Here is a 71,371-nt window from a genome sequence, read left to right on the forward strand (position 1 = left end):
AGTCCTAGCAACGTGGGGCCACCAAGACCACATGGGTCATTGATTCCTGCTCACCACAGGCTTCTGGAACACAGATTCTGGGTGGGGACCAAAGCTACCCAGGGTCATTGACTGCCAACCACTAGGAACCTCAGTTCCTGTAGGACATGGCGAGGTGGCCCGGGCCCTTTGCTTCGGGCTGAGCTTTCCAAATGCACAAGGGCTGTGTGGGTATTGTCCCTTTAGTCTGCTCCATCCAGCTTGCTCGGGACCCTCCACAGCAGTACTCAGAAGCTGAGCTCCTACCTCCAGCCACGGAGATCCAGTGCCTCAGTTTTTCCCAAAGGGCTGCAGAGACTTGATGCTGCGGGGGGAGGGGAGGGGCTTTCCGAAGAAGAGAGTTCTCAGTGACACGCTGGCTTCCCATCCTTTCATTACTGAGGTTGCCCTGGAGTCTGGCCCTAAGCCGGTGCTGCCCACCCTCATCTCTGGGCTGAGCCTAAATTGCAGGTTGGGCCAGTGGCCATCACTGGGGTCTGTCCCCAAGACAGTGTGTCTGAGAACGCTGAGCCTGTGGCTCCTCTCCAGAAAGATCCACCCTCCACTGGAGGACCTTGGAGAAGTCTTTCAAGGGTCAGGCTGGTTTGTTTCCAGCACCCCTACCCCGGGGTGGGGGTGGGGGGAGTATGTGGTCCTTTAAGCTTCTTTAGAAAAGTGGAGTTAGGAGAGCAGCCAGCAGGCTGCAGGGACGATGGCAGCCAGCTAGACGGAAGGGACAGCAGGCTTCTGGAAGGGATTGACTTGGAACAAAGAGAAGCCCCTTTACATGTGTAGTGGTATTTGGGGTGTTGCCTTATGACAGACCCCGCAGTCATCCCCCAGTCTCATGCCACTCTGGTTTTTGCTGTGGTCATTCCACCTAAAGAACACACTTATTCCTGGGGATCTATGTGTCCTGGGGAGAGCAGAGCTGACCGCCCAGAGCCCCTATTCCTCCTGTGCAGATGGGTAGACCCAGGGGTGGGAATGGGAGCAGTCTTAACTGCCACCTAGCAACTGCTCCGTCAAGTGGCTGGGAACAGTGACACAAACCAACCATGGTTTTATCCCCATCTTACATATGACGGTCTGGGCCATGCCTGGTCACCTGCCAGTGACCACCCTGAAGCATTTGTCCATTCTGGCTTGCACCAGGGTTCATGACTTTGCAGTTTTCCAGGTTACACCCTGAGAATTGCTGGCAGAATGAGCGCGTGCACGGTGGTAGGGGAGCAGGGTGAGGCCCAAAGGCTGCGGGGGGACATCCATGGGCCAGCCAGAGGGAGCCGCTTCACACACTCCCTGACCTGGCCCGTGGGGGCTCCTGTGCACACCCTGGGCCCAGCCCTTGGCAAGCTGAGGGGAACACATGCGTGGAGACTCAGCCCAACCTTCATGCTGGGCCACAGCAGGCATGGAACAGCCTTGTTTTTAGAAGCTGTAGACTCTGGCCTCCCTGGGGCATGGCGGAGCCTGAGTGATGAACACTTACACTTACACATGGGGGACATAGGACGAAGGACATTAGGTATCTACTCTATCACTTCTTACCTTATTCTCTTAAGCTAAGGTCTGTCATTGAACCTGGAGCTCAACTGGAGGCCAGCAAATCCCAGTGATCCTCTTGTCTGCCCGCCACGTTGCTAGGGTTAAAGGCACATGTGTGCAGTAGGCACACTTACCCTTGAGCTTCCCCCAAGCCCCGAAACAAGCATTTTGGAATGTTCTTTACTTTGTGGGCTGGCCTGAAAGGTCCCAAGGGTATGGTTTCCCCTTCGCTGCTCTGAGGAGGTCGGAATAGCAAGTTGGGGTCTCAGGACTAACCTTGGTGCCCTAACTACAGTATCTGTGGATGGAATTCAGGGATTGGTGAGGCTGGATGGGAAATTCCACTTCTTTGTCTTCCCGAAGCTCGGATTGGAACCTAGCCTTTCCTCCCATTATGGACACAGGCCATGAGCCAGCGCCATTAACAAATCCTGTCACTTTGTCACCAGCTGGCCGTGGCTGGTTTCTCCTCCCAGCACAGAAGTGTTAGCTTTTTGAGACTACAATCTGAGCTCAGGGTGTCTGAGGTCAGGAAGCTGTGAGATCCGTGCTCCCCAGCAGTGCGTCTGTCCTTCCCCTTGAAGCCGTTTGGATGGCTATTCCTTGCAATTTCTTCTACACCCCATGAATTTTATACATGTTGAGACATTCCAAGGAGGGTCTTTGGACTCCCTACAGCTTCCAAAGGAGCCAAAGTCCCCAGAGAGTTAAGAACAGCAGAGAGAGAGAGAGAGAGAGAGAGAGAGAGAGAGAGAGAGAGAGAGAGAGAGATCTTTCGTTTCCCGAGTCACCAACGGCCTGTTTTTCTTTCGTTTTTGAGAACTCCGGAGTCCTCAGCAGAGCCCACTTACCACCTTCTTCTCCAAGCCCTTTCTTGTTCCCGGCGCCAGGGTCCCAGGGTGCAAGGTGGTGGGTGGAGGACACTGGGCTGTCGGGACTCAGGGGGAGCCGGGTGCGGCTGTTTTCCATGGCTACCTGCCTCTCCTTTAGAGTCCACAGCTGGGTTTCATGGCCCTATGCCTGCCTCCTGGGGTGACTGGCTCAGGAGAAGATCTGTCTCACATCCACATGTTACCCTGCCCTTATTAAACATGGGGACAGGGGAAAGGAATGAGGAGAGATTGCTGTCTCTTTGCTGCTGGGTAGGGGTGTGGGTAGGTAGTCCCCAGATATGGAGGAGCAGGAGGGTTCTTGATGATGCCTTGGGCTGAGAGGGGACGAAATGCCTTTCCAGGAGGTCTGCATGTGCTCAGGCCATGGACTGGTGTGTGCCTGGGAGGTTCTAGCCAGGGCTTCTGCCACTACTGCCTTTCTGTGTCAACATTACTTTACTATCCACATGCAGCCAGGTCAGTCTTCTCAGCCTACCCATGGATACCTGGCCCAAGGTCAAGAGCAGATGGACCCTCCCAGCAGAGGGAAACAACTCGTGTGTAAGCAGGATCAAACCATCCTTGGCCTCCGTACCTTGAGCTGAGCATGCTGACCTCATCTGACGTCTGTAGCTACTCTGTGAGCATCAGTTTGGTCTCCTGAGTCACCTCCCTGGACCCTGATTCTTGCTCTGTCACTCACTAGCTGTAGAACCTGGGCATCAGTGTCATCCCCCTGTGTCTCAGCTTTCTCATTCATAAAGTGGAGACAGTACTAGTGTTATACATAGCTGTAATGAGAAGCAGATGAGTTATTTATCCCATGCTCACAGGAAGCATTTTGTGGTTTGTTTACTACAGTTGCCACAGCATGTTCACAGTTGCCATGTTCGACACTAGCTTAGTGCTGAAAACAATACCAGGTTTGAAAATACCATTAACTAGTAGGTGTTCTGTGATCAATTAGTGATGTCTGATGGGAGCAAAGAAGAGGGGGTTCTGGATGGCAAGGACTCATAGTCCCGAAAGGAAGTTCTTGGATGCTGGGAATGGTTGACAAGGGTTACTTTATATCGCAGTTTCTTGCTTTGCTACTTCAACAGCTTTCTCTTTTCAAGCGACTGCCAATCTCTTCTCTTCTTCTGCCTCCCACCCAGCCCCCAGCTCTGTTCTTTCTGGAAATCCACTTTCCCATTTGGCTTCAGTTCTGGTTCCTCCCTGGCCCTGGTTATGTCTCTTCAGTCTGCACTTAGCCTTGGGCACCATTTGGCCCACAGAGTGAGGCATCTGAGGTCCAGATTCAGCACTGCGCTGGTCCTACAACAGCCACTTACTGGCTACTGGCAGCTGTGCACGTCACAGAATGTTCTAGAACAGCCAAATGCAACTGGTCCCAGGAACGATCCAGCTATGCTCCACTCTTCTCACTCTGGACTGTAGTGTCTCCCAGGCAACATCAGAGGATCTGGGAGGAAGCAAGCTGCAGGGAAGGGTAAGATTTTCTTCAGGAAGTTTTCAAATCAGTGCCTTCCTGTCTCCTGCAGTATTTGACACGGATTTGACGAGAGCAATAAACAGGCTGTGAGGTGGAATGTTCTAGACACAGGCTTTGTGATTCCAACGGTAAAGGAAACAACAGCCGATTTTATCCCATGATGGTCTCCTCTTCTGGATGCTAGAATGTGAGTGTCCTCCATCTCCCTGTCAAAACTCTAAGCATGGCGGTTGGCAGGCCTGAGGGAAGATGCAGATGCGGATTGATGGCCCTGAGCTCAGCTTCTGAAGCCCGTGCCTGTGTGGGGCTGTGCGACCATGGACCGACCAGTCACTTGCCTGCTCTGTTATTCTTTTCATTTCTCTACAAACTGTAATGAAGAAAAGCCTTCCACTGGGCTGCTGTGAGGGTCAGTGTTCATGTAAAGACCTTCAAAGCAGATGCACAATAAACTGCTTCAGAAAGGTACCAAGTACCAAGTACCACTTTTCAGGCTCATTTTCTCAGGTATAGAGAGACCCAGGAGGGCGAAGGACATTTTGTTTGGTAAGAGAAGAGCTGCTGGTCGCAGGCCCATGGAGGCTGAAGGGTGAGGTGTGGTGGGCAGGTCCACGGGAGCCCTTGCTGGGAATGTTTTTCTTCCATCTATCTCTCTGAGACATTCTCTTGCCTGTCGGTGTTGGGAAGGCGGCGGCCGCGGAACAATAGAACGCGTTGTCCTCGCTCTCTGCTCTCCGCTGTCTTGCTGGGTGGACAGAACTCGCTCAGCGCTCAGCTCAGCGTGTAATCTTCAAGGCATGCGGAGCCTGCGGGCGGCCGGGGAGGTGGGTCAGTCGCTCCCTGGGTCAGGGAATTAGAAACAGATTGCTGAATGGGACAGAACATCCAGGGTGGGCCCTCTCTGGCCTGTACCACACACCAGCCAGTTCTTCACCAGGAGTGTCCCAGAAGGTAGCTAGCTGGTGGCCTGGGCTGGTATGGACAGAGGGGAGAGACTCAAGGGTGAGGTGACTTACCAGGCTGGACTCACAAGGTGGGCCGCCATGGAGCCCACCAATGTGATAGCCCTTTTCTGGAGGCTGCTTCCCACCAGGGCAGGGGTGGAGTCTCCAGAGGTCAGACCCCAGGGAGGCCAGGGCAAGTGCCAGGCTCCCACTTAGGGACAGTGGCCGTGACACAATGCCAGTCTCAGCTTCATGTGCTTTGGAGCCAAATGTCGAGTGTGTGCACAGCAAGGGGAGGAGGGAAGGAGCCATCTCCTGAGAGGTCTGGAAGGGCCAGAATGCTGGCACTGGGATGTTTAGAGATTGTGTGTGTGTGTGTGTGTGTGTGTGTGTGTGTGTTCATGCATGTGGAGGCCTGAAGTTGATGTTGGGCTCTTCCTCGGTCACTCTCCACTCTTTTGAGGCAGGTTCCCTCACTGAACCTGCAACTTGGTGGTTCTGGCTAGTGCAGTTTGCCCTGGGGAATCCCCTGTTTCTGCCTTTGAGCACCCACCCCAATTACAGGCGGCTGCCGTGTCCACCTGGCTTTTACGTGGGTCTGAGGAGCCAAACCCCTGAGCTCACACTTGTGTGGAGAGTGAGTTACCCTTTGAACCATCTTCCCTGTCCCTACATTTTATTTATTTACTTATTTGTTTTTGAGACAGGTCTTGCTATGGAGTTCTGGCTGGTCTGGAACTCACTATGTAGACCACAGCAAACTTGTGGCAATCCTCCTGCCTCAGCCTCCTGAGTGCTGCAATTATAGGTGGTTACTTGCATGTCCAGTCTTTTGATTTGTTTTGAGAAAAGGTCTTGATATGTAGCTCAGGATGGCCTTGAACTTGGGATCCTCCTGCTTCAGTCTCCTAAATGCAGGGATTACACATGTAGGCCACTCTTCCCAGCTTAGAGAACTTTTAGTTATGAAGTCCCCTGCCTGACTGCTCAGCAGGACAATGTGGGAGGTAAGGAATAGATTTCCAGGCTCCCTCAGCCTGGGCTGGCTGCATCTCCTTGTGTCCAAGTAGGGGTACCCCTTCCTAGTTCCCCAGGCTGTTCAGGAGGGAGTTGGAGGTGTGGGGTCTCAGCCTTTTCCTCAAAGTCAGCTGATGTGATGGCTTCTCTGCATTCTTCTTGTTTTACACACTCACACTGCCTGTCTCTCTTGTCTAGCAGCTCTTTGTGTGGTTCCAGATGTGAGCACATCCTCCTACGGAGTCTATACCTTGCCATGTCTTATGGGGAGCACTTTGGCCTTAGTTTCTTCATCTGTGAACTGGGCACTCTGTTCCTAAATCGCAGGGCCTATGTATGGAGTTCCTGGTACCCAGCTCCCCCCCAGTCTATCACCCAGCGAGCAGGTGGAGTGTCTGATGAGGAGGGCAAGTCATAGGTTTGGGTGGTGGATGCCTACAGGGAACAGATGGCCAGGGCGGGGCTGGTGGGGATCGAGAACTCCTGTCAGCTGTGACTTCACCCCGAAGGACTGTACCTTGAAATGTGAGCTAAAAAGACCTCTTTACTTTAAGTTGCTTTGGCCAGAGTATTTTAATCACAACAGAAGAGAAACGGAGTCACTGTCTTTGACCTGGAAGCTGGCACTGGGGCTGCATGCAGCTCCCAGGATCTAGGTCCTTCCATCCTTACCCAGCACTGGCTACATTCAGGCTGGGACAACCCAGTCACCCTGCACTTTTCTGGATAGATATTATCCTTTAGCATGTCATGTGCACATTTTATACACACGCACAAAATGGCGTGTAGACCCCTTCCAATGTTGAAGACACTGGAACAGCCAGAGGTCACTTGTGATTGGGAAGAATATTCCTGAATTTCTGAAAGGAAGGGCCTCACACGATCTAGGAAAAGCCACACATAGGACACAAGAGGCAGGACCTCATGAGTGCAGAGAGCCTGGCCCTGTGTCTTGTTGGACATCAGAGGGGCCTGGAAGACTGGCTTCGGTGGCCAGAGTGCTGGGCTCCTGCCTCCCCTTGGGGGTTAGCGAGAAGTGAATTCACTGAGCCCAGCACCCCAGGACAGCCGCTGCCTGTGTGCTCTAGACAAACACAGAAGTGTTTAGAGAATGGCAGGGAGGCGGTCTGGCTGGGAGGGAGCGGTGCTCTGCATCTCTCTGCCCCCTAGCCAGGATGGATCAGAGCCTGGGCCCTGCCTTTCACCAGGGCCTAACCTTGACCATGAGCTACACTCTAGCGGAGGCCGCCTGGTCCCCTGCAGGAATGTGGGGCTTGGTGGAGAAGCCGAGGCTCTGGGCATGCAGAGGGAATTCCAGGGTGCACTCCTGTCAGCCTGGTCTTGGAAGGCGGCTGGTTACTTTGGCCCTGGACCAGCTCTTGCTCTCCACTTTGTGTTAACTTCTACCCCCAACTTCCCTCTTTCTTCCAAAAGAAAAAAAAAATGCCCTAATCAGAGGGAAGCTCAAAGTCACGGCTGAGTGAAGCCGAAGAAGTGGTTCACAGACACCCTCTGTTTGCTGGTTCTAACAGGCCCGGAGTGGGGGGCCGCTGCCTCGAATCTCGCCCGTCAGATGGTAACGGCCGCTGCCTCGAATCTCGCCCATCAGATGGTAACGGCATCTTCTCCATTCTTTTCCCTTGAAGGTTAGTGTAGGGTGAAGCTGACCCACTATTTTACATATGGACCCTTGTGTGATGACATAGGGCAAGATGGAGATCACCTGCCTCCCGGGGATTTCCATTCACCTCCCTCTGCATCAGTGACCTCTCCTGCAGTGGGCTGCTGTGCCTTGGGTCACTGTGTCCTGGTTTGCTGGGACAGAGCACCAGGACCAAAAGCAAGTGGGGGAGAAAAAGTTTGATTTACACTTCCACATCACTGCTTACCACTGAAGGAAGTCAGGGCTGGAGTTTAAGCCCGGCTTGAACCTGGAGGCAGGAGTCAATGCAGAGGCCGTGCTGTTCACTGGCTTGCTCCTCATGGCTTGTTCAGCCTGCCTTCTTCTTCTTCTTCTTCTTCTTCTTCTTCTTCTTCTTCTTCTTCTTCTTCTTCTTCTTCTTCTTCTTCTTCTTCTTCTTCTTCTCCTCCTCCTTCTCCTTCTTCTTCTCCTTCTTCTCCTTCTCCTTCTTCTTCTTGGGTTTTTCGAGACAGGGTTTCTCTGTGTAGCTTTGCGCCTTTCCTGGAACTCACTTGGTAGACCAGGCTGGCCTCGATCTTACAGAGATCCGCCTGCCTCTGCCTCCCGAGGGCTGGGATTAAAGGTGTGCGCCACCACCGCCCATCTCAGCCTGCCTTCTTATAGAATCCAGGATCACCAGCCCAGGGATGGCACTACTCACAGTGGGCTGGGCCCTCCCCCGTCCATCACTAGTTAGGAAGATGCCCTACAGGCTTGCCTACAGCCCGATCTTATGGAGGCATTGTCTCAGATGAGGCTCCCTCCTCTTCAATGACTATAGCTTGTGTCAAGTTGACATACAATTAGCCAGCACACCTGTTACTTGTCTCTTTGAGTGGTCTTCTCTCATTCAATTGTAAAATGCAAAATTATTTATCCTTTCAGAACTTCCTATATATAAAATGTACTTTGATCACATGGGCCTACTATCTACTTATCCCTTCCTCTCTCCCACCAAGTCTCTTCTCCCTCTTGTAAGTGCCCCCCCCCCACTCCCTTTACGTCTTTTTTTCTTTCATGGCCATTTATTTAATTTGGGTGGCCTGCATGAACAAGTGGCGATTACTCACTTGAGCAAGAGAAATTTACCAGTGGCCACACCCCTGAGGAATATAAACCCCCTGCTTCAGCATCCACTAACTGCCTACAGATCTCCAAGGAGGGCTGGGCCTCACCAACTCTTCCTTCATCCTTGATGGAATATTGACAGGTCCAGTCTTGCGCAGTAACCACAGCTGCTGTGAGTTCGTTAGGGTCATGGCCGTGTCACATCCTGGATACAGCATTCACAGCCCTCCCTCCAGCTCTTACATTCTTTCTGCCCCTCTTCAGTGATGTCCCCTAAGTCTTGGAGAGGTCAACCCATTTGAGGCTGATAGCCACTTCTCAGGCCTTTGGTCAGTTTTGAGTCTCTGCCTTAATCATCACCCACGGGCAAACAGAAGCTTCTTGTGACCAAGGCTGAGTAGCAGTGATCTATGGGTAGAAGCGGAAGTGTTTGGAGGGCAGTTTGATGATGTGTCCCATTTAGCATAACAACAGTGCTGAGTAAGATCTCTGCTAGGGCTCCTGACTGCCCTAGCCAGGGGCTTTGACCAGGCCCCCAGTACCTGGACCTGCTGTGGAGTGGGCATGGGGGTGGAGAAAGGGTTAACCAAAACTAAGGAAAAAGCTGTATGGAAATTTATTATTTTGTAAGCTAATAAAATTTTTAATTTAAAAGAGTTTGAAGGGAGGCACTCTGCAGATAAATAATTTTGTTCCCAAATGCCACAGCTCATGCTGGTTAGAGCCCTAAACAATTTAAGTGATGTCACTGATCTTGGTTGCCCACCAAAACTAGGCATTAAGGTCTGATTGTTAGAAGCACTATACACTTTGATTGACACAGACCTTAAGCTAGAACTGAACTTCCTCCTTCTGGCTAGTTTTCATAGTGCCAGAAGATGTGGGTCAGTAGAGGAGAAAACTGGTCTCATTTAGCTGTGAACCCTACAAGCCACAATACTGACCAACCAGCAAGATGTGCCCACTGATGTGATAGTGGCTTGGCTGTTATGGAGGCAACCAATCATCTTCTGATTGGGTCTTCTTTTGTTTGTCACAGTGTAAGTGGAATTATCTGTTGAGTTTTGCTCTTTCTTGTTGCTATGTGAATTCCATTATGGCCACACATCTTAGCCAGCATACACCCCCCCCCCCCCCCATTGAGGCATGCCTGAACTGTTTCATGTTTTGGATTTGGCATGAAGCTGCTGCAGTTTGCTTAGACCATGGCTTCCAGTGGCTGGGCTCTTCATACCTGTCACAGCATGGGAATGGCTCCCTGAAGTGACCACAGTTGTTACATTCCCACTTCATTGATGAGGAACCATAGGCTCAGAAACTCTTCATGCCTTATCTTAAGTCCCAGAGCTAGGAGTAGGGTTGGGGGGTCAAACCAGAGTTGTTGACTCAGGCACAAGCCCTGGGTGCCTAAAAGTGCCTGAAGTGGCCCATCCTGGCAGGAGCTGCAGATGTAGAAGCCCTTGGGAGTTAGGCACAGGAGATTTGTCTGCAACAGGGTCTCTCTCTTTCTTCTTCTCTTCTTGGCAGACAATGCCCACATTGTTTGCAAGGGGCTTCCACACTTGCCACCCACTCTGTCCCCTGCTCCAGCTGTGCACTCATGGCCACTGGGAGTTCTGACAGCTGTGCCTCGTGTCCTGTGGATACGGAGAGTGTCTCTGGGGGTTGTCAAGAAATCCTCTGTAAGCCCTTGACAAACAGCTTGGAGTGTGTTGAGTGTTGTGTTCACTGCTGTGGTGAGTGAGGGTGTGCTGGCCTCAGGAACCCCCCTACGGCAAGCTGGGAGGTTCATGGGGCTGTGGGGCAGGCAGCCTTCTGACCAGAGCATCTGACAGCTGCACACAGCTAGTGTGAGACAGTGTCTCCACCCACCCAGAGCTTTGAGGGCCTCAGATTCCTGTGGGGCCTGGTGAGATAATTTACACAGAGCCCTGGTGGAGTCCCACGGGTATTTAGCCAGCCTTAGTAATTTCTAGTGTCCAAAAACTAGGGTCCCTTATCTGAGGCCCAGATCTGAGGCCCTGGGGCCGGATCAGTTTCACAATTTGGAATCTGTCAGATCTGAGAACAGTAAATCAATGCTTATGCTGTATACTATTAACAGTGCCCTGGGGCCCTGCTAGGGCAGGAATGAGGCACTTTTGCCAGCAACTCTACATGTGATGTGTAATGCATATGTAATTAGAAACTTACTCTGGACAGTTTTGATATCTATTTACAATAAAGTTTTCTTATCATTATCTTAACCTACTTATTGTGTTTGTGCAAAACATGCATCTGCTGTCTCTATACACTTCAAGATATTCTATGTGACAAGTTACTTAACGTGATTGGATTTAGTAATACGGTGTGGTGCTGAGGATGGTGTCTAACCCCTGTCATCTCTGCACCCAGGAAGCTGAGGCAGGAGGATCACTGTGAGTCCAAAGCCAGCTTAGGCCTCAGAGAGAGTAAGGTTCTGTGTCAAAAATGAGTTTACATTTTAAAAGAGGAGAGGCTGGAGAGGTGACTCAAGGGTTAAGAGCGTGGCTGCTCCTGCAGAGGACCCAGGTTCAGTTCTTAGCCCCTGTGCTGGGTGCCTCACGACTACCTGTAACTCCAGCTCCAGGGGATACAGTGTCCTCTTTTGACCTCTCTGGATTCCCTCACACACACACACACACACACACACACACACACACACACACACACGCAGAGGCACACACATAGCGACATAAATATAAATATAATAAATGTCTTTTTAGTTAACATTTTAAAATTGTGTGTTGCATATGGAAGTGTGTACATGTGGGTATGTGTGCCTGTGCACAGGCCAGAGGAGGACTCGAGTCCTGCCCTATCACTCTCCACCTTATTCCCCTGAGACGGGCTCTCTCATTGAATCTGGGCTAGGCTGGCAGTCAGCAGTCCCCAGATATCTTCCTGCCTCTTCCCCGAATGTGTGGATGCCAGGATTGGAACTCAGGCCCTCCTGCTTGTGTTGCTAACACTCTCCCCCGTAGTCATCTTTCCAGCCCTATGTGCTCATAGAGAACACTTTATACCAATTATAAAACTAACAGTTTCAGTGAGTGGAAATATACTGCTTCTAAAGAAGTTTGGAAACAACAATATCAAAGTTCTCTGTCTCAGTATTGGTTTCAGCAAGAACAGCCCACAGGTGATCAATCACCTGGAATCCTCATTTTTAAGCAGAAACCTTGAAGAATTAGAAACACCCCCAGTGTTGGCAGGGATGTTGTGTTTGGAGATTTTTCCTGGGCTGTCTGAGTCTATTCACCTCAGACAGCAAGGGCAGTGAAGACTAACGGGATTCCATGAGTCCGGTGTGGTGAACCAACAGCGTCACTGGCAGCAGTGTGGGTGATAACTCCCCCAAGGCACACAGACGGAGTGCCCCTAATCAGCCTTCTGCCTCCTGTGCATGCCAGCATCTCCAGAAAACATGTGCTGCTGGGGGAGGGCAGGTGTTCGTGAGTGGCTGGAATCTCAGGTTGTGGATCTGAGGACCCTCCCCAACACCTTTCTAGAGGGGAGTTATCTGACCCAGTCTTTTGAGGGTCTTCTGTGGGTGTTCACAGCTACTGTGGTTTCATGGTGTCCATGACCACAACAGGCCTGGAGGACAGAGCTGCATAACAGAATGAGTGCTTCCCACTCTAGAAGGTGCCATGTGGGAACCAGCTCATTTCGTCCTTCGCAGTATTGTTGGTTGGTCCCAATGCTCTCTCTACTTTGCAGGTGAAGACACAGAGTTCAAGGACTTTGGTCCAGCTTACACATGCAGCATTTCAGTCTGTCTGAAATTTCAGCTGTGCAGTCCACTCCATGCATGGTGACTTTCCATGGATCCCACAGGGGCAGCTGCTGAGGCAAGGGCATGGATGCAGGATGTCTTCTTCAGGGCCATCACAGGAAGTCAAGAAGAAGTAGGAAAAGAGAGAGGGGACAAAGGCCACCTAGTGTGCTGGTGAGCAGGCCACCTGTGAGCAGAGAGCAGCATGGTCACCGTTGTTTTTATCTAAGTTGTTCTATTACTAATAAAGACTTGGGAGTCAGATATTGGGGTGAAACCTGATAGATCAAGGAATCAGAGGAAGTGACCTTCCTTTTTTAAATTTAATTAATTAATTATTTTTTTTTTAATCAGAGACCCAGCTAGTCCCTCCTGATTCCGTTCTGTGTTTCTTCTCTCTCCATCTCCCTGGGTCCTTTGTATTCTCTATGGCTAATTGTTGTCAACTAGTCGCTGGCTCCGCCCCCTGATCCAAGGTTAATTTTATTACAATCTTGGAGTTTCACAGTGCGATCAAACATTCCGCGACAGGGCCACTGTGTAGCACACCTGTGTTCTTCTCCCCAGGGCTTTGGAAAATTCTACACCCCACCCCGTTCTTCACTAAGGACTGTCTGTCTTAGTTGCTTCTCCCCTTGTGACCAAGTATGTGACAAGGACAGCTTAAGGAAGGAAGGGTTTATTTAGCTCACTGTCTGAGGGACAGTCCATCATGGCGGCAGGCGCTTGAGGCAGGAAACAGAGGTGACAGCTGGTGTTTAGCTGGCTTTTTCCTCTTTATTAGTTTTGGACCTCAGTCCATGATGTGGCATTGTTCACATTCAAGGTGGGGGATTGTCCTGGTGGATTGGGGGCTTTGAGGTTGGCAGGGTGTGGGTCTTTAGAGGGGTGGCATTGAGGGTTGTCAGGTTTGGGGGCAGGAGCTGTCTGTGGGAGGCACCTGGAAATGGTTGCAGCACCTGAGGGGTTAACTGGCTCATGGGGGATGAACCCCCAGGATGGCACAGCTCAGAACTCATGTCCCCTCCCCTTCCTTTCCCTTTCACACTTGACTCCAATCTTGGGAGCAGGTAGGGCGTGCGGGCTATGTAGCTCTTGCTTTCCTAGCTGCTTCTTCCCTGGGTGTGACCCTGTGTTCTTCGGGGCCCTGTATGTGGGAAGGCTCTTTATCTCAGTGGACTGCTGGTGACTGTAAGTTAGAGGCTTTGCCCTTGGCCAGCAAGGATGCTTCTTTCGACTTACCTTGTAACAAGTCTTTGATGAGTCCTCTGGATTGGACATATCTGTCACTGTCCCAAGTCAGAACAGTGAGCCCCCTATATCCGTCACTCCTAAGCACAGGGATTGCAGTATGTGTCGCCATGCCCAGCTGCTTATGTGGGTTCTGGGAATAGAGGCCAGGCCCTCATGTATCCACACAAGCACGTTATTGACTGAGCTGTCTCGCCAGTCCTGCCCATCAATCTATAAGGCAATGGTCCCCAAAGTTTCCGTGTCTTATTGAGGGGTGCTCCATTGCCCATAGGAAGAGTAACGTCATTTAGTCATGGGTCCTCAGTAATATGACTTCCATAGAGGATAATATGCATCATGAGTTCTTGCAGAGAGGCCTGCGTTTATGGGCCTCCAATGGCTGGATGAGGTTTCCACCTCCCCCCCTGGAAAACGGACCTATTTGGGTGGAAATACCTTCTGAAAGCTTTGCTTCGTTTTTAGATATAAAAGTGGAAAGTGGTTAGATTTCACCAGAAAAGTGTGGCTTTGAGCTACTGGACCTCTCAGACACAGTGTCTCTGTTTATAAAATAAACAGTACAAAGATGAAGGGAAGAATGAATTTTAATAGATCGCTGGCTGGACGGGCAAGCAGCGCCCTTTGGGTCTCATTACCATGTAGAAAGAGGAAACGTAAAGCCGCTATCTTAGGAAAACAGGGGCGGTTCCTAGGTGGCCGCCCTCCCAAGATGATCCCGCAGCGGCTTTGAAAAATGTTCTTTTTTCTTTTGGAGACAGGGTCTCATCTGTAGCCCAAGATGGCCTCAAACTGATGATCCTCCTGCCTCAGCCTCCTGAGTGCTGGGATGATGGCCAGTGCCCAGCTCCATGGCAATGGTTTTTTTATGTTGCAGCATAAGGACCCCCATTTCTGTAACACAGAGGACAGGCAGCTCAGATGCGTGGTACAGTTCTCTTTGGACTCCAGGCTGTTACTCTTCATGACTATGCCCTCACCCTTTAAAGAGAGAAAAGGAAGAAAAGAACCATCCTTGTCAAAACCCTGGAGGCAAGCTGCTCCCTCTCCCGCCTCTCTCCTGATTTCATGTCTTTCCCTTTTCTTGTTCTTATCCCATCTAGTGTGTTCTCAGGAGCCTTCTTGGGGTCCTGAGCCTCAGTTTCCCCATCTTTAAAGTGTGTGTGCATCTGTTTATTTTCATCTTTTCTACGACTCAAACCCCTCACAAATACAACATCCAGGAGAGAGCGCCTGCTGTGGTCACAGTTTTAGAGGGCCTGTTTCCTAGCACATCACACCCACTTCTCCCTCTGGCATCATTTCCTGCTTTCTTCCTTCCTAAAAGAGGGTCTTGCTGTACAGCCCAGGCTGACCTCAAACTCTTGATCCTCCTGCCTCAGCCTTCCGTGTGCTGGGATCACAGTTGTGCACTGCGTCCTGCCTTAGTCGCCTCATCTGTCGGTCACTGAACCCTGACTGAACCCTGACTGAAACACCCACTGATTCAGCAGCTTCTGCACTGAGTGCTGGGGTTGGAAATGCTGCTGGTACCCAGAGCCGAGCTCCATGAGGGACAACATCACAAGATGGAGATGGAAACAAGGCACTGGAGGCTGGGCACAGTGGAGACAGTTTCTGCTGGCTGGTCACCAACCATTGAAGGCTGTTGCTCTGTGATTTCCAGGGAGCCGGGGTTGCATTTTAATTAATTTGCCTTGAAATTAGCATGCCCTGTTTTTCCTTGATCCAGGCCCAAGCTTTCAGGCATATCTTGTTGCAAGGAAATACTTCCATAAACTGGGGGAACCCAGCACTGGAGACGGGAGCGGAGAGAGCGAGGGGCACACAGAGGCCCTTGACATTATGTTTTTGTGCTCACCCTTGAAGATGCTTTTGCAGGTGGCATAGTCTTGACTGGCAGCCCGTATAGGTTGCAGGGGCATCCTCTGAGTGTGAGGGTCTGTTCCTCTACTTCAAATAGGCTGGGGAGACAAGATGGTTCGATGCGTAAAGTGCTGACCTTGCAAGTATAAGGACCTGAGTTTGATCTCCAGAACTCACAATAAAGAGAGAGAGAGACAGAGAGACACACAGAGAGAGACAGAGATAGACAGACAGACAGATATAGATAGATAGATAGACAGACAGATAGATGGATAGAACTCAAGCCAGGCCTGCTGGTATACTCCTGTAATCCCAGGGCTGGGGAGGTGGAGGCAGGCAGATTTCTGGGGCTCACTGGATAGCCAGCCTACCCTAAACGGAGAATCTCAGGCTATGAAACTCTCACAGGCCTTCAACATGTACTATGTCCTAACAGGCCACTGACAGACGATGGCAATGCTGTGGGGGAAGAGAGGCAGCCCATGAGTGACTCAGATGACTTGTCCCCCACTGGGAAGACAATGTTGAGAAAGCCAGATAAGACCTAGCGATTGTGGGAAATGCGGAGAGATGGGAGCCCAAGACGCCATGTGTAATGAGGCTTGGAAGAAAGCAGGCAGGAGAACACAGAAGGGCTTCCGACTGAGGAGGACGTGACCAGGAAGGCAAGTTGCATTCAGTGTGCAGATGGGAAGCTGCCATGCAGGTAAACGGCAGGCATTGCACCAGATGCGCCTGGAGTTGACGTCTTCTTACACACACACACACACACACACACACACACACACACACACACACACACACACACACACACACACGTGACTATGGATGCTTGACAGGTGTTTCTCCGGGTAACCCAGGAGAGTGGCTCCCTTTCCTCCTGGAATCAGACATAATGTTACAAGGTCTGTCTGAGTTTCTGCCCCTGTTGCTTTGATACAATACCCTGAAAAAGCAACCTGAGGGGGAAAGAGTTTATTCAGCTTACAGTCCAAGAGTACAATTTGTCATGGTCGGGAGGCCAAGGTAGCAGGAGCTTGAGGCAGCTTGTCACATGACATCCACAGTCAGGAGGCAGAGAGCGGTGAATGCATGCTGGTGTTCAGCTGGCTTCCTCCGTATTGTACAGACCGGGGTGCTCTGCCAGGAGAATGATCCTAGCAACAATTAAAACGGATCTTCCTTGCCTCAGTTAAAAGAATCAGGATAGCCGGGCGGTGGTGGCGCACGCCTTTAATCCCAGCACTCGGGAGGCAGAGCCAGGTGGATCTCTGTGAGTTCGAGGCCAGCCTGGGCTACCAAGCGAGTCCCAGGAAAGGCGCAAAGCTACACAGAGAAACCCTGTCTCGAAAAACGAAAAAAAAAAAAAAAAAAAAAGAATCAGGATAATCCCTCACAGGGGCGTGCCTCCCAGGTGACTCCAGGTTTATTTATTTATTTTATGAATATGGATGTTTTGCCTGCATGTCTGTGTACCACATGAATGCAGTCCCCAAGGAAGTCAGAAGAGGGCATCGGATCCCCTGGGACTGCAATTATAGATGGCTGTGAGCCACATGTGGGTGCTGGGACTCAAACCCTGGTCCTCCGGAAGGGCAGCTGGCACTCTTAAACATCGAGCCATCTCTCCAGTCCCCTGGTAATCCTAGATTTTTTTTTCAGTTGACTACACTAATTACAAGGTCCATACATTAAAAAAAAAAACAATTACATTACAATTAATATGCAAGGACCTGTCAAGTGAGACTAATAAGAAAATTCCATAACAATACCTAAAAGTACAGATTACTTAGAACAAATAGTTAACTTAAGAGATACAAGGGCCATTGTGACCACTTCACTGAGATCCCAGTACTCAGGAGGCTGAGGCAGGAGGGTTGCAGCCAGTTTGAGGCCGGTCTGAACTTTATGGTGAGTTCTGGGCCAGCCTGAGTGGCTATGGAATAAGACCCTCCTTTTTTGGGGGGGAAGGAGTACAAAATGTGTAGTCTGAAAATAAACATTGCTGAAGCCATCAGAGAGCACTCTCCTAGCACTGCAAACCAACACCCCCGTGAGGACTCAGGAAAGCGTTAATGCGCATGCCTTTGTCAACTTACGCTTTGCTCAAAACGAAAAGCGAAACAGAAGTAAAAAGCATGGTCATCCAATATGCTTGCTTTACTTGAAATAATTTTTTTCTTCCATTTTGGGTCCCAACGAAGGTTTTAAATGACCGGGGAAGGTGGGTACTGTGGAGCCATGCCCCCTTCCATTAGAACAAGAGTCACAAGTTGGCTTGTCATACTCTACTTTGTCAGCAAAGGTCTTGTTTTTTAAGATTTTCCTGTAATTTTACCTAATTTGTAATTCCTTTTCAAATTAGTCATTACCCCAGTTGGAGAACTTGGCATCGAACGGAGTCCAGAGTCCCCCCATTTGCCAATGTCACCTCTCTGCCCACCTTTGTGCTTGTTTGTTTTTTAATCCACGTGTCCAAGAGGGTGACATGGCGCCACAAATTCTCCATCGAGCACGGCTTCTTTGAAGAGAACTGTTTCTGTCACAGTTTGCTGAATGCATCATGTAAGGACTACAGTCCAGTAGATTTTTGCTGGTTCGTTTTAGGAGGAATGGAATTGAAATGTTCTGGCTTACAGGGCCCCAGGGGCACACAGATTGGCCTTGGCAAGGGGTCCTGGGACACTCCACTTCCTCAGCCGTGAAATGGGGGTGAGGTGCATTTCTTGACTGATGGGAGAGTCTGGAGGCAGCCACAGCTGCAGTAACCCAATGCGTATCTGAACACAGCAAACACTGTGTAAGGCTTCGGACATAATTGTGCAATTGTATATACTGTGTTTATGCAACGCATAGCAGTTCTTGTTCAGCACAAGCCCCACCCACCCCTACCCATGACAGCCGTTATCTTGGTTGTCACTCGTTGAGGACTTGAGGACTCACTGCAGGTTAGTTATTCTTAAAATCTCTTTTCTTGTGGCTATCTTGTTTCATCTTCCCAACAAATGTGTGTGTGCATGCATGTGTGTGTGTGTTCCTATGGGTGTGGGTGTGCACCTGTGTGTGTGTGCATGTGTGTGTTCCTATGGGTGTGCACCTGTGTGCGTGTGCATGTGTGTGTTCCTATGGGTGTGCACCTGTGTGTATGCATGTGTGTGTTCCTATGGGCGTGGGTGTGCACCTGTGTGTGTGCATGCATGTGTGTGTGTGTTCCTATGGGCGTGGATGTGCACCTGTGTGTGTGCATGCATGTGTGTGTGTGTTCCTATGGGTGTGGGTGTGCACCTGTGTGTGTTCTTATGGGTGTGCACTTGTGTGTGGCAGCCAGAGGTTGATGTTAGGCATCTTCCTCAGTCACTCATCACGTTATTTTTTGAGACAGGATCTCTCACTGAACTTGGAGGTTACTGATTGATTCTGCTAGATTGATTGGTCAGTGAGCCCCTCCCACTACTTCTGCTTCCCCAACACTGGGGTTACAGGTTGTGGTAGTTTGAATGTAGTCAGCCCCCATGATCTCATAGGGAGTGGCACCGTTAGGAGGTGTGGCTTTGCTGGAGTGGGTGTGGCCTTGTTGGAGGAAGTGTGTGACTGTGGGGGCGGGCTTTGAGGTTGCCTCTGCTCAGGCAACTTCCTATTGCCTGAAAGATGTAGGACTCAGCTCCTCCAGCACCACATCTGACTGCACGCCACCATGCTCCCTATCATGATGATAATGGACTGAACCTCTGAAATGGTAAGCAAGCCCCAATTAAAGGTGTTTTTTGTTTTTTTTTTTTAAGAGTTGCTGTGGTCATGGTATCTCTTCACAGCAATAGAAAACCCTAACTAAGATGCTAGTGTACACAGATGGGCTTGGCTTTTTTTTTTTTTTAATATGGGGTGGTGGTGGTGGTGGTGGTGGTGGTGGTGGTGGTGGTGGTGGTGGTGTATGTGCTGGTGATGGAACCTGAGGCCTTATGCATGCTTGGCAAGCATGTTACCATCTTGTTACACCTTCTGCTCTTGCTGTTTTTTTTTTTTCTTCCCAGTGTGTATTCTGGGGCTTCAGCTCACTTCCTCACGCCTGTGCAGCAAGCACTTGGCAGCTGAGCCATCTCCCTAAGCCTCAGGACACTTGTGCAGCATCGCTTGTAGCATTCAGAGGCCCAGAGAGAACAGGTAGTTCGTCAGGGTCGCACAGCTGGAAACTGGCAGACGTGGACTCCAGTCTATGTGACTTGAAGGCCATCTGCACCAGCTTGGGGTAGGGGAGGGACTAATTTTGCGCTGTGCTCCCTGGGACGTGTGGGACATGTGGATAAGGCATTGGCTGCAGCCATAGAACTGCCTCTAAATACCTGGTCCCCAACTGCAGCCACATTCAAAAGGCCTGGGAGATGAGCCATTTGGGTGGCTGTGGGCCAGGACAGCAGAAGCTTCGGTCAACTCTGTTGAAGCCCAGGGACTTTAGGCTGGACCCAAGAGCCTGGCAGGCTCTGCAGCAGGAGGAAGGAAATGTCTGGAGGCACTAGAAAGGCTCTTGGCTCTCACTGGCAGGGGGCAAAGCCTTCTGCAGGTAAGGGGAGAAGTTCCCCAGCATGGGATGAGGAAGAGGGGGTCACACTATGCCTTTGCACTGGGGTGCTTGCAAGCTGCCAGGCTGCCTCCTTTGGGTGTGTTTGGGGGGCTGAGTCTCCACGAGCATCATGGTAACGTTCTCTCCAGACTCTGGAGAGAGGTCATGCAGGGAGGATGGGAATCTTGGATTTCTTTCATTTTTAAATACTGAAACTATGTGGGGTTGAGGGGCCTGGCCCAAACCCCCATAGTCCGAGGCCTGCTTAACGAATTAGTTTTCTAGCCACACAGCCTTGGATTCCAGCCCTCTGACATCTGTGTAGTTTCCCTGGTCACTTACAGCCGCCCAGGGGTCTGTGCCGGCTGTCAGTCCTTCTGCTTAGCATACACACTGGGCCATTCCTCCTAGCCATCAGTGTGGACTTTAGGCCTAGCTCCCTCTATAATGCAGGTGCCCCCATTGAATCTCACTCCTGCTCTCTCTAAGCCACGATCATTTCTCCCAGCAGCCTCTGGCTCTGTCTCGCTCCCCAGCTCCATGTCAGCCTGCCCTGTTCCTGCTCCAGCCACTCAGGGGTCCTTCTTTAAGTCTACCTCTCGTCCCCTCCTGCCTACTTGGAATTACCTGCCCTCACGGGAGCTCAAAGGTCTTCAGTTGTGCCCTGACCTGTGTTATAGCCTTGCAAACACTTGATAAAGGACAGGGTTACCCAATGGCCTATGGTTGTGACACTCTGTAGCTGACTCACCCTGTAGCCAAATGAATGTCCTACTTAGGGGGCTGTGTTTGCTTCTGAACCCCAGCAGGGCAGTAGTTCTGGGAAATGACCTGTTCACAACTGTCTGGAGATGGGAATTTTGAGATGATGCCTTGGCTGGCTTCTGGTTCCAACAATGCCTGGGGTGATGGGTGGAGAGACTGGCCAGCTCCCCACTCTTTTCCTTCCCAACCCCAGGAAAGAGGACCTGGGCCAGGGGAGTCTGTGTATTCAGTGCTGGATGTGGGCTCTGTGTCTGGTCTGTGTTGACTTCATTATAGCTGAGCTCTGCCAGCTGATGAGGTCACAGCAAGGTCATGCCCAAGGTCAGATGTCTGTGGGGAGGAAGCTCTTGTGCATGCACACGTAGCTTCACTCTGACTTCAGAGCCTTGGCCTGGCCTCCCCCTGCTGGCTTGGTATAGCCATGGTGGGCCTGTGAGATTGGTCATTGGAGAGTTACACAGACCTCCACTGCCCTTGAAATGACATTGGCTCTATCTGGGGAATCGAGACTTTTCTCTGATCCAGATTAAAGCAAGACAAGACAGTGGCACAAGGGAGTTGGACCTGAGAGGAAGGTATGGGGGACAGCCCTGGAAGTGGCCTTCATACTCTTGTCAGCTTCTTGACCATCAGGGCCTGGCCAGGCTTTAGGGTCTGGCAAAGTCTATCCATTGGAATGTGGACTAGGTCTGGAATCCCCTTGATGCTGGTGTAGAACAGTCTCTAGGTCAAGGGAAGGACTTGGTAAAATTTGCAAGTGCCCAGAAACCAGTGTGTGGGCACCAGAAGCAGGATAGCTTGGACCTAGCTTCGATTTCTTTTGGCTGCCATGGACTTGAAAATTGAATCAGACAGGGCAAACACCGGGGTGCATTTGACTACAATGAAAAGAATCTGAAATGTCCTTTGGAATGTTCTAGCAAAACCAGAATGTAGGCATGTCAAGCACACCTCTGGACAGAGTCCCTACCACCTGGATTTCTAGCTGTCACTCACTCCTGGTGCCCTGGCCAAGTACCTCCCATTATAACACAGTGACTAGCAGGGGCTGCTGGTGCCAATGGATAATTATGAAAACATGATTTTACCTTCTCTATCCTTCTGAGACCGAGCAGGGAAGCTAATGGAAACATCCCCAAGGAGGTGGAGTGGGGCTGCTTGAGAGGCACACATCAGGGGCAGGAGGCCCCAGCTTGCATCCGGGCTGGAGCCAGGAGCCCCATGCTTTCTTACAGCTTCAAAGCCCCCCCCCCCCCCAATTCCTATACTCCATACTCTCAACACCTGACTGCAGGGCTGGGGAGCTGAATCAGTCAGTAAAGTGCTGGCCACGTAGCCTTAGGGACCTGAGTTCAATCCCCAGCACCCATGTTAAGAGCCGGGGTGAGCCGGGCATGGTGGTGCAGGCCTTTAATCCCAGCATTCAGGGAGGCAGAGGCAGTTGGAGCTCTGTGAGTTTGAGGGCAACCTGGTCTACAAAGTGAATTCCAGGACAGCTAGTACTGTTACATAGAGAAACTGTCTCAAACCCCACACCCCCTCCAAAAAAAAAAAAAAAAGAAAAGAAAAGAAAAAAGAAGAGTCAGGGGTGGTGATGCCAGTTTATAGTCCCAGTGCTGAGGCAGGGGGTGGGGAGCCTTGGTCAGTGACTATAGTCAAATAGGTGAGTCTCAGGTCCCAGTGTGGCATCCTGTCTGAAAATATAAGGTGGAGGTCTCCTAAGAAATGACACCTGAGCTTGACTCTGGCCTCCACATGCACACACATGTGCACACACACACCCATGCACACATTGCACACACATGTGCACACACAACCCATGCACACATGACACACATGTGCACACACATACCTATGCACGAATGCACACACACCTGACTACTTCCCTCCCTTTGAAGCAAGAGCTGATTTGTTTCCTACTTCACCATGGAAATTGATGCCATCAGAGTAGATGTCCCTCAGCCTGTGCTCTTGGTGACACTCTAGCTGGCCGTACCGTTGTTCCCCATACATTGTAGTCTACCTCCATGTGCCTCACCTGGCACCTGCATGCCCGTCCAGTAACTCTGGTCTCGGTCTCCTGCTCTGCTTTGAATAAAGGAAGAAGGCAGAAGTGACAGGACAGAGTTCCAGGAAGAGGCTCAGAGTCACCGTGAGGTTCCACTCTGCTACTGTAGCCCCTCCCCCCAACATTGAGAAGAGCTGGGATCAGGGACAGAGGGCTAGACCCCAAAACAGCCCTGTGGAGCCAAGCCACAGCTCCTTCACTGAGAAGTTCCCAGCTTTTGTTACACTGATCATCTCACAAAAGGGCTAACAGAGACAGACACACCCTTCCCTGTGCCAGAGCTCCGACAGTGGCCTCCCCTGATGGCTGCCATCTCACCTTCCCATGCCCTCAGGAACCTTGATGTCTCTTCTGTCCCACACTTTCCTAATGACAGCTTTCTTGTCATGTTAAACATGGAAGTCCCTTGGTTCCACTAAAGATGTGGTCAGTAGGAAAGTGAGTTGGATGCATCCTAATGATGAGAAGTTAGATGACCTTCCAGAATGTGAACAGAGGTCACAGAGCAGACAGCCCTTCTCCACTTTACAAAAAGATGGATGCCTTAAAGCCCTGGGTCACCTCCCCCACTCAGGAGGAAGCAAGGGGTACACAGGTGTGCAGGGCACACTAACTAACATTATCAGACAGGTGAGTGTTGGGCAGGTGTTGCCATGATAATCAGTTGCTACGAACTCCTTGGAGACTGGGCTCATGGAGTTCATACTCATGCTCACTTCTTCCTAACCATGCTGGGCGCTCATAAGAAACTCCAGTGAGAGAGTAGAGGACAGGTGAGGACCTTTGCAGGGGTGTCCTGGGGAGGGGAAGCCTCCATGATGGAAAAGCACAAGGCCCTGCTAAGATGTTCTCTCATCAGGAACAAAAGCTCGGGGGAAGGGTCGCTGGCCTTGTAAACCCATCATGGCCTGGAGAAGAAAATTGGCAAAGAACATTCTGCACAGAGCAGAGCCGTCATGGACCCAGATTGTTAGAGGGGCCCGGCTTTTACCTTCTGAGCCACCTCCCTCGTTCATGGCTTTCAGTTGAAGACAATTCTCTGTGGAGAGACAAGAAAAGTCACAGATCCAGGCTCCCCAGATGTTGGCATTATCAGAGAAGGAATTTAAAAGGAGTCCTATGTTAAAGCTTGATTAGAAATAGTGAGAGGCATTCACTAGCCACAGGGCAAACGGAAATGCCAGAAGAAAGCTCAAGTCTTAGTGGGACATGAGGATTGCCTTCAGAATCAGTGTGTTGAGAACAGATCCGCTGAAATCCCCAAGGCCAGGGCCACAGCGAATGGAACAGAGCATCTGGGAGCCAAGGGATGATATTAAAGTCTAACATTAGAGACACTGGGATCCCAGAAGAGAGGGAGGGGGCAGAGGAAGAGAAAAATGATAGACAGACAGACAGACAGACAGACAGACAAATGAGGCAGAAAAACAGTTAATGAGATAATGACGAAGACATAAAAAATAATAATCGTGCAGTTAGGAAGATGACTCATGGGTAAAGTGCTTGTGTGTAAATGTGACTACCAGAGTTCAGCTCTCTGGAACCCACAAAAAAGCAGGGTGGGCACGGCAGCCGACCTGTAGTCCCAGTGTGTGGGAGGTAGAAACGGGGTTCCCTAGAACAAGCTGGAAAGCCAGACTGCCTGGAGTTGTCAAGTGATGGGTTCAGTGAAAGACCCTGTCTCAGTATATAAGGTAGAAAGTGATTGTAGAAGGCGCTGTCCATACCTCTGTATGCTCATGCACATATGAGAACACACACACACACACACACACAATATATTAAATTCAAAATCTAAGAAGAAAAGCATATAAGATCAGTTAACACTAAGGAGAATAAACAGTTTGTGTTTCACACACAAAATCATTAAATCTGAAAGCAGAAAGTAAAGATAAAATTCTCCAAGGCAGCCAGGTAAGGGCTCAGTACCAGAAGAGGCTCCAAGGCCAGAACTACAAGGACTTCTCCCCAGAAACTATGTGAGCCCTGACACACTGAAATGGTCTCTTCATGGTGCTGACAGACAGAATAAATCCCTTTCAGCCAAGAATGCTATCCCCAGTGAAAACCACCTTTCAAAAAAAGGAAGACAAATGTATTTTTCCCAGGCATGTGAAAACGAGGGAACTTTCCGCCGGCGGGGCCTGCCCTACTCGACAAATTGAGCTTATTAGGGAGGAAGTGAATGGAGAGGCAGAATCTTGGATGCACAGAAAGAAATGGAGAGAAAAGTGCTGAACATGGTAAAAATGAAGATAAATAGGGTTTGTTTTTCTTATGCTTAACTTCGCTAAAAATACGTGACAGCCTAAGGCAGAGATGTTTACAATGTGCAGTGTGTTTACTCCATGTGTAAAAGTAAAATATACATGACAACAAGAGCCAGGCCCCCTCAAGGGGCGAATCGGGAATGAGTGGGAGCTGACGGCCTGTTCTGTGAATCTGTGTCACGGCACTCAAAACCAGACCACGATCAAATCAAGATGTGGACTGCCAACCCCGGGGAACCACTGGCTTTTGTGAAAGACACATAAACTCAACTATTTCTCCCACATTAAAGAGAAGCCAGACATGAGTCCAGATACCCAGGCATTACCTGACAGCACCTGTCGTCTGTGAAGCAGGGTCCCTCAGAAGCATCTGCACCCACCTTGGATGCCACCGCCTCCCACTGGCTCTTTAATTACCTTTGTCACCAGAAACTGGGTATCCGTATATATCTGGACATATCTTGGGCTTACCTGCACATGACCAGGGCCTCTACCTCTGCCTGTCACCATCATTCCACACACTGTGCCCTCCTTATTGATCCTTCAGTCCCTTGTGAGCTCAGCTGCAGTGACCGTAGGCGTCTGGATGCTCACTTGCTCCTGGACGGATACATGGCGCTGTTGGACTCTGCCTCCGCAGATTGGCTTTATTGGCATCTGGACAGCAGCCTTGGTGAGGTGGGAGGCCATTTGTCTAGCACACAGCATATGACAGATGTCCATCATCAAGCTGAAGAAGGAGATGAAAATGTGAGTGTCCCTGTACGATGTTCTTGAGAAATGATGTCAGCCGGCCGAACGGGAGCATTTACTGCAGTGCCTGGGTCTCTTGTGAGGCATCAGGAAACGGTTGGAAGAAGCTGCACTTCCCAAATCTACCTGATCACAGAACTTTATAGAAATTTTATTTTTAAAATTATGTGTCTATGTATGTATGTATGTATGTATGTATGTATGTATGTATGTATGTGTATGTGCATGTAAGTGCAGTGCCCAAAGAGGCCAGCAGAGGGCATTAGATCCCCTGGAGATGGAATTACAGGTGGTTATGAACTTAGGTCCTTGGCAAGAGCAGTAAACACTCTTTTTTTTTTTTTTTTTTTTGGTTTTTTCGAGACAAGGTTTCTCTGTGTAGCTTTGCGCCTTTTCCTGGAACTCACTTGGTAGCCCAGGCCGGCCTCGAACTCACAGAGATCCGCCTGGCTCTGCCTCCCGAGTGCTGGGATTAAAGGCGTGCGCCACCACCGCCCGGCAAAAGAAATTCTCTGGTATGTGTTTCTTTTTTTTTTTTTTTTAATAGGTTTTTTATTTTAATTTTTATGTGCATTGAATCCCCTAGAATTAGAGTTACTTAGAGTTGTGAGCTGCCATATGGGTGCTGGGAATTGAACCTGGGTCCTTTGGAAGAGCAGCCAGTGTTCTTAACCACTACACCATCTCTCTAGCCCCAAGAGCAGTAAACACTCTTAACTACTGAGCCATCTTTCCAGCGCCACAGAACATTTTGGGTAGGGAGGGAAAATTTGGTTTTGGAATTGCTGATTACATGGCTTATTATTTTTCTTCTGCAAATATGTTCATGGCTTTCCCATCTATTCCTGTGTGTGTGCACATACATGCATGTTTGTGTGTGCATATAAGTATGTGCATGTGTGTACATTCATGCCCCACAGAGCATCCAGTCAACCGCAGATCTCATGTGGTGATGGTCTCATAATATGAAGCTAGCTCTGGGGACAAATTACTTCAGTTTGTAGGACACTGACTTGACCCCACTTGCTGCACTTCCTGTCGGTCACCCAGTAGCCTCGCACACATAGGAAGTCACGGACAGTACATGATAGATACTTGGTAATGACAGCATGCGACTGTGGTGCGGGTTTCATGTTAACCACAGTCAGCCAGCTGTTCGTTACCATTCTAGCATATTCTTATCCATGAAATAAAAGCTGACTGCATCTAGAAGCAGGCTGAGTAATGACAGCGACCCACCCCATCCAAGTTTGCAGGAGTCATGACCTCCTGCAGAGGCAGATTTCCCAGAGTGCATTTCTGTCTGTTTTTGAAATAGTCAGCTATGTAGTTGAAGCTGGCGTGTAGCGCAGGCTGATCCTCCTGCCTCAGCCTCCCAAGTGTGGACTTCCATACCTGGCTCCCAAGATGCATACTCTTATGCATCCTTGCTTATGACATACTCTGTAGCAGAATATTTTAAGGTGTGTTACTTTTGTTTATATTGCGTTTGTTTAACTCTGTGAAGCTGTGTTACTGTGCCTGTGTAAAACACCTGATGGTCTAATAAAGAACTGGCCGGTAGCAAGGCAGGAGAAAGGATGGGCGGGGCTGGCAGACAGGATATATAGAAGAAGAGAACTGGGAGGAGAGATCTAAGAGCTAGCAGCAGGAGGAGGAGGAGGGCTCCAGGGGGCAGCTTCCCAGCTACACAACCAGCAAGCCATGGAGAAAGAGTAAGATTTACAGAAGTTAGAGAATGGGAAAAGCCCAGAGGCAAAAGGTAGACGGGTTAATTTAAGGAAAGCTGGCTAGAAAGCTAAGGCCGGGCGTTCATAAGTAATAATAAGCCCCCGCGTGTGATTTATTTGGGAACTGGGTGGCGGGCCCCCTCAAAAACAGTAAAAACCTCCAACAACAATACTCTGCCATGAATCTGCATGTGGCTGTATGTGCACACACACACACAGCTGCATATCCACACACATGGAATGCATTCATTACATGCATGCATGTGCATGCTTAGGTGTTTCCCTCCTTATATTCCTGTCTTCTCCAGTGCAGGTGAACATCACAGAGGCTGTGTTTAGGTCAATCACAGCTGCACTGGGGTGCCCAGAAGGCTGCCGTGTCACGAGGCCACAGTAGTCTAGGGCTTGTGAGGCTCTGCAGGTTCCAAGCCATGCTGTGTCACACTCCCTGGGGTTGGAACCGGATGGGTCAACGTGTCAACTTGTCTGCTTGTGGCCCAGAGCCCGTGGTTCACCTCTGTGGCTCAGTGGTCTTGTCTGTAAGATGGGACACTATTGACAATGCCAGCAGCTGTCCACAGTTACAGTGAGGACTGGGTGAGTGATTACAGGCGGCCAGCAGCCAAACTCGCAGAGCAGACACCCCCGGATTATGGATACCAGGACTGCATGCGCCCTCACTGTAGAGTATCGGTTGCTATAACTACTACACTGTCCTGACCAGCAGGCCCTTCTCCACCTGTGGCCAGTGTCCTGAGGTCCAGCTGAGTCCTTCGTTTGGAGGCAGATGGAAGGCTCAGGGAGATCCGTGTGGTTGCCTCAGTTGGAATAAGATGAAGGGAACACACACAACTGAGCCTTTGCTGGTGGCATCACACGGGAGCCAGGAGCCCAGTCAGCTACTAGGATCCTCAGTATGCTGCTTGGAGGAGACCAGGGCTGAAGTCACTTGAGGGTGGGGTCTGATATTTCCTGCTGGTCTACCTGAGACCAGCAGGAAGCTGGGTAACACATAAGGATTAGTTATGCCCGCACCAGCTGGGATGTGTAGATGCTGCTGGTGACATACTTGTGGTCCCGTACAACAGGCTCATGGGTGACAGAAATCCCCGCGCCCCCCCCCCCCCGCCCCCCTGCTCCAACTCAGAGGAAGGTAAAATTCACAAACAGCAAGTGCTGGCAGAATCCTGTCAAGGAAGGTGTTTACTATGGTTCGAGTAATCGGGAAGGGCTTGGGTCCCCATCACTGGGGAGCAAGATGGATTATGAGACATCCGTGGGTGGTCACGGCTGTCTGTAGGACACATTAGCACTTCTTGTGCTGGCACAGCACGTACTGGGGTTTTGCTGAAGGCACAAAGCATGGCTTGCTGTTGAGTGGCTTTGAGAACAATTAAGTTATGATCTACAGCTGTGTTGGCCACCGCCCGGAAGGTGGGGGACCTGGAAGCCAGATCAGCAGAGCTCAGCCTAAGGGACAGCAGGCACAAACAAAGTCACCAGATCCTAGGGAGGGCAAGGACACACTCCTATGGAGAGACGTCCCCGGGCACAGCATGGAAAGGCCCCTAACTGTCCATCATTTTAATCTGGCTGGTAGTGTCAGGGAGAAAGGGCTGGCTGGGTAAAGAGAACATTAAACCCGCCATCCGTGGGCCCCTTTATTCTTCCAACACGAGGCCCTGGAATTGTGTTCCACTCACAACCTCCAGGGGGCAGAGTGTCTCTCTTGGACCCTTCTTGCACAGTATAGCGAAGGGCTGGCATCTTGGCTTGTTCATCTCAGAGGCAATGTCCACACCTAGCCAGAGTCAGAAGTTTCTGGTTTACAGAAATTAGTAATGGCATATGCTTCAGTGGTAGGGTCTCTTTCTGAGCCAGAATTGCCATTTGTAAATACCATGTAGGGTATAGCAGCTCACTCCTATGATTCTAGTGCTAAGGAGGCTGAGACAGGAGGATTTCCGAGCGTTCCAGGCCAGGCTAGGTTACATATAGAGTGAGACCTTATCTAAAAACAAAATTTCCTGCATGCTGTCATTTATTTATTTATTCTGTGTGTGGGCCTGATTTTGTTTGTCATGGTTAGTTCTGTGCTGTACCTCTAACAGGGACCCTGACATGTGACTGAAAGAGATGACCTGTGTGAGGCCCACCATCTTATATGCCCACTGGTGTCGGCTGCTGTCTTTCATTACAGGGCAAGCAACTTACAGGCAGTCACTAGGATAGCCCTGTCCTGTCTGCCTGCCACCAGCTTGGGTCTAACTCCATGTGTTCACCTGGAACACCATATCATTCTTTAGAGTCGGGGACAATAGAGGAAAGAGAAAAGAAGGGGCCTGATGCACCCACAGTTCTCTGTGCAAAGATGCTCCAGTCAAGCCCCTGTCCTCGTCCTGAGTGATTGGCTGAGGCGCTGGCAGCTTCCCAGACTCCTCTGGGGGCATCTGCACAAACTCAGCACTCTGGTCTCTGGAGCTATGGAGGATGGTTAGGTGTGGGGCCCTCCTGGGAGCTGGAGAGCCCTGGGGGCTGGAGGTGTCTCCTGCATGTGGGAAATCAGCCACGATATTCACCTTCTGGTTTATATTTCCTGGTCTTTTCTAAATTTCCTCTACTTATCGTCAAAGTCATTAAACCATTAAACATCACGGACTGAAGAAGATTTGCAAGGGCTTGTGGAGGACGGCATCCCTGTCTGCCTTGGCTGAAGCTCTGGGTTAGCTCATGGAACTTTGCACAGCTCTGTGAGGTCAGCATTGTCCTGCTGGAGTGTGCAGTGGAGGCACAAGCTGCCTTTGAGGGCGCAGGTGATCTGCCCTGCTAAGCACAGCCCCTTCTTTGCTCAGCCAATCCTAGCTCTCCTTTCTTAGGCTGCTCAGGAACAACCCACTTTAGATTTTTTTATTATAAATGACCAGACATTTTTATATACTTTGCTTTTTTTTAAAAAATTGAGATTAAGATTCATACATATAAACATACATACATTTGTAATATAATTAATAAGTCAAGTTCATACATTTAAGTAAATGTTATCACTTCTAAAAATTAACCTGCAGAAGATTTTTCCATTGTGGAATATTTAGTAATGCAATTGTGGTTAGTATTGGTTAATATTATCAATACTATATAACATTAATATAACACAATTAATGTTAAAATTAACGGTAACTATTTGGTTAGAATATTTATAGAGACCATCTGCAATGCATTTAGGATCTAATTTAAATACATGGTATCGCATACAGTGGGCAAAAAGATACTTTTTTATGTGTTAATTCTCAAAAGAGCTGCCGTCAGAGGTGTTTACTAGTGTGATTTTGACTAGTATTGGTTAATGCTACCAATAGTTTTCATAAGTGTTATTTATAATACATTTTTGATATAATTCAATGCATGTCTATTGTCATTTCTCCTAGGAGAATCTCTGACACAAAATGTATACACATCTATCTCAAAGATAAAATTGACATTAAAGAAGTAACTCAGGCGGTGTGGAAAAAAACAGGAAAAGCTGCAGGTAAAACCTGAACCAGGACAGCAGCTCCCAGCTCGGTTTTGGTCACAGCTTTCTGGTCCTTGTTTCTGTGCACTGGGCGCTGTGCAAGGTCGGGACTTACTCTGCGAGCTTCTGTTGAGCATTGGCTGGTTCTGGGTCCTCAGGTCCTCAGATGCAGGCTCTGGGGAGCCGCGGTGTCTGCCTGTCATGCAGATTTGTCACCCAGCCCTCACTCGCATCCTCCCTGTAAGTTGTAAAAACTGCTCACAGGAGATGCTCGGCTCGCTCGTTTGTGGTTCTTTCTGCAGGGAAGCAGAGCGTGCAGAGGACACCTGCAGGATGGGTGGGACACATTGTGGGGCTGCAGTGGGAGCCGAAGTCATCCTTTCTGTGTGACACAGGAACATCAAGCTCTGCCCGCTCCAGGCTGAAGGACAAAGAAGCAGGCGTGTGTGGGATCTGCTTTGATCACTGGCTGGGATGGGCTTTGAAAAGGTATTCAACTGTTCTCAGCCGCACAATCTTCTTTGGATCTGAACACGCTGTTCACGGGTTCAGGATGCAGTGCCAGTTGGTAGGTGAGTGGGTCTTTTTCTCGGTTGGTTTTTTTTGTATTTTTAATTTTGCCTGCTTTCCTGATGGCTTTCATTTCTAATGCACCTTAGTGTTCCTCACCATTATTTAATTATGTCATTTACTTAGTGTGTGTGTGTCGTGGTATGTTTATGAAGGTCAGAGGGTAACTCGGTGACATCTATTCTCTCCTTCACCATGTGGGTTCCAGGGATTGAACCCAGGCCATCAGGCTTGACAGCAGGTGCTTTCTAAGTGGTGTGTGGGCATCTCACAGTGTGGGATCTGCCTGTCCTGGATGCTCGTCCTCCACTTTCTTTGTACTTGGCAAGGTCTTTCCTGACACAGGGAACGTCTACCTTTAATGTGCCCTTTGCCCTCTGTGCTCTGTGCACTGAGCTCTGCTGCTGCTGTAGGGACTGGGTGAGGTGCATGGGGTGGGGGTCAGGACGGTAATTGCAGCTCTGGGAAGGGCCCAGCTATAGTCCAGGCACCGACACTTCTGCATGGATTGGATGTGGTTTTCAGTCCATGCTGAGTTCCCAGCCTCTGCTGGCCGCAGGACCTCTGCTCTGATCTCTCCATCTCTTGGCCTCTCCTCATCAGAGCTGTTCTGTGCCGGTTTTTATAACTTCTCTTTTCCATATGCGTCTTGCTCAGCTTCTTTGATCTGTGGAGCCAATGGCTTTTTTTTAAATTTCCTTTTAAAAAAATAATATTTAGCCGGGCGGTGGTGGCGCACGCCTTTAATCCCAGCACTTGGGGAGGCAGAGCCAGGCGGATCTCTGTGAGTTCGAGGCCAGCCTGGGCTACCAAGTGAGTCCCAGGAAAGGCGCAAAGCTACACAGAGAAACCCTGTCTCGAAAAACCAAAAAAAAAAAAAAAAAAAAAAAAAAAAAAATTAAAAAATAATATTTATTTATTTTACAACCCGACCACTGTTTCCCCTTCTTCCTCTCCTTCCAGTGCCCCCCCCACCTCCCCTCTGCACCCCCATCCACTCCTCCTCCATTTCTGTTCAGAGGAGGGCAGGCCTCCCGTGAATATCAACCAAACATGGCATATCAAGCTGAAGGCTGGATGAGGCAATCCAGTATGAGGATAAGGGTCCCAAAACCCAACAAGAGTCAGAGGCAGCCCCTGCCCTGGGAGTACTGGGAGAGACAGCTAGAATTGGGGGTCATTTCGGAGACGAGCTAGAAACCTAGTGCAATGGAAACTCCCAGGAATCTATGTTGGTGACCCCAGCTAGGACTCCCAGCCAATGGCTTTTTAACAGGTGACTCAGGACAGTTGGCTTGTGCATGAAGTGGAGCTCCCAGAGCTGGAAACCTCCCAGAAAGCCAGGAGGCTGCGTCCCTGGGCCGACCGACCGACCGGGAGGGAGCCTGCCCTTCCCAGCTGCAGGCTTCTTGCTTCGGATCACTTGTTCTCTCCAGCCCTTCCCCTCACCCACCGAGGCTTTCCAGAGGCTGTGGACAAGCTCTCCTTTTGGGGACATGAGGCAGTGGCCTTTCACGCAGCCAGGGGTCTTGCTCTTTCCTTTCCTTTCCTTTCCTTTCCTTTCCTTTCCTTTCCTTTCCTTTCCTTTCCTTTCCTTTCCTTTCCTTTCCTTTCCTTTCCTTTCCTTTCCTTTCCTTTCCTTTCCTTTCCTTTCCTTTCCTTTTTTTCTTTCCTGGTATTCCTAAAGATAAGGAGCTTGCCTTTGCCCTGTGGTGAGTGTTTCAAAGCAATGAGGTTCACACATGACTGAAGAGTCTCTCTAGAACTTTCCTCTTTTTGCCCCCCACCTCTCTCTCTTGTGGAAATCACCTGTGGTGGGCAGGCAGGACTGAATGCCCTGGATCATGGAGAGGAAATGCAGATGGGAGTGCAGCCCAGATGCCTGCACCCAGCTTTTCTGCTCTGCTCAGAACCAGCCAAGGCTTTTAATTCATTACCACACAAGAAACCCACAAACAAGGCTTTAAGACCCCCCATTTTGTGGTCTCAAAAAGCAAAGTCCAGAGAAACCCTGTCTCAAAAAACAAAAACAAAACAAACAAACACACAAACAGAAAGCAAAGTCTTCCTGAGTCAACAGATTCACTCCAAATGAAGTGAGAGAGCTCAGACCGGCTGCTTTTGCATCCTCAGGTTTAGTCCTGTGCTACAGTGTCTTAGGGAGCTTCCGATTTTCCCACAGAGGCATCCAAACTGAGCGTCTGCAACTGGAGCAGCAGAGGGTTCTTGGTGCAGGGGAGCATGTCTCTCACTGAATCGGTGGTGGTGAGGCCTGAATGGCCTTAGTCCTTAGGTTTTTGATGGGAGTCCAGCTCCAACCTGTGGAAGGGTTCTTGTGGTGAAGACAGAGGAATAAGGAAGTATTAGATAAAAATATAGATGTAGACAGAGACACAGAATAGCTTCTGGAGGGCCCTGGGTCAATACCCAGTCGCCTGAGATTTAGTCTAATGAGCTTTCTATACAATACTAAGGGGAAAGGCACCCCCCCCCCCTTTTCAAGATCAAAGCTCAATGTACAGCCAAGTGTAGACCCTTCAAAACACTTGGTACTCACAGCCCTGGCCAAATCGACTTATTATGCAGCCCTGCTGGGTAAAGCAAGTTCAGATTCTCTGACCTTGAGTAAGGTCTTACTAGGGAGCCTCTGTGGGCCCCCACAGTTTTCCTCATTGACTTACCAAGAGGTGGACCCTCATGATTCCCTGGTTTACACCAAACAGGTACAGTGCAGGGGCCTGGCTGTGTGTGCAAATCTCAGCTTAGCAACTGGTGGCTGAGCAGCTGATGGCAGACCCTTCACTTACCTTGGCTTCTTGACCCATGAGGTGGGGGCTCTGAGAGAGCACCTGGGTGTGGCAGCATGGAGGTGTGGAGCATTTTAGAGCTGAGGTCCTGGGCTGCGGACTGCCAGCTGTCATGTCTGTTGCTGTTCATGTGTGAACTAGCTGGAGTTGTTAATCCAGCCATTCATTTAGGTCACTGTGCCAACAAATGGGGGAAGGGTCAGGTCTTCCCCGAGGGGCCCAGGCTCCTTACCCACAGTGCCATGGAGACATGACCTCCATTCAGAAAGATCATCACGGGAAGAACACCTTCGGCTAGACCTCCTCAGTAGGCCATACACCTCCCTGTGCCTCCCCCAAACCTCCGTGACCTTGATTTTATTGAATATTGCCAACACCTGTTTGTAGAATCTGGCTTGTTCAGTGTAGACAACCAACTGCCTCTAGTTGTCACAACCCCACGCAAGCCCTGCGACTTTAGGGTTGAGCCAGGTCAGAGCTGCAGAGAGGGGCTGAAGTTCTCACTCACAGAAGAAGAGGGGCTTCTGTGTGCATTAAGAGGTCCGGGCCTCCAAAAACCAGGTCAAGGTTGCTTATGCCTACCCACTTTTGTGCTGGCCATCTGCATGAGGAAACTGACCAGGAAGACATTCCTGTATCGTAGCCCCTCCTCATGCTGCTGCTGGCCTGGTCCCAGGAGTCCTGCTCACAGATCTCACTGCACATGGCTTGTATTGTGTAGGGCTGAGGTGGCCTTGGAAGTTGTCTGTGCATACCTCATTGTGTATTATATCTGAAATGATATTTGAAACCCTGATAAGACCCCTTTGTAGGATCAGAATGTGGGTACCTGGTCATCCCACCAACACTTGGTAGAGTTCTCTTTGCTGTAAAATGGAAACAGCACTGGCTCTAGCCCGGGGCTGGGCTGAGACACAAGCACGTGACTCGGTGTATTTGCAATGTCCAGACAGGGGGAGTATCTGCAGATGTCTGCTGGTGGAGAGGACACTAGGGTGGTAGCTGGAACTGGTGGCAGGCTCCGCTCCCTGTTTTCTGAGTCTGTCCCCGCTTCTCTGTATGTTTCCATTTCTATTTCTGTCTCTGTCTCTCTCCCTAATCTGACATAAGGTCCATCTTCTGGCAAAGTCCAGTAGGGAGGGCTCTGAGGTAGGAGGGTCTCCAAGTGAGTCACTATCATCCAAGGTGATGTCCAGAAGTTCCACATCTGCCTGAGGATGTTGTTAGCCTTGAAGCTGAAGCTACATCCTGTAACCCAAGCAGTGAGATGGCAGACACACAGACAGATGGACAGACACACACACACACACGAGGGGGAGAGAGAGAGAGAAAGAGAAAGAGATAGAGAGAAAGAGAAAATGCCCATCAACCATCTTATGTTTCCCTGTCATGAACGGCCCCTGTGTGGGGCAGTTGTTACATGTGATAAACTATTTATTTTTAACATGAAGTCACGTTTAAAAAGAAACCTTTAAAAGTTTCATTACGTGTGTGTGGGTTCATAAGTGCTATACGACTCATGTGCAGGTCAGAGGACAACTTGCGTGTTGGTCCCAGGGTGTCAGGCTTGGGTTGTAAGTGACTTTACACACTCAACCCTCCTGCTGGTCTTCCTTCTTCTCTCTCTCTCTGTCTCTCTCTGTCTCTCTCTCTCTCTCTCTCTCTCTCTCTCCCTCTCCCTCTCTCAAGTTTGCTGTGTGGCCCTGACTGGCCCGGAACTCACTGTGCAGACCAAACTGGTCTTGAACACACAGCGATCCTCCTGCCTCTGCCTCTTGAGTACTGGAATCACAGGCACAAGCTGAGCCAGCCCTGCCCTCTGTGCTGAGTCTGAGCCGTCACTGTAACAAGAGGTATCCTTTGGGTGTCCTCAAAATTCCCCGTGAAATTTTAATTTTTGCCTTTTTAAACAACTAGTCTCCCCCAACTCTCAGGGCTAAATAACCCAGGAAGCACACAGTGGACTAACACACGCCGGAGAACTGACCTCATGTCAGAGCTAGGCAAAACTGGGGTGTCGCTGCATCTGAGGCCGTCGGTCTGCAGGGAGCATGTGCATATATATGTGCAAACATGTTTGAGAGGGGGTGGGGCCTTCGGGCAGGGAGGTGGGGACACTCCTCCAGAGACAGCGCTGTCTCCTGAGTAGGAGACCGGGAGGCTGGAGCTGAGGTCACTGATGCTGTCTGCAGCTCTGGAGTCTGTGACGCCTAGGGGCGGTCTGACAGGCTTCAGAAGGCCTGTCTGTTTGCTGACACGGGGTCTGTTCCCCTTCTTAGGGTTGCAGGGTCATTGCCAGCAGCCATTGTCCTGAGAGACATCCTTGACATCCGGGTGTGCTGGTGAATGTGTGGGACCAGGTAGAGTCACCAAGATGAAGCCTCAGCCCAGGACCCACAAGCTTGTCCTTTACAGCTAAGCAGCCAGTGTGCCAGTGTGTGTGGCCTCCATCCTAATGTACACTCCCACTGTCCTGTTGGATCCAAGGCGTAGGCTGCAGTGTGTAAAACAGTCTCATCGTGTCCATCTGCCTAGGATGTGTTTGCTTTGATGCTCTCCTTGCCTTGCTTTGAAGAGACTCCTGTGTGGCACTTCCCATGTCAGGGACGGGGCAGGCTCATTCTCCTGGGCTCCCTAGGGCTGCACACACAGACCTTTGCCTGGCTTGCCTTCCTGGCTTTGGTGCTGAGCGGAATGGAAGGAGTCCTCTCTCTGTGCCTGGCTTCCCGGTGGCTCAGACACCGGAATGCATGTAGCTCCTGCGACGCATTCTTTTAATATTCTCAAAGTCAGTTGCCTCTCTTCAGTCCTCAGCATTTACTCTTCCAGCTGAAATGCTCCTGACTGTTCCCCCCTTCCATTTTATTAGGCTAATAAAACTTGGTTTTCTAGTGCTTGGTGCCCCAGGAGGGCAATCGACCCCTCATCCAATTCATCAAGTGCCCGATGAAGCTCCCGAGGTCCCAGCTTCAGTCCCCGGCTCACTGGGCCTCATAAAGGCGAGGCCTCTGGCTCGTACCTTGGGTTTGCCTGATGTGCGGCCCACTCTCCTCCTGGCCCACCAGCACTCAGGATTTATATGATGCTCCATACCACGAGGCTCCTCTGCCCACTTGTTCCACACCCACATACTGGGCCACGAAGCCACGGCTGCGGTAAAACGAAAGTGTGGATGCTAGTGTTTCGGAACATTCCAACAAGGGGGTTGGTGGGAAATGTTTGTGTTTACATTCATGAGGGCAGCTCTGTGGGAGTCGGGGTGATAGTTTGAAAGGGGGTTTTTGGCCAGAAGAACCAAGCTGCCGCTTAAAATAAATAAATTTAAAATAAAACGTGTTGGTGTGCACACACCCATGAACATTCGATTTCTAAATTCTTTGGTCCATACGTTTGTGACGTTTATGGTTTATTTTTTATTTATTTATTTTTTTGGTGCTTCAGAAAAAGACCATTAAAGGAGGAGCAGTGTGTGTCCGCGGTCCTCCACATCTTTTCCTTTCCCACCTTAACGCAGCCATCAGCTCCCAGCTGGCTCCAGGCTTCAACCGTGTCTGCTGCGCCAGCATGCTTGAAAACTAGACTGTACTAGAACACAAGCCGTCAAGGGCTAAAGGGACATTCACCAGCCAGATGTTTGTCAGCCTCCTCCACACAGCAATCCAGTCTTGTTAGTTTGTATCACTGCCCTGTCCTCTCCTCTGGCTCAAATCTTCACAAAATGTCCCTACTTTATTAGCTGCCTTCCCTGGGGGCATACAAAGTTGCTAATAAATTACTCCAGCCGCTATGCTAGCCGCTCGTCTTCTCTCTCTCTCTCTCTCTCTCTCTCTCTCTCTCTCTCTCTCTCTCTCTCTCTCTCTCTCTCTCCAGTGCCCATCCTGAGCTCTGAGTGTTGCACCCACAGTCAGGGGAAAGATAAAAACATGGAGTTGGATAGGACTCCTGTACGATTTTTAGCTATGACCCATCGGACCATTGGATTCCTGCCTGGGCTGGGGTCCGGGGGAGTTCTTTTGATGGCATCTGATAGGACAACTGTCTTCTGCAGGGTGCGACAAATGAGGAAGATTCCAGACCTCAGCAGTCAAGGAAGGTCGTCATGGCCTGGGCTGACAATGGCTTTCTTCAAACGAAAACACCAGTGTGAATGGTGGTGGCCCGCGGCACAGACAGTGACATCAGAAGTCTCAGCAGCTCAGATCATCTGTCCTTCTGGGGCCAGCCAATTCCTTTCCGGGGTAGCTGGACCCAGGAACACCCCAAATCCCACCCTCAATCTCCACAGTGGCCTCCAGGTAACCGTGTACCCCAGTATAGGCCAGTTTCAACACCCTGGAGGGCCCCGAAGTGCTGTGGCACGTTTAGGCGGCTTGGAGTCTGGACCTGGGAAGCTGACAGTGGTGCCTTGGATGGGGGTTGGCAGGAGCAAGCAGCCTCAGGCCGAACCTCGAAGGGACCCGAGTCTGACCCAGGCATCTTCCAGTTGCCTTAATTCCACCCTTGGGTGCTGGAGTCAGAAGCCCCTCTGGTTCCCCCACCCCCCACGCACCCTCTTGCTGTACGCTGAGTACATGCAGCTTATCCTTTGCAAATCCACTTCGAAGGGATTTTTGTTTTGTTTTGTTTTCTCTACTTGACACTTTAGAGTAAAGTAGGCCATTTATCTTCCAGGCAGAAGAATTTCAACAGTTCGACCGCTCCACACGGGCTCAGGGTGTGGAAGCAGCTTTGGGCCTTTCTCATGGGCTTAGGACAGTCTTAGCTGATGCCTCCTAAACCCTAGCTTTCCTCCCCTCCAGCTAATCCCCGGACTGCCACCCCTCCCACGGATCCAGCCCACCTCAAGCTCCCCAGACTGAAAGGCGCATTCATGCCCCAGCCAGCTGTTTGTTTAAACTCACCCTGTGTTAGTCCATGTTAAACGCAACAGAACGAGAAGAAATGGAATTTTCTGCCGGCTTTTGATCAAAGAGAGGACTTAAAAAAATTCAAGACGGGTTCCTGCAGGACACTGTTATACACAGGCTGTGCATTTCTGTGCGCCAGTGTTTAGTTGATTGGGGGAACATGTTCTTTATCCTTTTGATCCCAGGAAGAAAACACACACACACACACACACACACACACACACACACACACACACACACACACGCATGCACACACACGCATGCACACACACGCACACACGCATATATATATGCATACAGAGACACACGTACACATACAACATATGCATGTGCGCACACTCATGAACATGCATATCCACATACACAGACACACATATATGCATACATACATCTATAACAAACACATACATGCACACATCCCCCTACTGTACACACACTTACATATGTTGTGTATAAATGCACACACACACACACACACACACACACACACACACACACTACAATCACATACATGCATGCACACAGACACAGACATTCATGCACATCTCGACACCACAAACACAAAACAATGGTCATTCTTTCCCAAGAAATTCCAGCAATGGAGGACTGCCCTTTAATTAGTTTATCAACAACAGAGAATTTAAAACATGGCCCTCCGCAGGATGCAAACTCTTTTTATTTTTTCCCCCAATTCATGGGAATTCAGGGTGAAGTCTCACTGGCTGTAAGGCCACAGGATGCCGACCACATGCTTGGAACACCCAATCTCCCTCCATCTATGTCTTCATGGTCAGAGTAGTCATTAAATGTTTATCCCTCCCACTCCAGCTTCGAAGCAAATGCCACTGAAATGTCCTTAACATGTCCCCATTTCCTGTCATCAGGGAGTTTGCTAGGGGCACTGGCTGTGAATTTAAGGCATGGGCTGCAGATCTGCAGGAGAAACTGGCTGTCTATACAGAGAACTTGGGGGTTGCGATCAGCCTGCATCCATGGCAGTCAGTCAAACCAGCCTTCGTATAACACGGATACAGAGGCTAATATTCCAAACTCGAACTTAGATTAACCTGGGGCCAGCACAGGCCACTGGAAAAAGTTAAAACATGCTCTGTTCCCCTCCACACTCCTCACTCACTTTTCCATTATGGAAAAAGTCTGAATTTGGTTTTTAAAAAATTTTTGTTGTGTTTCTACAGTCGATTGTTTGGTTAGTGACTTTGCCAGCTTCCTGGATACTCATTTCTGGTTCTGCACAAAACAGCCTCGTTTCCTTTTGGAATCAAGATCAGGCGGGGAAGTGGACTCAGAACCGTGAGTGTCCCCAACCCTTTCATCCCTGATTCAGCTTGGGGTGACTCTCCGCAGCCTCCCGGCTCTGGAGGGCCAGCGCAGTCAGCCTTAGCTCTGCTCTCTGCTTTTAGGAAGGAGATTCTAGAATTTCTACACAAACATCACATAGGAAGGCAGGGAGGGACTTCTATTTTCATTTTAAGGCTCTAAAAGATGGAGAAAGTAAACAGGGCGGGCTGCTTTATCTCAGGGGTTCACGGTGAGTCCCTATTGAATTTACCAAATAAAATGAATTTCAAAATTTTCATTTTCTCATTTTATTCCAGCAGAAAATGAGTTTGCCTTTATAATATCCAGAGCTTTCAAACTCTATTGAGTGAGAAATTAAGTTACAGAAAGTAAATACTCTGGTCTCTGCACACACCCGAAACGAGACAGTCTGTGACTGTAATATGATAGCAAGCCCAGCTTTGGGTTCCGAGATCACTTATTATTTTTTTTTTATGATGTATAATAAAGAGAAACAAGACCCGGCAAAAATGTTCCTCTTTTAGAATTGGTGAACTGTGATACAAAATAAATTTGATTGCAATTTTAATTTGTAAACCTAAGTTGCCAATTTTTAAAAAAATCTTCCAAATGTCCCAAAACACTGAAGGAATTGTAAAGAAAACAAAAATGAATGTTACAGGCCACAGGAAATTCTATCTTTATATATAGAAACACACATGTAAATCAGCCTCTCTGGTGACAAGAATACCTTGACTTTAATTACAAAGAGAAAGCAATATCTGAACCACAAGACAAAGCCAGCCACACTAGGAGCGGACTGTGAGGAAGGCAGGGCGGTTATTTGCATAGGAAAATCCAGAAACCGACATTAGGCAGATGTGGAATTGGAGTGTGATTATATTTATAACAAAAGCTACATAAATGTAAAAAAAGAAAGTTATTTTGCTTAAGTGCCTGAAAAAAAATTGAAATAATATTTGGGTTACTCCCGTCCTGTGCTTTGTGTTCTGGAAGCCCATGGGGTCCAGGAAGGATTAAAGAACTCGACCAGGGGCTGGAGCAACGGCTCAGCCTTTAAGAGCTCTTGCTGCTCTTTCAGAGGATCCGTGTTTGAGTCCCAGCATCCATATCAGGTGGCTCGAAACTTTCTGTAACTCCAGCTCCACATGATTCAATGCCTCTATCTTCACTGTCACCCACACATGTACACACACACACACACACACACACACACACACACACACACACACACATACACACGGTATTTGTTTTTAAAGCACTTTACCCCAATCAGCAAGGTGTGTGTATTGTGTGTTTGTGGATGTGCATATGTATAGATGCATGTATGTGTGCAGTGCACATGTGTGTAGGGATGGGTGCATGTATACATTGAGTGTGTGTGTGTGTGTGTGTGTGTGTGTGTGTGTGTGTGTGTGTGTGTGTTTGGTGTGTTTGTGTGTATGTCTAGCATCCCCAACTCCAGGAGGTATATAGAGGGAAAAATGGAAAGGAAGATATCTTTTACCCTAGAAATTCACTGCTTAGCACAAAACTCTTAAATAGTTAAAAACAACAATTTTCTTAATTAAAAAAAGAGAAAGAAAAGGAAAGTGGTAGGCAACGGGCCAGACACCCAAGGCTCACACAGAGATGCAGGCTGTCGTTTCTCTGTGCTTTTCAATCAGTCTGCATTCCTTTTCTTCACTCCAGACGCCTTAGCAGAAAGCGCCCTTCTCTGGCCGTCTGGCGACTGTCCAGCAGATGGTGCTGTGACTTCTAGAGACATGAGGGAAGGATGGGGGTGGGAAAGGCAGGACAGTGAGGTCTGCTGCAAGCCTGTCCCTGCCTCTCTTCTAGCGAGCGAGCGAGCAAGCGAGCGCTCTGCAGAAAGATGAGATACTTCTGTGAGGCCTCTGCAAGGTGCCAGCTCTCAAAGAGTATTTAAAGTAGTTAAGCCAGATGTCTGTCACCAAATGTCTGATCCCTAGGAAAGGGCCTGGGAGAGATGCTTCCAGCAAGGGGCGGATAGAGGTGTGAGAAGCTTAGGGGCCACTTTATTTCACAAGGTGACTGACCATGTAGAAGAGGATGACACCTTTGCTCTTCTTCCTCTATCATCATGGAGACCGGCTATCAGTGGAATTGTGATGAAGGTGAATTGACAGGTGTCAATCATGATGGGGACCCAGTCTCTCTGGATGGTGGAGAGCGGCTGAGCCTTAGCCGCTGTGTGTCTGAGCACCTGGCTGCCAGCTTTCTCTTCTGTCACTGTCTCCCGGTTGGGAAGAGGTTTCACTTTATTCCTCAAATGAACATTTTTTTTTCTACCCTTCTCCCTAAGAATCGTGGTCACGCTGTTCAATGCATGAATGTTTAAATTAAAACAATTTTAAGACATTTGCAGATGACCCTGACGGACATGTGACTCATTAATTTCTTTTAGCCAACTGTTAGCCGTATCATTTTTAATTTAAAAGGCAGTCTGCATGTCGGCAAAATATCTCAAACAATCTGGAATTCAACAAAAGCAGCACAAAGATTTATTTCCTTTTCTAAGAATGGTGCTATTTCTTCTTGGGGATGAGTGTGAGGGGGTTGCCTATGATTCCACACTTGAAGTACTAGTTAAAGACAGAACTGTGGGGGAGAAACGTGACTTCATCTGGTCTGGTAGTAATTAATCTTATATCGTTTTTTAAATTTTTAATTGAATGACACACTGGCTTTTATGCTTGTATGTATTTACAAATTGTACAAGTTAGTTACCCACCGTTCACAGCAAGGGCCTGTGTATTAATAAAATGATTGTGGAAAAAAAAACCCCAGCTGTTTAAATAAATTCTGTTCTGGTTTAAAGATTCTGCCCTTTGGGAAAAAGTCATTCAGAACTGAGCGGCAGACACCAGTGAACAGTTACCATGTAAATAAATCTTCCTGTAACTTAGTGCTATTTTTCTTGTGCAAGATACTAACACATTAAAAAATAAACTTTGTGTGTTGGGCTGTGTTTGTGTCGAGCGAGCTTCTGTAAGATGATCCGGAGAAAATGTGAACTAACTCCCTTGCGCCTTGGTTTCTTAGCTATTTGATACGTAGAAACCTCTAGAAAATGAAAGGAGTGACTCTGGCGAGAGCCATTCACATTTCCACAGTTGCACGGAGGGGTACTCTGGAATGAACGTGTAGAGAAAGCCGCTCACCTGGCACGTTGGCTTAAGGGATAATTTAATTACCCCACCAATTAGTGTTAACTTGCATTTCTGCCGAGGCCGGCCTTCTCACAGCCTTGTTTATTTCTAGAAATCAGCATGGTGACAGCTGTAATAGACCATTCAACAGCAAACATTTTTTTTTTTTTTCATCTAACTGAACATATTTCAGCTTTCAGGAACCAAGCATGTCAGGACTTTCCGAGTCGATGTGTGGGACTGTTGGGAGAGTATTTAAATCGAGAACTCCCCAGCCTGCCTGGCCATGTCCACAAACTTCCCACTGCCTGGCAGTCTGGTGGGTTTTTCCCACTGGTACAGCGATCCCAGCCCCTTTGGAGACTTTTTTTTCCCCCTTCCGTGGAAGGGGGGAAATCAGACTTGGAGCCCCCCCTCTCCATGTGGGAGTACAAGAACGGCTTGGGAGGCCCGAATCCCCGGCAGGCGCCGGCTGCATCTGTCACCAATAGTGTCGACAACAGCGTGCTGGTTCAGAGCCTGTGCCTCATATTTGTAAACTTTTCAATTTCTGTTTTCTGAGAAAGTCACGATTGATCTCTAGGAATAAAGGTGGGGAGACACAGTCCGTTCCTCTCGACAGCTGAAGACAATCAGGGCCAATCTTTGGTGGCGTGTTTTAGTTAAAAGGTAAAAAGAAATGCAGACCCCCAACAGACCAGGAGCCTCCTGAGGTATGCAGCCTTCACCCCAGGACCCCCCTCCCCTGTCACTTCAGGGGGGGCTGGTCCTGAAGGATCCCAGGAGTTTGATCTTGGCCCCTTGCATACTCTCTTGCAGTCCTTTTGGAAGGAGAAAAAAAAAACTCTGGATGGGTGTTCAGGGATCAGCTAACATGTCTGAACCGGGTGTGAGGAGGAAGAACTCATGCTCCTTTGTGCAAACAAGCCCCACAGATCAAACCCACCGGGCTCTCAGAAAGAAGGCTTCTTGTACAAATCTGCACTTTGGGAAGCAAAGCCCTTCCCAGCTAGCTGCAGGGAAGGTGAATCCCAGATCTCTCTCCTGGCTTCTCTGTCTGGGGATATAACTTGGCCAGCAGGGGCAGTGGTCGGACAGCACAGAAGAAATCTTCCTGATCACCCAGCTCGGAGGTGCAGAAGGCTTGGGTGGCACCGTGCTGCTGTTCAGTGACACTGCTCTCCCTCCACACCCTTGGCCACCCAGTGTCCTGGACCTCATTCTGGTGGTTGTACAACGTTGGTTTTTAGCTCACTAGTTGACTTGCCTTTAACTGGAACCCAGGCAGTTATAAGTGTATAAGTGCCCCAGCTTTCCGAAACTTTCTAGACATGCTTCCAGCCACTCTGGATACTCCAACACACTGAAGGCAAACTGGTGGCGTTTTCAAACTCACTTGCTGGTGTCTCCCAACAAGTTAAGCAGGTGGAGAATGTCGGTAGCCTCCCTGGACAACTGAAGGAAGCACTCCCTGAGGGCTGAGCCAGGGAAAACCGGAGACTTGAGTTCAAGCTGTTGAGTTAGCGACCACACTTTTTAATCCTTTAAAACCCCCTGAGACAGGGTCTCATGTAGCTCAGGCTGGCCATGAGCTTTCTGTGTAGCTGAGAATGATGCTGAAATTCTGATCCTCATGCTTCTATCTCCTAAGGGTGGGGATGACAGACATGTGCTACCAGGGGGACGGAGCCCAGGGATTCCTACATGCTAGGCAAGCACCCTACCAGCTGAGCTAGACCCCCAGCCTGCACATTCTTAAAAGGCCACATAGTGTTTTGCTAAGTAGCCCTTTGTAGGGTGACTAGATGAGTAGGTGAATTGGGGAGCAGAGGCAGGCTGTGCAGGGGGCAAAGTTGCCAGAGAGGGCAGCTTTGGGGTCTTGTAGGGTTCTGCCTCTTGTTTTGAGGGCCCTTTCAGTGGGTTTGTTACATTTTCAGCTCTTTGGCTGTTTTCTTCTGCATAAACTGGAGTTTACATCTTGCTTTCCAGGTGTGGGGATTTGCACTTGGGAGGGAAGGGCCTGTTTGGCAGTAACAGTCTGTTATGACTGTCACTATCAACCGCCTCTGTCCCCCAACTCAGAAATAAGCAGAGAGCTGCCAGCTCCACCTTGCTGACACCACCTAGCTGGGGGTCCCTGGGGGCATTTCTCCAGACTCGCTGGATCCTGCTCTTCTCTCGCCTGTAGGAGGAGGGTGAGCCAAGCAAACAGGAAACACGAAACAAACATCCACGGGGAACTGCCAGCTCTAATATGCTAGAGACTAGGGAGGTGTGTTCTTGTACCTGAGGGGCTGCCACCAGCTCAGGTTAGGCTTGTGGGGTCTTAGACTCCATCCCAGATGCAGAATATCTTTACAGGATTTGAGGACTCCTGGGTACATTCCCTCACTCACAGGAGATGAAGGCCAGCAGGAAGCTACTTCTATGAAAAACAAAGCCAGAGGTCTCCAGTTAGATAGCTGCCCCATAACCTGAATCTTGTGAGTTCTTTCTTCATCTGGACCCTCTGGGACACAGGGGCCGAGACAGACGCAGGTGTCAGCATCAGCTGTCCTCTGGGAGCTTCGTCTGGTGCCAGTCCTGGGAGACACTGAGGGGATCGTCCAGAGCTAGAAGAAAAGAGAGCGCTCTCCTCTCCCTCTGCTCAGGAAGTCTGGTAGCCTGGGCTCACTGCTCACTCCATCCTTACATCCCTGGGTCCAGGAGGAGGGCCAGGGCTTGGAAGCTGATGCGGGGAGCAAGGCATGGAAGATTGGTTGTGGGTCATAATGGGGGCAGTGTGGTCAGGGTGAGAGCCAGTGAAGCAGGAGGGATGCCCAAGTACCACTCTCCATGAGGCCACATGGCTGGTCTGATATTACCGCTATATAGATGAAGACAAAAAAAAAAAAGAGGCTGTGGGGGGAGCGGGGGGGGGGCGGGGGGCAGTGGGGGGGGGGGGTAATGTGGGAGCACCTGAGCTGGCTGGACACTTGGTTGTGGCTTCCCAGAACTCTTCTGAGGCATCCCAGCCTCTATCACAGAGGGAAATGGTTCTGCTTCTAGGGTCCTGTGCTGAACCTTGAAATAGCAGGTAGACAAGTTTCATCAATAAAAATAAAACCAACCATTGAATGGCTCCCTGTCAATCATCTCCAATAGCCAAGAGGGAGGAGGCCTGAGAACCGGGCAGAAGCTGTTGGAGAACATGGAGATAGCTGGCCAATTGGCTCTGTGTTTGTCCTTCCAGAGATGTCTGCTGAGGACAGGCATGGTGACCCAGGGAAGGACGCACTGGGCTGCAGGGAAGAGGCCAAAAGACCTGAGCTGTCTCAGGCAGGGAGCTGGAGGAGGGTAGCCCAGGTGGGGAGTCCTACTGCTCAGCTTCAGTCTCTGTGCCTCACTGGTGCCAGGATGAATGTCACACCAGGAGTCTTCTTCCATCCCCAAACAGAGGAAACCTACCCCTGCTGTGTTCTGTGTGTCAAACCTCCCCCACAGGCTCCTACATTTGAATACTCAGTCCTCCGCCAGGTGGTAGAGTTTTGGGAAATAGCAAAACCTTTAGGGCAATAGACATGCCTGGCAGAGGTGGATCTCTGCCAGGGCGGCTTTGAGGGCTGCAGCCCCACCCTGCTTCTGTTCTGAGGGCTTTGCCTCCTGTCTGCCATGTTGGATGCTCCCTCAGCCATTGGCTGAACCCACTCCTCCAGCTGCCCTCCTCCCTCCCCTGCCTTGATGGACTGCTCCATCTGATCCGTGGGTCTGAATCACCCTCCAGTACTTCTGTTGGGTATTTGGTCACAACAATGCAAACATATAAATCCAGTGGGCCAGGTGTGGGAGCCTGCTCCCACCTTTTGAAAGGTTTTTAGGTGGAGGAGAAAGGAATGAGGAAATATCAGATAGAAAGAGAGACCTAGATGATGAGAAGGAAGAAACACAGGATAGCTTCGGGAGGGCCTGGTTCAATACCCAACAGCCTCATCCTTTATTGAAAAGGGCTTTTTATAATATGCCAAGGGGAGAGGCAAAAGACTTCCTTCCCCCTTGCAAGATCAAAGCAGACTATACAGCCAAGTGTAGGCCTTTCCAGACACCTGGTAACCATGCCTGTGACCAAATCACCTCATTATGCAGCCCTGCTGGGTAAAGCAAGCTCAGATTCTCTGACCCTGAGTAATTTCTCACTAGGAAGCCTCTGTGGGCTCCCACAACCAGGAGGCACAGGGAGTGACATGTGGGTGACTAGCCGGGCCCTGGAGCCTGTGGGACAGACCTGAAGGTCATTTGGTCCTTTCTCTGATTAGATGATGAGGAAACATCAGAACTTCAGACTTTCTGACAAGATGTTTGGTACTTCTGAATATTTCAGTCTTTGCTTCATTAGGAGGGTGTTTACAACTCAGAGAAACCTAGGAGTCAGCACCATGATCCACCACTCCCCAGTGAACATGTAGCTTCTCCTATGAGAAGGAAATTGAGGCACAGGGTGACTGGTGAGTTGGCTGAGAGCTATGTATGTGCTAAGCCCCCAGGTGGGGGCTGCAGAGCCTGGGCACAGCCCTCTCCCAGTTGAGGCTGCAATAGTGCTGTGGGAAACTGAGGACATCTCTCCAGAGAGGGTGCAAGGAGACTTGTGGTAAACAGGAGGTGGGCATCCAGGGCTTCCCAGCCCTACCGCCCCCTCCTACCCTTACTTGTCTTGAACTCCTTTGGTAAAAGTTGCTTCCCTGAGCTCCGAGGGCACCCAAGAGAACCCTATTATTCCTCCCCCTCAGGTCTGAATACTCAGTCCTCAGATGGTGGTGCAGTTTTGGGAGGCATAGAATCTTTGGGGCAGAAGGCATGTTTGGCAGAGGTCAGTCATAGATGATAGCCCAAAAGGGCAGTGGAATACCCATGTTTGCCTTCTTCTCTGAACATCACAGATTCGTAGGCAAGATTCGCAGCCTCTCCTACCCCACAGCTTTCTTTTCTGGGGAGTAGCTGCCCCTAGATACCCAACGGCTGCAGTGAGGACCGCCGGTATCTGGCCCACAGATGGAGTCAAGGATTGTGGTCACCCTAGTAACTTCCCTCCAAGTGCTGACTGTAGTAGAATATTTTAAGGTGTGTTACTTTTGTTTATGTAGTATTTGTTTAACTCTGTGATGCTGTGTTAACTACTGTGCCTGTCTAGAGCACCTGATGATCTAATAAAGAACTAGCCAATAGCAAGGCAGGAGAAAGGATAGGCAGGGCTGGCAGGCAGAGAGTATTTATAGAAGGAGAAATCTGGAAAGGGAGAGCGAGCAGCCAGAGAAGGAGGAGGACTCCATCCAGGGGCTAGCCACTCAGCTACACAGCAAGCCATGGAGTAAGAAACAAAGAGGTAGACAGGAATAGAAAAGGAAAAGCCCAGAGGCAAAAGGTAGGTAGGCAGGATAAGTTATGTTAAGGAAAGCTGGCAAGAAACTAAGCCAAGCTAAGGCCGGGCATTTATAATTAAGAATAAGCCTCCGTGTGTGGCTTACTTGGGAGCTGGGTGGCGCTCCCCCAAAAGAGCAAAAACAAACACCAACCAACCACAGGAGAGGCTGCGAATCTTGCCTACGAATCTGTGATGTTCAGAGAAGAAGACTCTTGGGTATCAAGAACATCCCCATAGGTAGACTTCTTCCTCATGCTATGCTGCATGGCCTCAATCTATAATGTAGGAAGGATCCCCTGAGTCCCCTCACGGGGTGGTTTCTGGAGCATTCTGAGGCTGCAGTGTTAATAGATGCCGAGCACCAACCATTTGTGAGTTCTTAGCCCATCGTCCAGAATCATCTTTTGTATGTAATTGGGCATCAGACACAACTGAATAGTGGATATACTGCATGCCAAGATCCTCCCTAGCACCTGCCTAACAGGTAGGGCAGAGACTCTCAATAGACCACTTGTCTGTCATGAATAATCTAAGATAGTCCCAGCATCCACCATAGCCCATTCCTGGGATAAAGGCTGAAAGAGATCGGGAAAATGTAGTGTTGAAAGAGTGGGGCCAGAAAGTGGTCCTTAAGAGACCAAGTGCCAGTGAGACAAGCAGCCCCTCACAGAGCGAGACATAAGGACCCACCCCATAGCCTCTCAGACTTGAGGCAGGCCTTACTCAGGGAGCACACCTGAGTGCCAGGGGCCACAGAGTGACTGCTACACCTAAGCGATTGAGCTCCTTGCTTACGGCAATGCAGTTTAAAACCGCATCTATATCGAATCTATATAATATTGCACTTAATGTATTTTCACAAATACATTTTGTTTTTGTAATTGGAACACAGTAATCACCCGTATTCGTGGGGAGGAGTATGACATCCCAGGGATCCTCTTGCCTCCACTTTCCATCTCCCCACAGGAGTGCTAGGATTACAGATGGGCGGTGCATCCAGCTTCTCCGTGGGTTCTGTGTGTTTGAACCCAGGTCCTCACGCATGCGTGGTGAGCATTTTTACTCCCTGAGCCCTTTTGCCCCTGCTTTTGTCTCTTTTGATAAGAGCCACTCTACCGGGAGGTGGCATCTCATTGTGGTACCAATGGCCAGTGAAGCTGAGTGTGTCTTCAGAGGTGCGATGGTCACTCAGATGATGCGTTCAGGTCATCGGGTTGTGTGACTCACATCTTTCCTGCTGAGCCACCTCTCCAGACACGTGCAGTAGTTTTGATGTGCGTTAGGCTCAGTTTGCTGATATTTGTTGAGAATTCTTACCTCTCTGTTCACTGGACACGGTCACCAGTTCTCCCCTCCCTCCCTCTTTCTTTATAGCCTGGTCTGATCTTGGCGGCCAGGAAATGCTGGCATTGTAGAATGAGCTTGACAGGAATTGAACTACCCTTCAGTCTGAAAGGAAGTTACCTTAGGTCTTGAGAGGTTTGGGGGTGTTCAGCCCCAAAGTCAACTGTGCCTGGTCCTTCCTTCCTTGGGAAGCTTTTGATGACTGATGCAACCTTGTCACTGGTTTGTGTGTGTGTGTTATGCTCTCACGGTTCCATTTTAGCAGGTTTTATGCATCCAGGACATGTCCATTTGTTCCTTCTAGGTTTTCCAACTTACTGGCACATTGGGTATTTGTAACAGTCCCCGAGGAGCCTTTGTGTTTCTCTGCTGCTGCTTATAACGTCCCATTCTCATCTCTAATTTTACTTCTGTTGACCTGTGTTGCTTTTTCTTGATTAGTTCAGCTAAGACTTTGTGTTTTGTTTAAAGATAAAACAAAACAAAAGCCTAACCCATTAACTCTTTATTCATTGGTATTTCGTATTTTTTTTTAATCTCAATTGTATGTCTTTGTTATTTCTTTCCTTCTGCTAATCCGGGTTTGTTTTATTTTTCTTTTCCAGTTTCCCGAGTTCTGTCGTTGGATCATTTGGAATCTCTAACTGGTCAGATGTCTGGGCTTTGTTCTGACTCCCCTCCTCAGTCACGTCAGCTCCCCCCCTCCAGGTGTCTTATGCTGTGTTCCTTGGTTTTAAGAAAATTCAAATTTTCCCTTTTGAGTTCTTCATCCACTCCTGATGGCAGGGCACACTTTCTCTGTTGCTAGAGTTTTTCTGCCTGGCCCACAGTCAGGGCAAATCTCTCTCACCCACCAGTCCCAAGCCGCTCAAACCCAATCAAGTAAACACAGAGACTTATATTGGTTACAAACTGTATGGCCGTGGCAGGCTTTTTGCTAACTGTTCTTACAGCTTAAATTAATTCATTTCTATTAATCTATACCTTGCCACGTGGCTTGTGGCTTACCGGTACTTTACATCTTCCTTGTCCTGATGGCGGCTGGCAGTGTCCTATTCAGCCTTCCACTTCCCAGCTCTATTCTCCTCCTTGTCCCGCCTATACTTCCTGCCTAGCCAATGGCCAATCAGTGATTTATTTATTGACCAATCAGCAACACATTTGACATACAGACCATCCCACAGTATTCTCTCCATGGATTTTAGAGTTGCCCAGGTTTTATTCCATGGGGGTCAGAGGTTATATTCTGCTGTATTCTGCAGCTTCAGGACGGCATGCCTGTCGACGCCTGTTGTGTCCGCTAGCTCTGTAGTATCGTTTGTTTAGCTCAGAGTCTTTGCTACATTTTTGGTTTGGCCATTGATGAAAGTGGTGGTGGGGCGTGTTGAAGTTCCCATCCATGTCTGCGCTGGAGTCCAGCTCTCCTTCTTGATCTGCTAATGTTTGCTTATGGAATTACATATTCCAGTGTGGAAAGCCTGGTGATGTGCCTGGCTCCTGGTTGCACTCAAGGCCGTGGTGTGACCTGGGGCAGGGGTGACTAGGTGCGCAGGGGTAGTTCAGGTGCTTGTATAGGGCCCTGAAAGTGCTGCTTTGGAATCTCTATGGCAACAGAGAGGCTGTTCCCCTTCTCCCTGGAGGCTCCCATTTTAATGTCAGTCCACCCTACCACACAGGCTGTGTTTATATAGGGCAGGGCCTCACTGGGAGGGAATGGGGGGCTAGTACATCAACTGACAACTGGACAAGCTCCTAGCAGATTATTTGGTGTTACCCCAACGCCACACACACACACCACACACACACCATGCACACATACACCCCAAACACTGGCTTGGTCTTAATGCACCCCACTTCCCTGGGGTTAAAGAATCAAATCCTTGCCAGCTGGGACCCTCAAAGCTCCCAAGAACCCTCCAGATGGTTCTAAATGGCAGGGCACCCCTGGTAGACCAGACAGGCTCAAGTCAAATCTGGGAAATAAAACCAATTCAATTAGATTTAGACTCCTTAGACGTTCATCTGCTCATCACTGTCCCAACATCCTGTAGGGACATTTAGAGAGACAAGAAGAGGCACTACCTAGAGAGGCTTATAGGTGGGAAGGCACAGAGACAGGACAGATGCAAAGGGAGATATCGCCTCTAGCTGCTCCAGATTAGCACCAGGGGACCCCAGACCGGGGCTTTTGGCTTCACATTCGGTTTCCCTCACTATGGAGTACAGGTCATTGGGACTGGGAAGGGCATGGAAGGGACCCCACATGTGGTGCACACTCTGGGAGACTCAACTTTTTGTTATTATTTTTGAATGTATGCAAACAGCTCAAATATTCCCATTTGTTTCAATTGCAGAGATGGCATAGCCCTGTGGAATGTGGATGAACTCCAACCTCCCGCAGGTTTAATGCTCACCAGTCCTGAGTGAGGTCTCAGGAGTCTGGGCATCATGGAGCTTGCCTCTCCTCTGGCTGGAAAGTCCTCCCTCCCTGGTACGCAGAGTTGGAGTAGAAGAGTTGGGGAGGAGACCCGGGTGACCGTCCTGGAAGCTGGGCAGGGATCTGAGGTCCTAGCTATCGTTTGTGACTCCTGAAACAAGGACCCATGTGAATCTTGGACACTCCATCTGCAGCACTGTTTTATTTTATTTTTTTTTTTCAGGTAGGGAAACAGGTACAACCACTTGCCCAGGGCCCTGCAACTCACAGGGTTGAGCTCAGTAGCCAGGTTAATAGAGTCTGTCCCATGTGGTCGCAGATCCCTCTCATCTCCCCAAGAAGTCCTTTCCCAAAGTGGGTGAAGGGTGAAGAGGGAGGGCAGCACTTCCCCATGTGTTTGTTTTGGGCACCTTCCTCACAGTCAGCCAAGCCAGGGTCAGCTCTCTGCTCCCCAGGGGCAGCTAAGTGGTGAGAACCTGGGGTTCTCTCTTATCTCTGCCCAGCAGGATGTGTCCTGTACTCTGTCTCTGGTGAGGTTTCCAAGCCAGCAGTGATGAGCTTGCAGATTCTGACTGTGATGGCCCTGGCCAGCTGTAGGGGGTGGGGGTAGGGGTGTTTCCCAGGCCCCTCCGTACCATGGCCCAGCTCCAGTCACCACTCCTCTGCCCCGGGCCCCAGCCCTCTGCCCGTGCGAGATGCCCCCGCAGAGAGCGATGTGTGTGTGTGTGTGTGTGTGTGTGTGTGTGTGTGTGTATTCCGGTTTCCTCTCATTCTTTGTGTTGGGTGGAGGGTGATCATCAGCCAGGAGGGGCGGTGGGGTGCAGTGCACTATGTGGCCTGCAGGGGCGCTGTGCAGGAGGACCACTCTCATCCACCCTCAGTACCAACTTCTGAAGAAGCTCTCATCAGGCTGGAGTCGGGGAGGAGTGTGGGGAATGATTGCAACTTTACTCCCAGGACTGCTTGTTTAAAACACAGAGTCTCAGGTCCCTGGCTTCAAAGTCACACATTAAAATTTGGAAGGGCCATTCAGGGTCCATCATTTGCATCAAGCGCTCTGATCTTGGGGATATGGGAGCTTGGGCCAGACTCTGGAAATTAGGCTATCTTCAGCTTCATAAATATGTTCTCTGTTGCTCCATCTCTCTCTTAAAAAATGTGTGTGTGTGTGTGTGTGTGTGTGTGTGTGTGTGTGTGTGTGTGTGTGCGCGCGCGCGCGTGCGCGCTCGCTCATGTACCACCGCACATGTGTGGAGGACAGATGACAATTTGTAAGAGCCAGTTCACTTTTTTTCCACCATGTAGGTTTTGGGGATCAAACTCAGGTTGTCAGTCTCAGTGGCAAGAGTTCTGACCTGCTGAGCCATCTTGCCAGCTCTGCTCTACCTCTTAGGACCTCTCAAAGTTTTCATCTGTTTCTCTTGACCAGGTCTGACATCATCTCCTTAAAACAGTGGTTGGAAGAAATTCCAGAGTCCACAGCCAGGTCTAAATTGGATGTAGGAGAGGCTAAATTCTTATTGTCTATAGTGGTAAGCTAAGCCCACACCCCGAGTACCCTAAAACCCAGGAAGACTGCCCTGAGGCAATGGGACTATAGTCTATAGCAGAGGCTTCAATGAGCATTGTCAGCACCGTTTCCATGGTAACATGGCCACTACTGACAACACTAGAGATCAGTCCTTTGGCTGTGGGACTTGGGTGTCTAGGGATATGGGAGGATGTGTGGCTGGTGCTGGGAGTGCTGTTCCCTTCAGCTAAGAGACAGGAGAAGGTGTGGAGGGAGCCCAGTAGGCACAGGCCTCCCTTCAGAGAGTGGTAAGGCCTGCCTGCATTACTCTGTGGGGTCTGACCCACCTGAGCAATGCACTATGTTCTGCAAGGAGACATGCATGGTGCATCACCTCTGGCAGACTCCAGCAGGTCCTCCGACAGGGAGAGATGGGCCCACTGGCTTGCCCTGGATCCTCTGTTTCTGAAAGTCAGCCTGAGGTGGAAGTGGGGGCTCTTCTTAGTTCTGGGGTCCTTGTCTTCTATGGGTTTTGTACTTAGCCATAGAGAACCTCCAAATTCCCCTTCACTCTGAAAGTGCTCTTGGCTAAAGCCAGAAGCCACAGGCTCAGTGCTGGCTCTGTTTATTGGCTTATGTTTTCCCAAAGCAGTGTCATAGGAAAACATGAATGTGGCAGTGGCTTCACACTGTCTTCCTGAGACTTTGGGGTTCTTGTTTCTGGGACACACACACACACAGGCACATGCATGCATCTGTTTTCTTTTTTATACTTATTTATTTTAATTTTATGTGTATGGGTATTTTGCCTGCGTGTATGTGCACCATGTGTGCCTGCTGCCTGGAGGCCGGAGAGTGTGCTGGAGCCCCTGGAACTGGAGTTTTGGATAGTTGTGAGTCACCATGTGTGTGCTAGGAAACGAACCTGAGTTCTCTGCAAGAGAAACCAGTGCTTTTAACCACTGAGCCATCACTCAAGTCCCAAATCCATTTCTTGACATGCACATGCCCACACGTGCACATTCATTTATGTGTGCACATGACCACATGGAGATTTTCTGTCTTGTGTGATGTGAAGTGAACCCAGGGCTTCTAGTACTGGGCACTCTGCTTCTACAGAGTGCTACACCCCCAGCTTGGAGACAGACTTTGGAATTAGGAAGGCAGTCTGCCCTCTGCTCCCTGCCGCCTCCTGGGAATGTGCTGCTTCCGAGCCTGCTGAAGTGGGGTTCTGTCTCTATGTGAGATCCTGGCCATGGTGCCGGGCATCCCTGACCCTCGGTTCTCTGCCTGCGACATGGGTACAATTGCTCATCTCATCTCACTTCCTGGGGCTCCGCAGGTTGTGTGCAGAGTGGAGGATGAAAACACTAAGTGGACACCCGTGAATGGACAGGCATTCCCAGCCACCAATCAGGACCAGAGCTGAGTGCCTGGCAGGTGTAGGGTGGAGCTGAGTTAGGGAAGCAGGGACACGGAGTTGGAGATGCTGTGGGCCACAATGGGATGAGGGGAAGGCACCCTGGATCTGGGCAAAGGTTCTCCAAGTGGATGGGGGTCAGGGGCAGGTGGAGCAGAGGATGTCCAAGCATAGGGGCATGGGTCTATTGGTGGTCTCGGGCCATGGGGACTCTTGCTTGGCAACAGAGCCCTGATGCAAGACAGGCTGCCCTTGGTCCACTTCTTGGCGTGTGCATGAGCACATCTGGAGGTTCCAAGATGAAGCTGACTCTTGGTGGGTCTTTGAACATAGGTCCCACTGGAGTCCCAGGGATGTCACCAGGAGTCCCACCTCACATAAATAGATTTAAGACTTTCTGTCAGAGGGTTCACTCTGCATAGTCCTGCAGAGCTGAGACCATGCTCCCACCCTCCCCTCCCCCCTCCTTTACCTGCCTGTCTGCCTGGGTGATAGCTCGGCTGGGACCTCCACAGAGCATTGCCTTGCATCTTGTGTTATGTTTGAAAGCTCTCGCTCTCCACACCAGTGTTTTGTAAAAACTGCCACACTGCCCGCAGCCTGTTTGAGCTGGGTCACCCTCACGGTCCCCTTACGACCTTAACATCACAACACAAGGTATGATCACCTCTTCCCAAGTATCAGCCATTTGACTCAGCAGGAATGGCGACACAGTCATCACAGTCATGGCACCCAGAGTCCCTGCGAGGATGGAGAACTGACCCCGAGGAGAGACACTGACGGGGAAGGGTCTGAACACACACATTCCCCAATGGAGTCTTCAGATGGCCTTGGCCTCTGGGGCTGCCCAAGCGGAATGCTTCCTGGCAAGCACCAGAGATGAGATTCCCCGTAGACATTTCAGACCCTGGCCAGGAACCCAATCGTCCCTCACCCGTGGCTCCCCTCACCGTCGAGAAGAAGCCTCTGGTCTACTTCTTCATACCTGCCCATCTCCATTGGCATGTCAGAGCACAAAGACCAGCATGTGGAGCCTTTCTGGAAAAAGTCCACATCTCCAGGTCCTCACATGAACCATAAACTTTGTTTAATACATACGGCACACAGCCTACCTTTGCATCAGCACATTTTAAATCAAATTATATTTTACCCAGATGGGAGCCTGGCTGCCCTGTACATTTGTTTTGATGCCTCACATGACTTCAAGTCTCGTTTCCGATGCTCTCTAGCTGTGTGATTTTGGGCAAGTTGCTTAACCTCTCTCTGTGATGTGTTTTTCCAATCTACAAATTGGGCTGGAGACGGCACTTGTATTATTGTATTGAATGAGCATGTACATCCTGGAAGTGGTAATTCTGTAACTATTAGAAGTGTCTGCCCCGTCCCAGGTTAGAATAATTTAATATTTCAAACAGGACAGTGAAATGGGACTACTGGCTGCCATGGCTATCTCGGAAGGCTTTACCATGGAGCTGGTAGCTCGTAACACAGAGGGGTGGGTCAGTCAACACACTGGCTGCCACTATTCGCTCTTCGTGTTGACAAGGTGACTAAGAGAAATGCTTCTAACCAGGTGGAACTGACTGGAACCTGTGCCTGTAACCAAGCTGCTGGGGCTTGCAAAGCTCTGGCCTCTAGAATTCCCAGGCCTTAAAACTTCCCTGTGAGCTCCCAAGTGTCCTCCTGAGGCCACGCATGAGGCCTCTGTGGTGGGTGCATGCCATTTGTCAGGGCATGAGGTTACTCTATGGGCACCTCTGGAGGCGGCTGCAGAGTTCAAGGCTGAGCGCCCGGCTCTCATTATCAGATCTAATTGTGCGCTCAGATTTCACCAATAGGGTGTGCAGGTGGGGGCCAGCGGCAGGGGTCAACGCCTAAAAGCTTATTAAATCTCTGATGTGAACGGTAAGGCCGTCTGGAGGCCATTTGACAACTCAAGTGGTAATTACACCATTTGGCACAGGAATTAGGGTAAGCTGGGCTAGCAGCAGAGAAGATGGGTTTTCCATTTGGGTGAGTGGTTGGGGGTGACCTGGCCCCCTCCTGGTGTGGCCCCCTCACTGCTCATGGCCTGAAGGCCTTCTGCCTTGCTCTCCCAGGCAGTGGCAGCTTGGGTTTGAAGGATGACTGACTCTCCCTTTGGCTGGCCAGCCTGGTGAGCTGGAACACCTGCTTTCTCAGCTCCCCATCTAGGGAGAGGGTGTGGGAGCAGGGGCAGCTTCCAGTGACAGCTCACTGGAGCAATATGGAAGTGTTTAAGCGGGTTTGCATCAGGCAGGGTAGCTGAGACCTGAACCTTTAAATTGCAGCCGTTCCCCGGCTGAGCAAAAGTAAATAAATACTGCGCAGCTGCAGCCGCCCAGCACAGGCCTGGCTATCTCTTCTGATTGCAGGGCAAGTGATTAAGGGAGAAATGAGAACCCTCCAGCCAGGGCGCCCGATAGAGCTTGGGGGGCAGTAAATCCATCCAGCACTGGAGCCTTGTGTTAACCCTTGAGAGGCCGCGAGGGGAGAGGGCAGCACGCATGGAGGGAAAGGGACTTGGCTTGGAGGGCCTGTTGCTACCTAGGACAGCCCTGCCTCCCTGGCTTCCTAGGGAGTCCCAGCCCTGGGGAGGCTTCCAACAAGCCCTCTGCACACCCGATACCATGACTTTTATCCCCCATGAAGCCATGTACTGAAGTCTCAGCCCTGAAGACCTCAAGGTGTTATCTTACCTGCAGGCAGGGTCTTCAAAGGGGTGGAAGAGTTATCAGAAGGTCCTTCAGAAGAGCCTTGATCCAATCTGAGGGGATTCCTAAGAAGAGGTGATTAAGGTACACAGAAGGGGGACAGTGTAAGAATATGGCCAAAATGCCACTTGTAACCAAGAAGAGCCAGCCTGTGACGTTGGGAAGCCAGACATCGGCCACAGAACTGGGAAACATACTTACGATCTCAGTACAGGGGAGGTGGAGATAGGGGGCTCCTTGGCCAGCTAGTCAGCCTACTAAACTGGTGATCTCCAGGCTAACGACAAGACCTCGTTTCAAACAACAGGGTAGATAGTACCTGAAAACCAAGACCCAAAGTTGATCTCCACACATATGCATCCACATGTGCATGGCATCTGCACACATGCAGGCGCTTTGGGAATCTCCTGAGGTTCAGCTGGAAGCAGGTGGCTCAGGGTGGCTGGGACATCAAGGAGTCAGGGCTGGGCAGGGTGTGATGTGAGCTGATGGCTTCCTCCTTGGGATGGGAGGGGCAGGACTGTAAGAGGCCCAGTGCAATGTTAGCTGAGAGCAGGTCCTGTGCAGGGGCTTGGATCTATGTCCCACGTGTGGGAGGCCAGCTCTGAACCTGGACCAGAATCTCAGGTGACCTTCACAGGATGCCCTGCCAGGTGGCTGAGCTCCTCAGGCACCATGAGAGCTGACATTATCCAGTCAGGGTCACTTGTTCCAACCAAGGCACATTTGCATTTCACCTGGTACCCGTGTGTGATGGTGTCCAGAGTGTCCTTTATGGCAATGGACAAGTCCAGGGACTGTGCAAGGCCCCATGTGGGAAGACCTGGCTCTAGACAGCCTTGGACTCCAGCCCGAGTGCTGGTCACCTGCCACAGCTTGAAACAGGGGACCTCCTGGCTCTGGGTTCCAGAGCATGTAGCAACCACGCCCATCACAGTGACATGCCATGCCAGGGAGGCCCATGATGTCATTACCCGGGCACCTTTCCAGGACTGAATCAGGGCTGTAAAGCTGTCAGGGAGGGCATGGCTCCAGGCTGGCCCCTGTCCACTCTCCTGCCAAGCCTAAGCCTCAATGACCTTGGTTTTCAAGGTGGCCCCTGGCCAGCCCAGCACACTGTGTCCCAGGGCTCTGCTGGCTTCATTTTGCCATTCAGAGCCAAGAGTGCTTCCAGGTTAAGTCTCATTGGGTCATAATAGGGATGGAGAACAGTATCTGGGCTAGGCCTCTTCCTGGGCTCTCATGACAGATTGAATGCTTGTGGCTACAGTCCGGCAGTCAGTTTCAGCTCTAGTGACCCTGAGGCAGTGGGAACATAGGACATGTTGCAGGCTTTCCTTTCCACTCTCTCCAGCCCATCACTCTGGCTAGGCTGCCAGCAGCTCTGTGGGAACATGCTCCCAGAGAGGAGGCCCAGGCTGACACGTCCTGCCCCCAGCCAGCTCAGCTCAGGCCCCAGAGTGCGTCATCCCACTGGGCTGGCTGCCCAGACCACTGGGGCTGATGGCAGGGAGAACCTGCCTGGGTCATCTTCCTGCTCCCAGGACAGAAAGTGCCTTGTGAGCTTTACAGGAAGAAAGAGCATGGTTATGTCTCAATAAAACTTTATTTATAAAATCAAGTACTGGGCCAGATTTACACTGAAGGCTATGATTTGCTGACGTGTCTTGGAATATTTTCTAGACTAAAGGTCCACGGTGCATATAGCACCTAGACACAGGGCCTTCGACATCAGCACCTCCCCTTGCTATGTTCTTTTCATTGTGTGGATGTCTTTGTCCAGAGATACTGAGCTACATTTGAGGAGAGGGAGGATTGCTCAGACTTCATTCCAGAATTTTTCCTCAAGAATTCTAACCACACTGGGCCGGAAAAATGACAAGTCCCAAGTGGGACTGCTCAAAACAGAGCCCTGGGGCAATCCTGCACCACTAAGAAGTCTTCCCTTTCTCCAATTGGTCCTCTGAGAACATCTTTGCTTCTCTTTTTTTTTTTTTGTCTCAGGCATCTTAGTAAAGGTCCATATTTTCGCACTTCTTTCTTACAGTGTATTGATTCTTGGGCTGGGGCGATGACTCAGTTGGTACAGTTGTCATTGCATAATCATGAGGACCTGAGTCCAGATCCCCAGAGCCCATGTAAGAAGTCAGATGTGACAGTGCATATCTGAAATCCCAGCAAAGGGGAGGCAGAGGCAAGAGGATTCCTGGGGCTCACTTGCCAGCCGGTCTAGCTAAATGAGTGTACGTGTGCATGCCTGCCTCCAAAAACAGGATAGAGAGTGGTTTTGGGACTCTGGCCTTCCACACTCTTGTGTATGTGCACACATGTACCCCCCTTACGAGAACACACAAACATGTACATGCACACACAAATGTGGATTCTTTATCTCAAATTGCTGGCTCTGAGGCCACCCTGGAGGAAGGATTGGAGAAAGAGGGATTGTGTTTTACACAGTGGGACGTGGATCTCGTCTTTCAAGATGGTGACTTGGTCCTGTCTGTTATCTATGTCCCCCAAACATCCCGAATTCCAGACAACCTCTCAGGCTTCCAAATCAAAGTCACAAGTCCTACATTTGAATTTAATATTTGAAATTTTACCCTAATCTTTCTTTTTCCTTCACATGAGTTAAGTTTTGAAAAGTTGGAAAAAGACAGAATTTTGGTTTTTTCTTTTAGGGGTCCAGACTTAACAAAGGTATAAAATTAAACCAGCTCCGACCTCTGCAGTTAGCAGCTTTTCCTCCTAACTGGTCAGAGCAGGAAGTGAGCTGCTCAGGAGGAAGGCGGCTCTCCACTCCAGGTGGTCAGGAACTCCACTGCATTCTTGGGGTGGCACGGCTTGGCAGAACTCTTGTTGATGGTCACTTGACAGATGGTGAGGCTGAGCAGCTGGCAGGGATGGAAAGGGAGCCAGCCTCATCAGAGGAATTGAAGCCCCTCTGTTCCCATTGGAAAATGCACAGAACTCTGTAGGACTCTCACACATGGGTAGACACGGGTGTCTCCTGTATTTATTTATTTATTTATTTATTATTTATTTATTTATATTATTTAAGACTTTTTGAGGTGAGTGTGCGTGTGCATGCATGCCTGCCTGCACGTATGTGTGAATGCCACATGCAGCTGGATGACTGCAAGATCCAGAAGATGGCATCAGATCCCGTGGAGCTGGAGTTACAGCTGATTGTGAGACTCTGGGTGGGTGCTGGGAACTTAACCCAGATCCTCTGCAAGAGCAGCCAGTGCTCTTGACCACAGGGTGCAAGTTGGAAGCAGAGACCCTCCCTAGTCGCCAGATATTTCAGCTGGGCTGGTGGAGGGATGAGAGGGTGGGAAGAGGCTGAGAACCTGTGAGTGAGCAAACAGGAGGGAACAAGAGGCAAGAGAGGACCATGGGGCAGGGAGTGCCCCCTGTGGGAGCAGTGGGGAATTGCAGATCTTAGAGCAGAGGGCACCTGTCCCTGACCTGTTCGGCACAGATTGGGGGGAGAGGGTCTTGAGTGGGGAGGATGGGGCTTCGTCCGTGGCCTTGTCCCCTTTTCCATCACCAGGGACCTTGCTAGCTAGGTCAGTCTTTGTTCGTATCCTAGCTTCATATTTTATTGAGAGACATGGAGAAGCCACCAAAGATGTCTCAGCCTCTTCAGCCTCTGGCCACCTAGCAGGTGAGATACCCCCAGCACAGCCCCTCCCCAGGGCGTCTGTCTCTAGGACTTGGAGAGACGTCACACCTAGAAACCAGCCCCAACCTAAGCTCAGAAAGCAGCACCTTTGCAGGCTGGAGATTATGTCTATTCTGAAAATTGTTGTGGTTGCTAAGGCAGAGGAGGGGTAGGGTGGGCACGCCCACGCCCACAGCCCTCTTTGATACTTGCTCTCCTTCCCAGGGTGACCTCTACTGCCTCCTTTCTGACGTCACTGCCTGAAAACAGCCTTGGTGGACTCAAGGGTCAGGAGGGTCACAGAATGATCTCTGTGGTCGCCTAATGTCCCAGGACAGCCCTGGCTTTGACTCAGGAGCTCCAGGCCCCATTCCAATGGAATTTCTGACTCCCTTGGCCAGAGCTGGCTTCCTCATCCAGAACAAACCAGAGCCGGAGGACAGGGATGCCACTGCCCTGCCCTTCGCTCCACTCAATTGTCAGTCATCGATCTCAGTGATTGGGAGCCAGGTCTGTTCCAGCCGACGAAGGTTCCCAAGCATGTTTGACATATCTGCAGGGATCTAGGCTGTCCCTGGACCTTACCAAGCCTCAGGGAAGGATTTTACCTGATTCTCAAAGATGGGCTAAGTGAAGCACCTGATTTGGGAACACTAAGAAACTTACAGCCATGGAGATGAGTGATAGTTCAATAGAGACTTTAAAAATGGGGAACCCTTCAAAACAAAACCACCTCCAAACAAAACCCCACCAACCCATTAGCAGCAAACCCTGGCTGTGCTGAGCATCAATGTGCTTCCTCTTCCAACAGCAGGGCACTGAGGTGTGGGGTCAGGAATACACCATCTAAGTGTCAGAACTCTGCCTAGGACTCAATATCTCGGGGACAAGCTCCGAGCTCCTTTTGAGAGACACGTGCACCCTAGTTGCCCTCTGACATTAACTGAAACTTAGACCAAAACACCACCAGAAACCAGTCAGAGTTGGTGGCTGAGAGAGCACTGGGTCACAGGTATTTGGCACTCCTGGAGAGATGCTCTCATCTCCTCAAGCTTGGGGATTGTTCTGGAACTCACTCTCTCTCAGCTCTTCAGGGTATCTGGGATTTGACCCAGAGGTCAGACCCTTTCACAGTCAATTTTTAAATCATCTTAGGTAAGTCCCCCTCTCCCCCCACTGGGCTCTGTTCTCCCATCAACAAAATGGGATGACAGGAGTCTACTCTAAAGTTAAATGCTATTTTGAGTTGGGAGCATCACTTGGCCCATGGCCCTTACTACTTCTCCCGGACTCCTAGTCCTTTAAATATCCTCAGAGTATGTGCTGTCGCTGGAACAAGCTGCATCCTGCAGCTACTTATAACAATTCCTGTTTCCAGTACGGAGTCCAATCTTGCTGATATGGAGGGAAAATTTCAAGCCTTCTGCTACATAAATTCAGTCAATGTTTTATTGCTCCGGACTCTCTTAACACACGACTTTTGTTTCTCATTAAGCCGGTGAATGAGATTTACTAATAAGCCGAGTGAAATCTAATTAGGGCAGGGCTCTTTCCTGTAGGCTCGGTTCTCAGGGGGTTCAGCTGGGCACCTCAGAGCCAGCACGTCCTTGGCTGCCGGGAAGCCTTGCTGCAGCCCCTCTGCAGGCGGCCTGCTAGCTGGCATCATCTTCGTACATTCGTTTCCTGAAAATGAGTATTCATTGCCTCAAGGACCTAAACCCAAAATAGATATGAACAGCAATGAAATGGGCTGGTAATGAAACACATGCGTTAGACCCAACTTTGCAATTCATATCGAATGGGTGCCTGCGACGGAGCCCAGGCAAGATCTTGCAGATTAAGGCGAGAGCTTTTCTTCCCTTTTGGGTTATTTGAAAGTTCTGTTTCTGAGACACAAGGAATAGTAATTAGCCTCGACCAAGTGACAGCAAATGCTTCTGCTTGCACAGGTGTGTTTCCACGGACACATGGCGGGGTGGTGGTGGTGGTGGTGGTGTTGACGTTTTACTGTGGGTTGGAGTAGAGTGCTTGTTGCACAAGCATGTGGTCCTGAGTCTGATTCCTAGCACACATGGGAAGAACTGTGTGCAGCGGCAGGTGCGTGTTAGGGAAGCAGAGACAGGCAGATCTGCCTCTCTAGCCAGCAAGCATCATTGATATGGCCAACTGCAGATTCAGTGAGAGATCCTATGTCGAGAGATATAGATGATAGATAGATAGATAGATAGATAGATAGATAGATAGATGTTGACCTCCGACCTTTGATTGCATGTGTGCACAAATGCATGTGCACATGCACACACATGCACAAGCACACAAAAACATGCACACACAAAGTTATTATTGTATAGTTGGGTGTGGTGATGTATAGCTATAACCCTAGAACTCAGGAGGCCAGGGCAAGAGGATTGCGGAGTTTGAGGCCACCTTGAAATACATAGCACATTCAGGGTGCACACAGCTGCAGGATAAGACCCTGTCTTAAACAAACAATAACAACATAACAAAACACAAACAAAATAAAAAATTGTCTTCCCAAACAAAACACAATAAAAGACACCAAAATTTTTCTTAAATAATTTCCCAAGTACAATGCCCCCCTACTGGCATGCTACAGCGGCCGAGCACAGGTGTTCTAAATCTAGCAGGGGTGAGCCGATACTCTCTTGCTATCTCTGTCACGTGGTATCATGGGTCACAGGGCAACAAGGCTCAGTGATTCTCTTTTTGACACATAATTCAAGGTGAAAAGTGAGCAGGCCAATCCCTTTTAACCCCACAAAACTGACCATTAAAGCTAAAACAGAAACAAAACAAAAAACCCAGCCTTGTGACTCCCCAGACTTGATTGTCAGTAAGTCCTGCCCACTCTGGTCACACCCTGTTGCAGCAGGGTCCCTTTTTTGAGCCCAAGAAGGAAGGTGTCACTCTGGGAGCCTGTTTTTCCGGGCTCATCTGCCACAGCCCTCTGCAGATCACAAGCTGCCGTTCCTGTCAGAATCTCAGGCTTCTTTCCTAAACCCTGCGCTCCGAAACCCCAGCCTCCACCTTGGGGACTGCAGCTCAGCCCCAATTTGCAGGTTTTTCCTGAAGAGGGGCCTGTGAGTCCCTGCAGAAGCTTTCTTTTGTTTCTGACACTGGCAGGGCCTCATCTACACATTTCCCTGTTTTATGGTTTCCTCCACTCTGGGATTTCTGGTTGTCATGGAAATTGGAGTTGATGCCTTTATAATATTACATATTTGCTAATTTATTCTAGACAGTTTTACTCATGTAATAACCTCAAAATAGGACACTAAAATTACCACCAGCCATGAGAGGCCTAGAGTAGGGGGCTGTCATGGGCAGGGGGCTGTTTCATCCAATCCTATGTCTGTCTCTCTCCCTCTGTCTCCCCTCCCCACTTATATATTAAATGTTCTTTGCTTTATTAGTGTCTACTCCTTGTTCTCAAGTCCTTGTTAGCGTCCACTAAAAAGGTTTTGAATGTTTCTCATTTACTGTCTGGAGCTCGGGCTAGCTCGCATCTCATGTCTCTCCCTCCACTGACTGCTGCAGAGAGCTGAGCCAGCCCCGAGCCTATTCTTCCTTCTCTGCTGCTCCCTAGGTCACATTCCGAGTGGAGGCCAGCCTTGCTGTGGACAGGGTGAGTGTCTGCCTTGAGCCTTACGGAGGGACACAGAGACACTCCTGGTCATGACAGTTGTTCAGTGCCCCCAGGCTGCATTGCACGGCATTTTCTTTGCACTCTGAAGTGTGGCGACTTCTCCGGACCTGACAGCGGACGGCTGGACTCCAGGCTCCATTTTCCTTTTGCTAGTTCCTGGGACTGCGATTGCTAGAGGTCAGGGGCTCAGCCTGCCTGCCTTTCCTTTCTGCTGCCCATCCCATCTTGTTAAGTGAGTCAGTTAGAGATGCGTCCGTCTATACTGGAGGGAGTGTTGGAGGGGTGCCCACTCAACACATGTTCTGGGCATATTCTGGTGTTGAAGACTTCAAGGCATGTGTTCTCATTCTCAGGTGGACACCCGAGCTCTGGTCACAGGGGCAGCCAGTCAGTGGACATTGGCCAGGCCAAATGCCTCCTCTGCCCAAGAGGGCGGCAAACTAGCTGAGTGGGGAGAGAAGAGTAGGGTCTCAGAACCATAGCAAACTCAACTGAGACTTGGATCCAAAGACAAGAGTCCCTTCCTCAGGGCGGTGGGGGGTGGGGGAGACTGACTCTCACGTGGTCTGTGACTTTATATTGCAGCCAGGGTCTAATGAGGAAGTGCAAACCACGTAGATGGGTCGCATACAGAGACTTCAGATTTTTCTCCTGGAGAAGACAGGAAAAGGGTGTGATGAAGGGTCAACAGATCTGGGAGGCAAGCCAGGCAGCCTCAGAGATAGGCTTCTGTGAGAGACTCTCAGGGCGATGAAGCTGGGCTATAGGAGGGGAGGGGGGGGAAGCCGGGCTGGGATTCAGACTTGCAAGGCGTTTATATTCTCATGCCAGCCAGCAAGGTGGTCTTGCTGTTCTGTTATATGACCAGGAAACCACGGCTCAGAAAGATCTGGAATGTGCCAGCATCGAGGCACAGGGAGAGCCTTGGTCTCAATTGAACAGATGTCTGTGGGAGTGACTCCTGACTCCTCACTCAGTGGCTGATGGAAAAGTCTGCTACTGGACAAATGTGGAAACTTCCCCAAGGCCCAGTGCTGGCATACACCCACAGAGCTGTGAAAAAGAAGGCAGGCTTCTGAGAACTTTACATACGTGCTTCAAGGTGAGCAGGCACCCCAGGCAGCACCTCTTACCCCAGGAAGCTGAAGTGAAGACCCTGCCAGTGTGTGGTCTGAGGGACAGTGGGTGATGCCTCGGCTTCTCAGAGATGACATGGGCTGGGCGCATGCTCCTCACTTGTGTTGGTGACTCTGAGCTCTGATATCGGCCCTGAAGAGTAAATGTCCCTCTGGCAACTCCAGCCACGTAAGAAACACACCTGTCCTTCCCTCCATCCAGTCCCTTGTACCCCATGGACTGCTGTCAGGTCCCAGCCTTGGTTTTGCTAAGATGGTGAATTCTCATTTTTTCTGGCTGAGTGATTTCCAGTTTGAGACCAGTGTCAAATGAGAAGTCTCCCCATGGTAGGACCTGGCAGCCTGGCAGCAGGAGTCTCACACATGCCCAGACATTTAATACACTCTGTTCTGAGCCCTACAAGGAGCCCAGTCAGAAAATGCTGATTTACGACCTTGCTCAGGCTTCCTGTTACTTTAAACCCCAAACATTTCCAGCCTCGCCCCGTGCTCCTGGCCAGCGCAGCTGCCTCCAGCCACCTCCCTCCTGCCCCTGTCTTAGTACTTACATAATGCCAGGACGAAGTAATCGACTTTCCAGGGCTTTGGGTTGCTACAACTCCAGCTTGCCGCCTAGTCCTCTTTTATTATTATTAATTTTGTTAAGGTGAAAGTCGCATAATGTTAGCTTGCTTTAAGGTGAAGAAGTCGTTGACTTCTAATGTAGTCCCTATGTTGTTGAAAACGTCTAATTCCTCAATATCTCGGTCATGGCCAAAGGAAATCCCACACTCACTTAGCAGCCGTTCCCATCCCACCGCCCCAGCTCCTGGCAACCCCTCTGTCTCTGTGGTTTGCCTGCTTGATACATTTCATGCAAGTGGCTTCGTGCCGTGAGAAGCCTTCTTCCTGGCATCTCTGGCTCCATACAGCATGCTCAAGGGCCAGCCATGCACCAAGGTTATCAGTCTTAGGATCCTTATAGCTCATCTGTTCCCCCAGCAGAAAGTGTGGACTCTATTCCTTTTGGGGGACCGTGAAGGACATGTCATAGGAGAATCTACATGACTTTTGTCTGTGTTCCCACCTTCCTTGTTTGTGCGTCCATCCAGCAGTGGTGCTGCTGGCCTACGCCCTTGTTCTATCCACCTTTGGGAGGTAAGGCCACACTGTGGAGGCCAGGGAATGAACTCCCTGTGAGGTGACATCTATGTCAGAACTAAAGAACATCCACCGAATTTCTCACTGGTGCAGTGTGATGGATGGTGTTTGGAGCAGGGAGAAGGGAGTCAAAAGCATTGCCTCAAAGCCAGGCACCGACCTGCAAGCCATTCCCACCCAGGGAACACGGCCCTCAGATTTGGGAACATGACCCTTCCCACTTTGAGACAGTATTTGAGAGGGAAGGTGGAGAGGCCCTCAGGTGAGGAGGCCTGAGCAGGAACCTGTGGAGGAACTCATGTGCCCATCGAGGCAGACACTAGTTCTTGGTTCTGCTGCGTCTCTTTCTCGCCCAGTTCCAAGCTACAGTTGGCTTTGGAGTCCTGGGTAAGGCTGCCATCCCAACTCTGCTATGTCCCAGCTTTGGTGCACGTCTTTGCCGTTTGGACCCTTGATGTTGTCGTCTAGAAATGAAGACGACTGTACCAAGTAGGGAGGGCCTGGGGCCCCGCCCACCCTCTAGAGGACAGCTCAATCCCTCCAGCTCGCTAAGCCAGACACCAGCACCAGTCTCAGCTTACAGACTGAGAAACTGAGGCAGAGAGAAGCGGAGGCACTCAGGTCACACCTGTCAGCAAATGGCAGAATCGGGCTGTGAGCCAGGCAGCCTGAGAATTCTGCCTCTGTGCTTTGTGGCCCCATGGGGGGTGACAAAGTAATGTCACCCTCTTCTGGAAGAGGTAGATGACAAGCTCATGACCCTCATGACCCAGTGACCTCAGCCTTGGTAACCTCTGCCACAGCTATTTCTGCTCCTCACACATCCCTAGCCCCTTCCTTTCCTTGAACTTGATTTTGACGTGGTCCCAGCCACCTTTGCTGTATCTATAATGATGTCACTGTGTGTCCGTCACTGTGTGTCCGCCTTGGCCTCGCTGCTGAACCACATTTTTTGAGCACACGGAGTGTCTGTCTCCATCCTGACACAGAGAAAGTTCTTGATGAGGCTTTGTTGGTTGAGTAAAGTGAGTGGAAGATGAGAATTTATTAAGTGAATAACTGGGCGATTCCCTGGAGCGGCTGGCTTGGACTTTACCTTTTCCCCATGGATCCCTGATCGTGGAATCACTCGTTTGTACCCCAAGACCCATTCTGCTGTGCGTGAGGAGAGCCTGAGTACTCCCTGGGAAGGAAGCCTGGCTCCCCTCAGTGTAAGTAGGTGACAATTTATGACGTGGATAGGCGCTCATAAGCCTCGAAGAAAAACAGCATATATTTGTGTAGGGCCTCACTTCTAGCTGCTCCGAGGCCTCCGCAGACGCAGCTTGGGCGGCTGCCGCCCAGCCAAGGCCAAGTTGGATCGAGGTGCTGAGAGCCGGCCCACTATTTCCCACCCAGCCTGCTGTGGCCTGCGTGTGTGGGGCCAGGGGAAGCACTCTGTCTGGAGTGCCTGGGCCACCGGCGTGGCTTGATGTGTTGTTCCTCTTTGGCTGGGTAGCAGAGGGTGGGCACACTGTTGAGGCCTCAGGGGTGTTCGTGCATTAAAGGTCCATTAACTTACAGCAAGGGCAGTGTGGATCTCCAGAACCCAGTGTCTGTCCTGATAGTTCCTATTAAACCAGTGGTTCTTAACCTTCCTAATGCTGTGACCCTTTGAGGCTGTTCCTCATGTTGTGGGGACCCCCACCCATAAAATTATTTTCATTGCTACTTTCTAACTGTAATTTTGTGACTGTTATGAATTGTAATGTAATATCTGTGTTTTGCGATGGTCTTAGGCGACCCCTGTGAAAGGATCATTCATCTCAAAGGGGATGTGACCCACATGTGGAGGACCACCATTTTAAACCCTCTGTTCATGAGTCACCCATGCCAGCACTGGAAAGCTGGGCTGCTGGCCTTGACTGCCATCTCCAGGGCATGGGCTCTCTGTATTCCCACCCATTCCAGCACAGCCAATATCAGCTCCCTCTGCCCATTTCCAAAGTCCCAGCAGACTCTATGTTTATTTTTGGAGACAAGTCCTCATGTAGGCCAGCCTGGCCCTACAACACACTGTATAGCCAGGGGTGACCTTGGACTGCCTCTCTTGTTGCTACCTGGGACTAAAGGCATGCAACACCACTCCTGGTGTATGTGGTTCATGCTAGACAAGCACTCTACCCACGGAGCTGCGAGCAGTCCACCAAACGCGCTGTAAGCATTCTCCTGACTGAGTCACGCCACCACCCGAGACTCAGATTAAGATTCAACAACAAAATCCTGAGAATCCCCGAAATCACAACTTGTTCTGTTTCTTCCACAGCACTTGACGTGACTTAAATAAGGGCAATCCCCTGTGGTTGGGTTAGATGATAAACAGCCAATGCTTTGCCTACCGCTTCACATTGATGTTGGGACAATACCATTCAATTCAGGAGTGCCTGTGCCTGATGCTGTAATTTTCTATGGTGGAAAATATCCAAAGAAAGATACAATATACCAAAAGAAAATCCCCCATAAAATATCGTTAGACATTAAAGAAGTACAAATATTTAATATAATTAAAAGTTATCAGTCTTTTAAAAATTTTCAGTGTGTGTGTGTGTGTGTGTGTGTGTGTGTGTGTGTGTGTGTGTGTGTGTGTATGTGCGCGCGCGTGCGCACCTATGTCGGGGATCAACTTGTGGGAATCAGTTCTTTCCTTCTATCGTGTGGGGCCCGGGGACTGAACTCAGGTCATCAGGCTTGGGGGCAAACACCTTTACTGGATGAGATGTTCCTTCATCCCTGAGTTGTCAGTATTACGCTAAACTAAAAGTAGAGCGTGGATGAGCACCTCCACCAAGGACTCTGGGCTTTGTTTGTCCAGACTCGGGATGCTTGTCACTTTGCTCCTTAGCCAACAGGTCACCAGGGGAACCTCCCACAGATCCAAGCTTGCATGTGTGTCCCATGC

The 71,371-nt window shown here is 50.0% G+C and overlaps 1 long non-coding RNA gene across 3 annotated transcripts; it reads left to right on the top strand.

Annotated features, from left to right (window-relative positions):
• The first annotated feature begins 18,751 nt into the window (after positions 1 to 18,751).
• LOC128104123 (uncharacterized) lies at positions 18,752 to 43,800 on the top strand. 3 transcript variants are annotated; one of them, XR_008215892.1, is made up of 5 exons: positions 18,752 to 19,292; positions 31,126 to 31,226; positions 31,607 to 31,783; positions 38,637 to 38,883; positions 39,260 to 43,800. It is a non-coding gene; the product is annotated as an uncharacterized LOC128104123 (long non-coding RNA). The 3 variants fall into 3 exon arrangements; XR_008215891.1 differs by lacking the exons at positions 18,752 to 19,292; positions 31,126 to 31,226 and having other exon boundaries at positions 31,233 to 31,783; XR_008215893.1 differs by lacking the exons at positions 18,752 to 19,292; positions 31,126 to 31,226 and having other exon boundaries at positions 31,233 to 31,779.
• Positions 43,801 to 71,371: the final 27,571 nt, after the last annotated feature.

This window comes from Peromyscus californicus, unplaced genomic scaffold, assembly GCF_007827085.1.
Source record: "Peromyscus californicus insignis strain IS unplaced genomic scaffold, ASM782708v3 Scaffold_8__1_contigs__length_139910024, whole genome shotgun sequence".
In the NCBI taxonomy this organism is placed as follows: domain Eukaryota; kingdom Metazoa; phylum Chordata; class Mammalia; order Rodentia; family Cricetidae; genus Peromyscus; species Peromyscus californicus.